This window comes from Equus asinus, chromosome 15 (assembly GCF_041296235.1).
Source record: "Equus asinus isolate D_3611 breed Donkey chromosome 15, EquAss-T2T_v2, whole genome shotgun sequence".
NCBI classification, from domain to species: domain Eukaryota; kingdom Metazoa; phylum Chordata; class Mammalia; order Perissodactyla; family Equidae; genus Equus; species Equus asinus.
The window spans coordinates 45,977,344-46,033,092 of record NC_091804.1 but is presented as its reverse complement, the minus strand read 5'-3'; the positions used below and the strand labels follow the sequence as shown (position 1 = coordinate 46,033,092).

Below are 55,749 nucleotides of genomic sequence, written 5' to 3'. Positions count from 1 at the left end.
TTCTCACTCATTTACGGGGGATGTGCTGTGCCTGTGTTTGTACAGAAACTACTTAAATGGACCTCGATAGAAGGCTAGTTAAGTAAATTATGGGACCATCACACAGAGGAAAACTACAGAGCCATGAAGATGTGTGCAGACAGGAAAGGATCTCCAAGACACCTCACAAAGTCAAAGAGCAACACGCACGACAGGGCAGGCAGTGCGTGCTGTGCCTGTGTGTAAGAAACACCAGGGCTGTGCAGGGACGCACGCACAGGCAGGAGCTCTGCACAGAGCCCAGCAGGCGACGGGAGGCGCCGGAGAGTCTGGGGAAGGGACGTGGTCCGGGCATGGAGGAAAACCTACTGGGCTGTCTGTCCCTTGGTCTTATATGAGGTCTTAGCATTTGCATGCGCTGCTTGCCCTAAAGCAGCTAAAATGTCTTCACTGATGTTTTAACACCGTAACACTGTAAGACGGAGAACTGTCCGCCACCGCTCGAAGACCGAAGCCACCCCAGCTTTCGGACTTGGACGCCACTTACGCCAGCGAGCAGTCTGTACACCACGCCCACCGTCCTCCCCCACCAGGAAGGCCCGGGAGGCAGGCCGGGCGCCGCGCTCAAGCTCCCCGGGCACAAGTTTCCTCCTCAGCAAAATGAGGAAGCTGATCTCAGTCATCCTTTCAGTCTGTTTTCTGGCACAGAATATCCACAATTTTCCCTTAAACCAATGTCATGTCCCTAAGCAGCAGCGCCAGGGTAGACTGAGGCGCTCCAGGACGCTCTCTAAAGCGGGTCTAAATGCTCTTAAGCCATCCACTCACAATAAACTTCACACTGGAGCATCCTTTAAATATATTCAGAGCACAGAATTTATTGAACAGAATACGGAGACAGCTAGTACAAAAGTCTGTGCCTGGGCAGGGCGGGCTTCCTCAGGCTGACACGGGACATGTGAGAACATGCTGGGAATGGCTCTTTCAACCTGGACGCAGCAGGAATACAGCTCCTCCCCACCAGGAGACGTACAGTCACCCACAAAACCATGAATTCATTACATGCCAGATCACCAAAGTGTATGGTGGTAAAGAGTCCTTTCCAGTGCCAACTTTTTAAAAGAACTCCACGTCAAAACAGGAAATACAACTTAAAATACATAGAAGAATTATGAAAACTAAAGCATTCTAAGACATCTCTTAAAATACTCAATTCCCAAAATGTTAACATACATTGAAGCCAGAAAAAAACATCACAAACGATCAGAGATCTTTTTTGGGGACAAGGAGAAAGATATAAAGAAAGGTAGAATGACATGCATTATTTAAACTAATACTCAAAAAGGAGAGAGGGGGTGAAGGAAGCATTTAAATAGATCATTTTGAGTTTCCCAGAGAAGTTCTAAGTGGCAGCAGTTTATAAATTGTCTTAAAAAAGGAAACACTAGCAACAGAAATGAGAACCAAATGTATTTTACATTTTTCTATGTATAAGCTTGAATCACCTTACTGAGGCTGCTTATGAATGAAAAATACCAAAACAAACCACTCCCCTTGATTAATTTCTCAGCATCTCATACAATATCTAACATATAGAAGGTAAATGGATAAACGTTTGCCAAATGAGTGAACGATGAAAAGCAAGAACCAGTTCTTGTACACATGGTCTCAGTATTACAGACAATAAATTCTGACCTTTGAATCCAAGTAAAAGAGTCAATGGAAAAAATATTTTCAAATGAATGCTGCACTAGAGGGTAAGAGTTGAATTTAGTTTACTTCTAAAATACAAAAGAAAGATGGGAATGCAGGCAGCCAGTTCATAAAAAGAACCAGACCTTTTTGTATTATATGAAAAACCATTAAGTCATAGGAGAAGCATGCACACTAATTTATCATCTTCTTAAATCACGAAAAGCTATGCATTCTTGTTAGCACTAAACCTTAATGAAATTGTGTTAAGATACCTGATTTGTCTCCCCTAGTTGGCATTGACTGAAGGGAAACAACCAGTAAAAGGTAACCTGTTTTGTTTCGGCCAGACCGGGCTCTGGGGATCAGAGATGCAAGTCCGAGGGCAGCAGCTGGCACCTGCAGCAGCCCGGGCCGTGCCCTGATGCTCATCAGAATGCACGTGTGGGCGCAGGACAGCGAGTGAGCATCAGTCCTGCACCCACATCCATTAGCCAAATGATTAAATATACATCAACCCTGTGGTATAATAAAGTAATTGTAATAGGGCATTGTCACAGGATCAATGTTTCCTGGTTTAAAAATAAACATTAGCATGTATCTAGCAGCAGAAAACTATTACCCCACGGTACTGTTTTATTCAACTGACATCTTTTAATCAAAGCAATCCATATTGTGGCAGCATTCCAAGGTATCATAATTGCAAATATTTATGGCAAGTTAGATAATAGCTATATTTTTGTTGCTGGCCTTTTCTTCCTTTTTCTACAGATTTGACGCAGACATTTTCTAATGAATTAATTCCATTAAGAAAAAATCTGAATTAATTATATTAATTGAGACGTCTCATCCACCTCCACTGGTTTCACTTTTAACTATTAACACAGAACTGTTCAAGTCTTCTGAATTTTTCAAAATACCTCTGTAATGAAAATAAATTAAAACAAAACCTTTTTTTTCAGTGGCATAGGTATAGCTAAAAACACTCCAAAGGGCGTCTGGGTTCCTCGGCACAGGGGTGGGTGGCCTCATGTGCCCCAACTAATGTTCCGGGAGGCTGAGCCTCGTGTCCCCAGTGTGCGGCTGAGGGGATGCAGACACCGGAGTAAACGGGTTTGTGAGTCTCGCCGCAGATCTCCTTTCTCAGCCTCCCAAGTTCACCTCTCAACTGATGCTCCTTATCAGAGTCTGCTACTGCTCGCTCCCTTCGATGATTTCCTGGAGAAGTGTAACGCTAATTCGGGTAGAGGCCTGAGACCAGCAGCTCAGCTGTTTCTAAACCTCAGCAGGCCACTCCTGTGATACCAATTTTAATGAACTGCCCTCACTTCACATTTAATTTACAAGTTATGTAAAGCCTCCACAGAAAGCATTCTCGTCACCTCGCTGAGAAAGACTGGTAATTTTCTTTCTAAAGCCCCCAAATTCATTCCCCAGGAGCATCAGGCAGAGATCTTCAGGCGATGAGAAAATGGAGAACGCACATTTTTTTACTGTCTGAGGTGTGTGTCGTTTCAAAAGGAAAAATAAAAAGCATCTGAGAGTCCTGATTCCACTTCATCTTTAAACTAACTGCATACGGCACGAAGGCCGCACAAGAGGTCAGAGGAGCTGAGGCCAGGTGATGCGCCGGACCCCTGCACACTGCTCCTTCCAGCCACTTTCGCAGCTGAAGCAGTGTCTTAGTTAGCCACTTGGGCCCTCGAAACATGCTTCTTGGAGACTGATTCTGCTCCAAACGAGAGGCTCTAAAAAGTTGCCCAAGTTAACCTCCCAGAGGCTTCATCTTCTCATGCCCCGGCCACTGTCGCTGCAAGGGTTAAGTGCAGCGAGCGAATGTACAGGGAAGGCTCTGCACAGGGTGAGGAGGACGTCATGACAGCAACTTTCCCTAAAGGATCACAGGATTGCCATCATAGCAGCTCTGTCTGAGGAAGGCTTAAAAAAATGCCTTCTCCACATCCGATCAGGCCGGGGAGACCCAGAGGCAGCCCCCTCCACGCGGGGCACGTACCAGTCCTCCGGGCCTTAACAGATCTGGGGGCAGGGACCCGGAGCCACCTTTCTACTCTGCAGGGGACTTTCTGGATACAACTCCATTTCTGCTGATCTTTGAAAGCATTCACATTCAGCAAGAGCACACAGGGCCCAAGCTTAATGGCAGTAGTACTCCTCAGAGCGGTAGCTTCTAACTGATTCCACAGTTTTACTTAGCTGTCCTCCTCCTCCAGCCAGACAGGCTCAACAGGAAGGGGCAGGGAGGCCGCTCCAGACCGCGTGCCCCTAGCAAGACGCCCGTCAGTGAACTGCCACCACCAGCAGGGGGAAGCAGCAGCCTCTGCACCTGAGACAGTCTCGGAGGTGAACCGTTATTCAAGTGTTAAAGGTGACTTTGAAGCCCAACTCCCACCTCTCTCCTTATTTTTTTCTTTTAAACGAAGAATTTCACAAACAAACCATAACCAGAAACTTGTAAATGGGCCAGTTCTTTAGAGAAGGAACTGAAAATGACAAATGGCATTGTATTTTGGCATGGATTCTGAGTTTGCAAATATAAAGATTTGTGTGTGCAAAAAATATAGGCACCATTTGAAAAATGTTAAGCTACTTACATATGGCACATATGCACACACATGCACACACACACACAGCTTGTTTTCAAATTAATTTAAAAGGCTATTTAGCTCTGAGCTCTCTCTGCCTTCAGTTATATCGGACTCAACACAGCCTGCGAGTCCGGCGATATCTTCTGATAGCAATTCTGTTCCTGGGATTTGTTTGAAAGCGGTTAGGTTTTCACGGATCACTGGAGGTTCTTCATTTTTCCCCTTTCTGTGTTATGCAGGTTGAAGCCTCTCTGTGGGCACAAACTGTCCACAGGTAAAAATCAATTTTGATTTTATCAGTATTTATTACTGCTGGTGCCAGCAGTGTAAAAGGCTAGAGAGGGAAGACATGCAAACTAGGAGAAGGAAAGAAGTTAAAGCCGGGTCCTCACCCCTACAAATGATGGAGCCTGCTGTCTTTGAGAGGTGTCTTGTATCGGGCTGAGCGAAGTTCAGTATCTAGTTAAAAATTCAATCAATGAAAACGTCCTGCTCTCCCTGATTGCTCACACCTCTCAGGTATTGCGCGCTCAATGGTGGGTATTTCCAAAACAAGGGCACCACTCTTGGAGGCGCGGCAGACCAGTTCCCAAGGCCACAGGCACGAGGGTGGTGAGACTGCGGCCGCCCACGCCCACGCCCGGCTGGCATACTCACCAGCTTCGCCCGACTCGCTCTGGCCAGTTTATGCCCATCACGTGACCCTCACCCTCTCAGGGCAGAGCAGACATGTGGTAGGACCACAGAGCCACCTCTTTGCCTTACTCTGGCATTCCAGAAAAACATCAAAAACGTGTATGCTTCTCCAGGTCGAGATCTTGAGAGTTTGTGGCTCTTAAAACGGTCCCTGAACCTTAGTGGCGCTGGCTCCACACGTTCTCTTCCCCTGACACAGTCTCTACTGACCAGGGTGACTTACACAACATCCAATCCTCCCACACTACGTCCTTCTCTCCCTGGGGAGTTCCCTGCTTTCAGTCAGTCAAAAAGCCCCACAGACTAACGTGTTCACCAAATCCTAACCTCTGAAAGGGGAAGAGATTTTACAGGATGATTAGTCAGAAGAGACAACTTTGGATTTTACATTTTGATTTTTAACTACAAACAAAATGCCCACAAAATGCTCAGACAAGCTGTATACCTTCTCCTAGATGTACACAAACCGCTAGATCACTCTCAAAGACCTAAAGCAGAGCAGGAGCCCCAGGCACTCTTTTTAAGAACTTAGTCACTCTAGTGTAGCTGCCAGAAAACGGCAGTCTCATAGGCCAAATGCCACCAGCTGTTTCTGTGAATAAAGTTTTATCAGAAAACACAGGCACATCCTTTAAGAAACAGCCTGCAGACCCCTGCTCTAGAGAAATGGAACTTGTAATGCACCCCCCGGGCCCTCCTAGTCACTCCTTCCAATGCCATGAGGCATGGGAAGCTACATAAACATTAATTTGCTGAAGTCCCACACTTAGAAAAATTTTAATCCATTTACAGAAAATTAATGGCAAAAGGCACATGCCTCACAGCTCAGACTTCTCACTCTCTTTCACAGCACCTGTATCCACATGGAAAAGACACTGGAGAGTAATTTATAATTGGGCAGGCTTCCAAATCTGCACACTCAATGCAATCTAAGCAACAGGTGTGTGGCTGAGAACCGGGTCTGTTCGACATTTACCGCAAGTACTTGGGATCTATAGTGAGCTTCTTCTCATGAAGATGGAAACTTACTGACTTAGACCGTCCAGAGATTTCCACCTCCCAGTCTCTGGGTAGCCCCCCAACAGATCACCAGAGCCAGAACCTAAGGCCACTTGACCCCAGCAGGCTCGGGAGGAATGTGACCTGGGTCTGTAACCTCCAAGAATTGTCTCCCTTCTGATGAGTCTCTCTCTCAAACCCGCCCACACATGGGAGCCACTCGGCATGGCTGTCACCAGTCTCTTCTGCACGGCTCCTCGGCCCAGAAGACAGACTTCTTTTAATTGAAGGGCAAAGCAATGGGAGGGCAAGGGAGACCAGCTGCTTAAGATTTTCAGCAGTTTTATTTTATATTCTCAGTTGAAGCCAACCAAATATATATGTGTGTGTGTGTGTAATTAAATCATTAAATATATAAATATTTCTCATTGATAGGGCTCATTTTTTCCAATGACAAAATAATGATGATGATAAAAATAACTCCCCCCATATAGCAAATGTGACAAAATGACAAAAGAACTCTTAATTTGGGGGCTTTATTTTAATATTCTTTTCTTTTTAAGATGCTACATAGTCAAACAGAATTGGATTGGTCTTTTATGGCATAAAATTAATTCACAAATTCTCAATTACTACTTGATGGATTATATGAAGATCTCTCTCACACCCCACCCCCATTCCCACCCCACCCAGCTGGTTCCCTCTCTCCTGACCACTCTGCTGCCTGACTCACTCGCCCTGACCCCAAGCTAGGGCCGCATGGGAAAGGTCAGGACCAGGCTTGGGGCACGTGTGCTGGAAATATGAGCGGCGGTTGAGGGGCAGTGAAAGAACAACACAGAAGATGAGCTATTCTTCTCTTCTCCATTAAAGAGGGTAACACAGAGTCGACTGCTGCTACTACCAGTTTCCCTCCCTAGGACAGTTGTTATTTATTTACACAGACAAACGGTCCCTGGCAGCTGACCTCCAACAGTCGGATCAGCGACTGCTCCGTCTGCACGCAGAGCCAGAGCCTCCAGAGGAGCTGCAGGCCTCCAGCAGCAATGCCAGCTTCACGGCGTTAGGTAGCACAGGTGATTTTTAGGCCACAGCATTAATTATAATCTTGTGACAATAAGAAAACATGAGATGAAATACATTAAATAAGTTAAATATGCATTAAACATCTCTGAATAACAACTCAACCTCACTACATGAGCCATCAGTAACTGAGCCTGGTCCCTTAAAGAGAACAAAGCACTGACTTTTACTGCCAAAGTGCTGGGTCAATCAGTCGACATCCACCTCCTGCTGCCGACAAGCACATCTGATGCTGCCACAGCACAGTGCTTTTCAGCTTCTGTCTCTGTTCACCAGTCCTAAGGAACTGATGCCCTGTGCAGACGTGGAGAAGCAGCCCGGGGAGTGCGTGAGCAGCGTGGGGACTGCTGTGTGGAGGTGACGGCACCCCCACCACACGGGGCTCCCGCTCCCCCAGGGCCAGCACCAACAGGCAAGGAAGAGTGTCTCATTTTAAGAGAGGTAATCCAGCAACATGTACCAAGGCTACAAATGTTTAAAATGACATTTACAACATGCCATTATCAGTTAATCACGGTTTCCCTTGTCATTAATAAGGATCATTCTTTTCCCCCAATCAGTTAGTATACATTTTTAACTTTCTACAAGATTGTTACATGTTATATTTGTGTGTGTATGCGTGTGTGCACGCGCACGCGCAGGGAGGGATAATTTAAAGGCAAGACCTGTGAGATGTCATCATACATTAATTTCTTTTTACACATGGTTATGATAAATTTAAATCCCATGATTACGGCGGATCCATCAATCCAATTCGCCGCCCTCTGCGTGCTGCCTACAAGGCGATCTTCCCTATGATGACACCAACAATAAAGAACAAAACCACCAGCGCAAGGAGCCGGGTGCTGAGGCCCTCCTCCTTCCCCGCCGTGGCGGACGCCGGAGCAGGGCTGTTGCTCTGCACACTCTTCCTCATCCGAAGTCCATCTTCTTCCTGCAGGAGGCAGACACACATGTCAAGGGAATCCAAGAAGCGGAAGTCAACTTAGCAGGGCGGGCTATTATGAAAGGGTCCAATCTCATTTTGCAAATAGAGAAACTGAAGACTATAGAGAAGGGACTGGCTGGAGGTCACTGAGAACAAACTGTCAGAAGCCCCTCTTTTCCTCCATCATCCTACATGATGCTGCTAGGTCCCCTTTTAGATCAGACATCTAAGCAGGACACTCCTTGGTTCCCCATGATTTATAGAAAAAGATCTATTCAGAGGGACACAGCCAGGCCATTTGCAACCCAGGCCCCATGCACCTTTCTAGCCAGGTCTTCCAGCTGCTCCTGTTGTCCTATGTCCCACCCAAATCCCTCTGTCCTTCCTTCCTCCACTGAACAAGCTTCCTTATTCAAGTCAGTGGTTTTTGAAATGACAGGCATTTCCCAAGACACAAATATAAAAATCATAAGAAACTAAAAAGAAGGGGGCCTGGAAGCTTTCAAATGTAGAGATCTGTATATAGTTGGTACCTGATGAATTACATGTAGATTGCTGAATTGAAAATGTGACAGTTAGAATATTAAAATGTGACTGAATTTGATAAACAGATCTTAAATATTTTCTACCTAATGCGTGGAATTCCCATCAAAGCAACATTCCTTTTCATATAAAGATATCTGTCCACATTCTTCCTGCAACTACACAGCAAGTGTAAGGAATAGAAACTTTTCTTCCTTTACTGCCCCCAAGGCCAAGTCTACATTCCTGAATACAGCGTGCATCAAGGTCTTTCTACTCCAGTCCAGATGCAGCTAGATCTTTGCCCCATTACCCCATCCACTCAGCCACAAACCCCACAGAGAAGCTAAATTTTCTTTTCCTCCAATTCCTTCACATTCACCAAGTACCTAGTAGGTCCTGAAACGACAGGCAGCCAGCCCAACAAGCTGACTCTCTGTGGCACTGGGGACCCCTCATCACGCCGGTTGTCAGTATTTGTGTCCCCCAACTACCCAGTCAACAGGGCAGGGCACCTCCTCGAGGGCAGGGACCACAGTATTAGTAGCCACAGCCCCAGGTACGTGGCAGGGCCTCAGGAAACTTGTCAGCCAAATGAAAGAATGAAACAACACAAACAAGAAGTCAAGAGTTTGGCAGGATAAAGAATCTTCTAATGTCAAGATTGATCTGATAATATTTTAAAGATATTCTGCTCATGGGGCATGGCCAATATCACCACATAGTGATAAATGACTGGTGTTATTCAATTAACTTCCAAAAAAAATGGGCACAGCAAAATACAGCATTTGTTTTATTGGGTTTATAGAGAAGCTATTTCTAACTATTTATCACCTTAAATGGCACAGAGCTGTTTCTGAAGAGAAATATACTCAAGGAGAAGCTTTAGGCCTATCTTAGATTTTTCAGCCAAAAAGTAGAGTGTCAGCTTCAAAATTTACTCCACACTAAAGGAAGTTACTGAATGAGGGAAATCAAGATCACTGAAAAGAAAGACGCCGCCGCAATTTCCCAAACACCGTCAGTTCTCCTGCAGCTCCTACACTGTCAGAATAAAAGAGAAGGGAAGTCGACTGAAATGAATTTATGATGGACATCTGGTGCTGTGGTCATCGGATGGTGAAAACCCACCACACATGGCTGGGTGGCATGATGAAGACGAAGAGAATAGACCGGCCTCAAAATTTAAGTTGTAACAAAAGCTCCTATGATCAAATGTTCAGAAACATTCTCTTTAATACTAGGTCTGAAACAGACATACTTCTAAAGCTGGAAAGGGCCTTGGAGGTGTTCTGCAAACAGAGGCCCAGGGGATGCTGTGACCAACACAGACTCAGAGCTAACTGAACTCTGACTAGTCATTTCTGCAAACCACAGGCCTCCAAGGCCCAGGGCAGTGCACCCTGCCTCCCTCCACCACCCAGTGCAACCTGACCCTCCAACGTCAATGCCTCATCAACGTTCACGAGCTGGGCGCTGAGGTTTCTCCTTCTATAATCACCACCTATCCACAGTGACAACTTCCCATCTCTAATCTCATCACCATGCTAACAGTTTGATGAGACCCTACTGCCAAAACCTATTTAGAGTCTGCAAAAATCAGAATTACGCCTGTGTTAAAACAGAGTACAGGTCAGGATTTACCCTCTTAAAAAACAGATTCTCATCCAGTGGGGATGTAGTGGGGTTTGAAAACGTGAATTCAAGATAACCGTTGCTTTTTCACTTTTAGTCTCAGAGTTTACTTTCAATTTACAGTAATGGAGGGTGGGAGGTTTTTGTTTGTTTACAAGGAGGCAAGTTCAAATAGTTGAGAAACTTCGGTTCAAAGGACACTGGTTCTTAATTTGGGGTGTGGGGAGGTGGGTGTTCAAGGACCCTTTTGAGATACCTGATGAAAGCTATGGAAATTTCTCCCTGGAGGAAAAATATGCAAATAGAAAACAACTCCACAAACTCAGGGGTTCATCAACCTCCCCACCTAGGATGATGGCGGAAAAGTTCCTGTTCTCTGTAGATTATCAGAAAATAAAATGCTGTTACCTTGAACTGCCTGTTCTCCTCTCGTAGCCTCTGAACTTCACCTTGCAGCCGCTTACATTCTTCCATCACCTTCTTGACTTCAGTGTCATCCAAAGAAGAACTCAGAGCTTTAGACACCATTGGAGTTTCTGTCTTTGATGCAGTTGTGGATATAATTTTATTTATTTCTACATCATGCTGTTCAGAAATAAATGAGAGCCCAAGTGTCACCAACTGTGTAATAAAGGACTTTTTTATGCAAAGTAGTTCTCAGCAAACACCACACGTGGTAGCGTTTCATCCACACTGTAAAATGTCACATTTATTTTAAAAATGGATCACTTTATCTAGTATCTTAATAATCTAAAGCAACTGAGCCCCAGAAATTATGGATAAGGGCAAATAATGAAGTTCGGCTGAAACTAATACTTCAAAGAGAGAGAAAAAGGGCTATGCATATTGCACTATCAAATTCCTGCCATGCAAAAATTAGCATACTGTAATTGTGCAAGCTCAGGAGTTATTAGCCACAAATTACTGTCACCATGAAGATCTGAACATCCCCAGGACTCGCTGGGCAGGGGTGGAAGGCCAGGGAGAATGCTACACAGAGGGCGATTTATTTCATGAACTTAGACTTCAAAGCTGGGATGCAGGTGAAACAAGCTCAGGGTCTGTCTGCAATATTTCAATCTGGGGGAGATATGTAGCCCCCACCATTTCCCCCGCCGAGACTGTGCTGTGCTGCCCTTTCGAGAACGACTGGGGATGACTCAGTAAGCGGGGGGAAGGTAGAAAAGCACTCAGGTGTGTTGGGGAAAATAAAATACCTGGGGATCATTGCCCTGGGGGTTCCACGCAGCAAAGTGAAAGCTCTGCCCTTCATTTTCCAGAATAGTGAGGCCCTGAAAGGCAAGGCCCCAATCTACAGAGCTAATGTATCACAGAGCAAGGACCAGAATACAGATCTCACACTCAGTTTCCAAACTGACCTTCCCAGGACATTATGTGCAATGGGAAGAGAGGAAAAAAAGACCACTCAAAGAAGTAAGATGATGCTAGCGGTCAATTACTGTGCAGAAATAAAACACTAAGCCGTTTTGACACAAACCAACAGCATTCCTGGAGATTAGGGATAATGTCAACAAGAATGTGAGCATTTCTACTTCCCAACTCCAGCTATTAACAGCCAGGGTAGTTTAAGATTCTGCATGTGTTTTAAATTGTGCTTTTAATACAACTTAAGTTTTTCCAGCTAGGTTGAAGGGAGGTCCAAATTAGCATTTCAGATACAGACTTCTCTCTTCAACTGGCCACCAGTGAGGGCCATGGCAGGCTGAGTCCCTGGTTTCACACAAAGAGAAAGTGAGCTGACAGCCCAGAGGAAGCTGCCCCTTCTCCTCACCCCTTCAGGCAGTACAGGGAGTGATTCTCAATGGGGGACGACTTGTGGTTGTCACAACTAGGGGGTGCTACTAGTATTGAGTAGGGAGAGGTCAGGGATGCTAAACACCCTACAAGGCACAGGAGATCCCCCACAGCAGAGAATCATCCAGCCCAAATGTGAACAGTGCTGAGGTTGGGAAATCCTAACCTAAAAGCAGGTTTGGACAGAAGAGGCAGGTGGGGTTAGGGGGCTAGAGAGGTGGTGCTGAGGGGAAAGGGGGACAAGGAAACCTACAGGCAGCAGTCCGTAAAACAGAAGAGCCCACGAGGTTCCCACCTGGCCGCCAAGCCCCAGGATCAACGGCAAATTATTCCCAGTTTTCGTCTGACCCGCTGTGGAACAGCAACTGTAACTTTGCCAAGCCAAAGACGCTCTTTTGGATATATTTACTTTTCAACAACCAACAGGCTGCACTTTTCAAGGGGAAAAACTGTTTCAATTAGTTGTCTTTCTGCAAGTCTTTTCAAGGCTGACTTCATGAGGGCTCACTTATTTGGTGACTTCAGCTTATTTTTTTCTTCATACATCAGAAGAAGGAAAATAATTTGCCAACTTAAATCTTGGTTTTGCAGGAGATGGTATGCAAATAAGTATCAGCTTGCAACATTCAATTATCGTTAACTATAAACATACTTACTGGTTTATCATTTTCTGCTGGCAATTCAAACACACATCTAAGTTTTGAATCCATAAGGTCTTCCGGTTTTGCCTCCTTCCACTAAAACAATTTAAATTTAATAATCAGGATATTATAAAGCTGCTGGAAGAATAATTTTCTTCCTATAACTGACAATTTCAGAAAAATACTCTTAATGAGAAGGCCCTGATGTATATCAAAATAAAGAACTTAAGTCTGCTGAGATTTCAATATTTTTAACACGACAAAATTAAACACACTAGCTTTCCTGAATATTTCTTACCCTTCACAACTCCCGAGCTTGCTGCCTGACTCCTCAAAATCAACCAGTGCTCCTCCTGTTGCTAGTCTGTGGGAAGCACATGGAACAGAGAAGACCATTGCTGAACAAAGAGGCATTTTCTAAATTACGTCTGAATGGCCAGAGGGAAGTGGCTCTCCTCAAGACAATAACCCTGACCTCACAGGGCGCACCTTTCTCAAAGCAAGCCTGTGCTATCTGGGAGTGGTTTAGACCCACACTGCCAGCTGACAACGGGGCACATTGACGAGCAAGCCGCCGGCTGTGGCTGGCTGGGCTGACTCCCATTCCCTCCAGTCTGCTGGTGGGGACACCTTCCTGGCTAAATCCATATTCTGGGATGAGGCAGTCCTGGTTTACTCCTCCTCCTTTGGGCAGGGGAGGAAAGAATTCCAGAGAGTTCTGAGAATTGCACACCAGCATAGCAGGAAGGTTACAATACAGAAAAAGGAACAAAATCCCCCACCCTCACCCCAGGACCATGCAAGAGGCAGCTAGAGCAACAACGGTCCCAAGAGCCAAAAATGGGAAACAATCTGAATGTCGAACAACAGGGGACTGCCGAACAAATCAGGGCAGACCCATTCAATGGAATGGCGTGCCATTCAAATGATACTGCCGACTATTTAATTACATGGCGGAGACTCACAGAGGATTACGTGAAGAAGCTACAAACACTGCTGTAAATCCGTTTCCCCGCACACATGCATGAGTGTACGTGTGCAAGCAAAAGAGTATCAGGCAAGGGTCACAGATAGACGCTAAAGCACCGGGTGAAGACTGCTGCTCTCCAAGGACCCGATTCCCGCGAGCACCACAGACGGCCGATTAACCACAGGGCAGTGTGCTCTGACACCGAGAGAGCTGGCAGTCACTCTTTCAACCAAGTAACCAAACTTGGCATCACCAAGACAGGGACAACCCGGCATTAAATGCCTTCATATCATGCACACATGGCAGCAGCTATGGAATATTCTTGCCAAAAAACATTTAACTTGAATTTAATCATGAGGAGATAACTGGACGAATCCAGAATGTGGGACATTCTGTAAGTCAACTGGCCTGGACTCTAAAAAATTCAATGTCATGAAAAACAAAAAAGTTGAATGCGCTCTACTAGAATGAGAAGTAAAGGCCATTTTCGTAACAACTGGAAAACGGTGAATATGGGTTTCTCTATTAGATATTATTATTGAATTAATGTTATCGTTCTCAGCTGTGATAAAGGACTGTGGCTGTGTGAGAGACTGTCCTTGTCCTGAAGCATTTAGGGGTGAAGTGTCACGAAGTCTGCCTCTTACCGTCAAGTGGTTCACAAAAAAGAAAGTTCATGTTAGAAATCAAGCAAATGTGGCAAAATGTTAAATGATGAATCTAGGTAACAGTTATATGAGCAGTTACTGTACTATTTTTTTCTACTTTCTGTCTATCAACATGAAAATAAAAATATCTTAAAACAAAGAAAAAGCACAAGGCTCTCATTAACAGTGGTTAGATCTGGTATAAAGAAACTACAGGTCACTTTTAGTCTTATTTTTGCTCATTTGTGTTTCCAAAATTTCTTACAAAACATTTCACCTAAAAAATTTTTTTAACTCTTATAAAAATTATAATACAAAGAAGTGAGATCCCCCTTCGCTGCCCACAGACTGCCTGGCCTGGAACAGCACTTGGACAAAGGAAGCGCCAGACACGAGCAGCAGGCGTTCTACACACAGCACATTTAATCCCACCTCAACCTGTGAACTTGGCTTGTAGCCCCATTTCACAGGTGACCAAACCCTGAAGAGTTAATGAAAACGGCCCAAGGCCACAAGGTTAGTAAAAGGCAGAACTCAGCTTTGCGCCCAAGACACCCAAGCCCGCACTCTTCCCACCAAGCCATGCAGCAAAAGTCAAACAGACCACATTCTTGGATATCCCATATTTTGTATTTGCCATACATTTCCTTGATCACACAAATTAACATGAAGTGACAGACCATGTTCCAGGAAATAAGAGAGAAAGTAGTGCATTGTCTCGATAATCGTTCTTATGAAGATAGCCTATTATCACTGATCTTCCTCTAATCCCACAATATCTGGCTTACTCTTCATCTCCTGCCCAAAAGTTAAACATCCATGAAGATGGTCAGTTATGCTTTCCTAAGAATAAAAGAAAAGGCTGTGTGGTGACGCTGGGACATGAAGGTAGGCTGTGCATGAAATCGCCCTTGGGGTAAACCTTTGAGAGAGAAAACACAGCAAGGTGCAGCACAGCTAACTCAAGTCTGCAGGCACCCCTTGGATGAGCTCAGCCTCCCAGTTTGCTTTGGCATGCTGGAAGTGAAAATTCGAGGCAAGCCTGCCCTTCTGTTCCAAACTGAGAGGACCAGGTGAGCTGTCCTCACTGGGGCTATGGATTGGAAGGTTCATCTGTGTATTGTGATTCAGACTCGCGGCACCAGAAGGCCTGCAGAGTCATTCAAATGTGTAGAAAGCTTACTTTGGGGAGAATTTCCATTATAATCTTTTTCCAGAAAAATCAGTAATATAATATCACTTATTTATTTTATGAAAATGAAGTCATCTTATTTTTATCAAAATCAGAGACAGAGACAAACACGTATTTAAGCAGGAAAAAAATGAAGGAATCTACGGGGGGAAAAAAAAAGAATCATGCTTACCAGCATGATACCAAGCGAAAAAAAAAACAAGCCACAAAACCCTTTAGGGTTGAAGGACACGCGGTAGTCAACTCTCTCACATCTTTCTGGGTTCCGGGGGGATGGGGAAGACACAGTAAGAAACATTCCCTATAATGAAAAGTTCCTTTTTCTGTGGAGGACAGGAGGCGGCATAAAGGGAGAGAAGCCTCAAACCACTCAAGATACAATCACAACAAGGAACTGCTGAAGCAAATCGAGATATAAATGTCAGAAAAGAATAGTGTTCTAGAAAGGTACATAAAATGTTAAATCAAAATTTTAGAAAAACCATAAAGGCAGTCAAAGTACAAAGCTCCCTGAAAACACCCTTCCCCTTTAGAAACAGTTCTGACACACACTGCAATGCGCCCACGATTCTGTACCTAATCATTTTTTAATTACTGGAAAAAGTAAGAAGCATTCAGTACTTACTACCGCTTCCATATCAGAAGTGTCAGGTGGAGCAAACAGAGACTGCACCATAAACTTGTGTTTGCTTTTCTCATTGGGGTCATAATCGAAAGGCTGTAACATCACTGGGAAAGAAAAGATGCCATTAGGAGGGTCAGAGCATGGTTGCCAGCAGCCATTTGTCATGTTAACACTTGTCGTTTGGTGGTAAGGCAGTGTACCAGGATTCTCTGTCTGAGCCTCATGACGCCCCACCTGAAGCGAACAGGGCAAGGTGACCAGCATCTTCTCCACTTCGCAGGTCACAAACCTGAGGGCCAGAAAAGTTAGGGGACTTGCCCAAGGTCAAACAGCAGGTAGTGGCAGAGTTGGGACTAGGGTTTAGGACCCAGGTCTTCTGACTGCTAGTCCACTCATCTTTCACTCTCGCTCTCGCACACCTGACACAAACATCTGCTACAGGCCCCAGGAAGGAGCCTCAAATAACGGCTCCCTTGGACGAGTCATCCCACCACAGTGAGGCAGGGGCCTTCCCACTCTGACTTAGGTTCCTTGGGACCCACCCCTGTTAAATGACAGCGGCTTTAAAATAGGAGATTTGCTACAAGGCTCTGACTAAACCACACATCTAGTTAGCTCCCTGAAACCTAACTTTCTCACGTGCAGAAAGTGCACCGTAGCCCTACAGTGGTGAGCCCTGGTGTGGACGGAGCATCTCCCAAGCACCAGAAACGGGGCTCTGCTCTCTGGGTCTACTGTGATCCCATTTAACCTTTCAAACGTAGGCACTGTTGGGGAGTTTATTTTGATGTCTATTTCCAGATGGAAAGAACTGAAGCACAGAAAGCTTAACTAACTTGCCCGACCATGGAGGAGAGAACTCAAAAGCAGACGAGCATCTGACTGGAAGCCAGTGCTCATGGCCACCAAGAGGAACTGACTCCTGGTCCTCTGACCGCAAGTTCTGTCCTTCTGCACCAGCACCTTTTCTGCTGGGCACTTACCAGTGTTCTCCTGCCTTTGAACCCCAGCTCAGGGCTTCCCACGTGCTCCCTCCAAAGCCTCACAGTCACTCACGCCCTGCAGCAGATAAAGGGCCTCCGTCCTAAGCCCTAGTTCACAAAAGAAGAATCTGGGGCTCCGTCAAGTGCAGCGATTGCTCGAGGTCACAATGTTAGGAAGCAGCAAAACTTCTACAAAGAGCCAAGTGCAGTCCAGCACCCACTTCTGCCACACTGGCCACCCCAGTACTCCAGGCTCACATCCTGCACCCCAGGCCCATCATCACGTACCTTACAGAACCACACATGATGGGGACTAGAAATACAAATATCCCCCACCCGTCTTAGGGATTTGGGGTCCTTTCTATCTCGGGGACAGAGAAAGTCTATTAATACCTAACAACACCTCAGACTTCAATGCTTTGGTGTCCGCAGGCACCCTGGCAACTCTGCTGCCTACGTCACCCATCAGAGTGCTCTGAGTGACCTCACTGGGAGACTTCTTCAGGAAAAAAATCAATAAATGTGCAAACATTTTTTAAATTTAGGGCTTATATATTCACAACATCAAGTTCAGCTACCAATAAAGATTACTAAAATAAGGATGTTCAGTCTGAGTACTCAAAAACTCAAGTGTGACCATCAGCAGAAAGAACAAAGCTCATTTAAAACACAGGGTCACTCTACTTGGCATTTTACTCTTGCAGGTCTAAGGCATGGTTCACTCCTGGAAAAGCGGTCCTTGCTGGCAGTTTTGGACCTGGAATGCAGATAACTCTTCCTCTGGCATCACTGAGCTGGCAAGAGCTCCCCCGTAGACAGACCTGGAACATCATCACACACCTGGCCTTGATACTCAGCCTCAGGACAAATGAACAGACTAGCAGGTCAAAACTATGGACTCTTCTGAAAGCTAAATTCCCATCATGGTTTTTTCCCACCCCCAAGACTGCAATAAGGAAGGCACACGTGATAAACTAAGGAGCTGATGTCTTCACAGGCACTCTGATCTTTCTTGCACAGGGAGTGTCAACCTTTTTTGGAGTTGGGAATTTCAGGTCTCAGCTGGCTGTAACAAAACCCTGCTCTAGTACTTTTTAGTATGGGAAAGAAGAAAACTTTGTCCCAGACTACACTTAGATTTTCAGCAGGGCACAGCTCTAATAGCAAAACCTGCCTCATCCTTGAGACTCTGTTTTGCCAGCTGTGCAAGGCCCCTAGTCCTCTACCATAGAGCTCTGAGGCTGAACCAGGATTATCTGTTAAGAGTACCGAGGCCCAGAAGATGAGAGCAGTCAGAAGACACGGCTAGTTTTCAGTAAAGTTGGCCCTTGAGCTCAAACCACACCAGATCATACATAGAGAACTGAGGGGTCCAGAGAACCTAAGACATCCCATGCAGACAGCCCCCCCAGGAAGATCTGCTGTCCCCTTCCCCTTCCTCTCCTCATCCCTGAGGCACTGCAAGTGACAAGGAAGAGCCAAGAGACCTCTGCTCGGGTTCTAGGCATGCCCTAAGGCAAAACTGACCCTTCCTTTTCATCTCCCCATCTCACCCCACCCTCCCCATCCCCAATACCTTCAGAATGTCCCAAGAAGGAAAGGAAAATAGCCTTTACTAGTGCCTACTATGTACTAGGAACCAGAGAAGGCACATTTTCATTACTTCTCCTATTTAGCCCTCACAACAGTCCATGAAAGAAGCCCCTGTCTTCATTTTCTAGATGAGAAGACTAGGGCTTAGAAGGGCTAGGTGGCCTCACTCAGGTCCCATGGCCAGCATATTAAATGACTTCCAGAGTCAGACTTTGACACCACAGGCTCTCAAAGTGTTATCCACAGACCCTGAGGGTCCCCACATCAGGCGATCTATAAAGTCAAAACTGTGGTCATGATAATAACAAGACATTACGCGCCTGTTCCACTCTGTTGATATTCACAGTGATAGCTGATGCAAAACCAGAGGTGGGTAAAACCGCCAGCACCTTAGCACGGATCAGGCAGCAGCACCAACAGTGCTTATGTCTCTGTATTGGGCACTGCCACACACTCACAGTTTTTTTAAAAAGCTGGTTTCACTTAAGAATATCCTTGATGAAGCAAAAAATTATTAATTTTACTGAATTTCAATCCTTGACAACACATCTTAACAGTCTATAGGATGAAATGGCAAGTCCACATAACGCACTTGTGCTGTCCTGGGAGAAGCACCTGTGTAAACTGGGTTGAAAGTTGAACGAGATGTCCCTCATGGAACACCATTTACTTGAAAGAACAACCAACAGAAAAACTACAGTTATTCAGAACTAGGTATATGGCAGATATTTTTTCAAAAATGAATGAAGTGGGCCTGTCACTTCAAGGCAAACAACTTATAGTGGTTGTTGCCAATGATAAAATCCAGGCCTTCAAGCAAAAATTAGACTACTGGAAAAAAAACTTGTATCTGCCACCAAGAGCTTCACAGTTTCCCAAATACTTAAAGACTTTTCTGATGAGATTGGTAGGAATACTAACAAATGTGATTTTTTGATATTGCATAATGAAATATGTCAACATTTGGAAGATCTGTATAACTCAGCTAACGTAATATTACAAAACCCAATTAAAGTGCAAGACCAATGTATTTCAGCGAAACAAAGTTCAAATAGCTCACTGACATCGCTTCAGTTCCACATTGTACTGAGAAAGTACCGCGTGTCAAGTTTTGGTGTAGTATCAAAAACTAATGTCCATAATAATCTGAAATGGCCAATAAAACAAACTCTCCCTTTTTCCAACTACACCTCTATGGCAAAAGTGGTTTTCTCTCATGTACATTCACCGAAACAACACATTATAACAGACCACATGCACAGCAGATAAGAGAATCCAGCCTGTCTTCTACCAAACCAGACACCAAAGAGAGTTGAAAAACATGTCAAAACGCCAGTCTTCTAAGTTTTTTTGAAAAGTTATTTTTCATAAAAAATGTTACTTTTAGCATGTAATTGATATTACTATTATTGAATGAATTAATACTTTAAAAACTTCTCAGTTTAATTTGTACTATGATAAATATTGATACAATCCACAAACAAAAAAGCTTCTTAGGGCTTCAGTTTTTAAGAGTGTAAAGGGGTCCTGAGACCACAAGGCTTGAGCACCGTTCTTCTATACTAAGCTGCCCTGCAGGCCCCTCCAGAAGGAAAATGACCCGGCTAAGGAATTCAAGTGAAGGCACTGGCAGCTGTGTGTAGTGCCCCTCTTGGGAGAATGAGCAGTTTAAGAGGGAAAGCAGCTTCACACACACCAAGCCTTGAGCCCCAGCTCAGGTAGAGAAAGAGGCCCACATGCACATGCACAGGTCTCTTCCAGGGAGGGCCTAGGGTTTCCTGTGCTCCTCTCATCAAACCACCTTGCAGCTGCTTCTCCCTTTCTGCAGAGGGGCGCTGAGATCCACTGCCTCAGCACAGCTTCAGGCCTAGAGCATCCAAACTGGCAAGTCGCCACAGCGTAGATCTGGAAGAACCAAGAGAAGGTATCACTTACATTCAGACCTTCAAGCTAAGCACACAAAGAAGCAGGTACTGGTGGTAAGCAACCACCTTAAGGGAGCACTGGAGACAGCCAGAAGTGGCAGGTCAAACATCCCTTCTGCAACGGCGAGGACTCATGACATAAAAACGTAGATGCCCGATGCACTAGTGAAGCTGCAGAATTCAAAAACTTTAAACCATGAGTGAAAATCGTGGCTGCTTGGTGAATGTCCAGGAGGCTCAGAGTGTAGGGCTGGGTGCTCGACCCCTCCCACACTTGAACAGCTCTGCTTCCACCTTGAGCAGCAAGTGGAAAAGAAAGTGTCTGCCACCTATCAGCTATCCTTTCCTTGTGGGCTCCCGAATCAGCAAGCAAGAGTGAGGAGGTCAAGTGGCCACCCAGATTTTACCAAACTTCATAAACCCTCGTTGTCCCTCAGGATCCACACCCTGCTTAACACAGCCCCTAACTCACGTCAGAAAGTTTGCATTCCTGAGCTCCCATCATCTCAGGATAGTCCAATTCAGTTTGCTGTATCCTGTCAGCTGGAGCTTTATGAGAACAGGACAGAGTAAACGTTGCTAATCGTTTGTTCTTTCAGCTCCATACATGCAAACTGTAACAGAAATTATGTACTTTTTTCCATGACAGGCTATAAAAGAGCTTCCCATTAAGTTAATTTATTTCACTTGAACACCAGAGACACTGATGATAAAACCCTCTTAAATGAACCATCTATCCTACTTTTAAAATATATCTGCTGATACTACATTAAAAAGAAGCCTGTTACCAGGAGACGGCCTGGAGACGGGGTCACCACTCACCAACATTAACGCTTTGTGATACCATGTCTGCTGTAGTACAGAAGGCAAAAGTGGCATCCTGTTAAGAAGGGCCTTCAGGGTCATAAAACATCGGATCAATAAGATCAGATTTTCTTCAAAAGAGAAGAAATGCAGAATATATGCTACTTAACACACACACCTCGGAGAAATGACGACTTGATGAAAAGCAGCCTAGAAGCAGCCTGGGAGAACCCAAGCAAGTCCCGGATCACGTTCATCCGCACCATGATGGAACAGGCAAGTGAATACAAGTCTAGCCAGCACCATGGCACACGCTTTATCATTTTTTTTCAATCTCAGAATCTTATCTTCAGAAAGTCTTTCTCCTCCTTTTACATGCACAACCTCGGCTCAGGCCTCCACTAACATCTAGATTTCTCCAACTAGGAGATCTTACTTCTCCCAGTTTCTCTTCCAGTCAAGCCGCATATCCCCCATAACCCCTACGAATTTAATCTCCCACCATTGTGATATTCCCCAGATCAAAAACCTCCTACCAAAAAACCCTATTTCCCTAGTAAAAGACAATCAGTTCAACTCTTCACAGTCTAGCTCTCCTCAGATTTCCTTGCATAACCCAACAACAGGTCTCCTTGCTGGTCCAACAGGGGTGCACGTTGTGCTGGCCACACCCCCACACCCACGGTGTTCTCCTGTCATTACCAAAGTCTCCTCCTATCATGTTGGCCCTACTTGTCACATCCCTTTTGGTCCACCTGCCCTACTCACATCTCAATATACCACACCCTCCAGGGTTTAACTCACTCAACCGACTCCGTAACTAGGGGATGTCAAGCTTCACCATGCATTAGAATCACCTGCATGCTCGTTAAAACAAGGCAGCGGGACAGCACCTCCAGAGTTTCTGATTCAACAGGTCTAGGATGGGGCTGAGAACATATTTCTAACAAGCTCTCAGATGAGGCCGACACTGCTGTTCCAGGGACCACACCTGGAGAACGTGTGCTACACTACCCCTCCTAACACTGCAGCTCCTACTAGAACGCCGTTTCACACCCTCATTCTTATTCTATCAGTGACCTTATTCTATCAGTGAATATTGTCGATACTAAGACTCCTAAGCTCCTTCCTTACATTTTTGCCCTTTCTACCCAATTAGACTGAAACCAGGAGCTCACGTTTTCATATCTCACCTTCTGGGTATTAATCTACAGTTTTTCACGGTGGAAGGGGGTGCACCTTCTTCCGTTCCAACACTCAAAGCACTCTTGAATCACATTCCCTCTAGAAATCTCCTTGGGGCAGCACAAAGAGAGGAAACCCTCTTTAACCCTCAACCATCCAGCTTCCCTTCTGTTCCACTTCCCAGAGCCACTCACTCTCCAACCCAGGGTCTAAGACAGTGGTTTCCAATCTTCATCACCACTGTTCTCTTACTCTCTAACCTTTCTTTTTTTTTTTTTTTAACATTTTAATTTATTTATTTTTTATTGAGGTAACACTGGTTTGTAACATTATATGGATTTCAGGTGGACATCATTATATTTTGACTTCTGTGTGGACTGCACCACGTTCACCAGCAGAAGTCTAGTTGCCATTCTCTCTCTCCTTTCATACAGCCTGTACAGCAAAAGACCATTCCCTACCCACCCGCACTCCCAGCACACTAAGGAAGTCACTCCCCACTCTCCTCAACTAAGCAAAGACAAACCAGAGCGGTGATCAGCTTAGGCTAACTCCTTCTACCACAACGAGGTGACAGAATTCTAGCCTAAAGCAAAGTAATTTCTCATTTTAGTTAGACTGTGCACCCTTATCATGAGTAAATTTATCATTTCCTTTAGGATTCTCAAAACGCTGAAAACATGACTACCTTCCTGGACCTCTGCCTATTCATGGGTGGAACTCGGAGTCTAGCAAGTAAATAACTAATTTTGTCTATTTAAAAATAAGTTAACATTGAACTGTCTTTGTGCTCTCCATAGGATTTTCCAGTTCAGTACAGCCCATCTGAGATAACAAACTCCTCATGTTCTAATTAATTAATTTGTGCAGAGACTAGTACAAACATATCTGTGTCACTGGAAGACAGGCACTGGCCAAAGAACAAGGCCCACTCACTCTTTTTTTATAAATATCTTTTAAAGATTTTATTTTTCCTTTTTCTCCTCAAAGCCCCCCGGTACACAGTTCTATATTTTAGTTGTGGGTCCTTCTAGTTGTAGCATGTGGGATGCCACCTCAACATGGCCTGATGAGTGGTGCCATGTCTGCGCCCAGGATCCAAACCTGCAAAACCCTGGGCCACCAAGGCAGAGTGCACCAACTTAACCACTTGCCCATGGGGCCGGCTCCATAAAAATACCTTTTAAAATATACGTCTTCTTCAAAACTCCAACATACTTTCCTGTCTCCTATAACACTTGACAATGGAAAACAACACAGCCTTTTGCTGAGTACTCTTGTGCTGTGACCATGAACACCCATTATATACTATCTTAGGAAGACTTACACGCCAGGTCTCTTGGGACTGATCAACTGGAACATGGAGAACGGTCTGCCCTGAGACTTAACTGATTCCAGATCCCTGCTGTGATTTTTGAACTCTCCCCCGTGCTTGCTCTCTATGGTGGCCTGTCCAGTCCTTCACTGTGGCCACCTCTCAAAGCCCTTTCCTTCACTCTGGCCTGCGAGGGGCTGGAGACCAGGACCAGGGTAACAGTGACTCTAACGTAAGAGTTAACAGGAGAGTCAAGACTTGGGAGCTCAGGTGTATAAGTCATGAGTGAAACGAACATGACTTTTGGCTGCTCCAAAGGTGTGCTTAGTTTCTCCTCTTCAGTCACACTGCAGAGAACTGAAGTTAACTTCAGGTAACTGAACACTGAATGTACTGGCTAAGTCCTCTTCATCATGATCTTTGAAAATGTAAAGAGTAAGTAAATTATATCATACTCCTAAAAAGTGAAACACAAGGGGCTGGCCTGGTGGCGCAGTGGTTCAGTGTGCATGTTCCGCTTCTGCGGTACAGGGTTCGCCAGTTTGGATCCCGGGTGTGGACCTACGCACCGCTTGTCAAGCCACGCTGTGGCGGGCATCCCACATGTAAAGTGGAGGAAGGTGGGCACGGATGTTAGCATAGGGCTAGTCTTCCTCAGCAAAACAGAGGAGGATTGGCGGCAGATGTTAGTTCAGAGCTAATCTTCCTCAAAAAATAAAAAAAATTAAATAAAATTTTAAAAAGTGAAACACAGGATTCTTCTCAAGAAACCTAAATATTACAGTAAACTTTTAAACAATCTTTGAAAGCACAATTAAGCTGAATTTCTGTTGGTAATTTCCTTTTTTTAAAAACTAGAATCTCATCTGGTGAGAAAGATTACAGACATCTTTTAAGAAAGAACGTGCGTTGTTCTTATCCGAGTAATAAACTGGTTCATGAAAACCATTTATAAAAAGATTTCACTTATCAGAGACCTCCAAAGCAAATGATCAAACGAAGAAGAATGTTGCTGTTAAGATGCCCCAAACCCCCAAATTTAGCTCCCACTATCAGCACTTGACAGATGGATGCCTGACTTCTTTCTCGAAGGGCAGGGCACTTACACTCTGGTGCTCATCACCTAAAAGCTGCAGCCCCAGGCGGACTGGTCCAGGGCAAGCAAGCAGCTCCACCAAACTGAGTCAGCAAAATCTTAAAAGGATTAATTATCAATTGCAATGCTACCCAATTACGCTAATTGACCAACGTTTCTATCCAAGAAGAGTTGCTGATATTCATTCTCTGTCCTCAGCTTTTTACTGGAAGAACTTTATGCTTTAAACGTGATGGAAATAAGTGCTGAAAAGGGCTATATGTCAGAATGAATACTGCTCCTTAATTCTTTGAATTTTCGTTTAAAATACAGATTCAGACACGAGAAGATCTGTGTTTGTTTGTCTTTAATCCATTTTCAATTCCCAGGGTACACTTAGTAAAGTGTATCTGTACGTAAATACTGGTATCTTCAATGACTCTTTCCAATGCCCCCCACACACAGATATTTTTGCATTTCTAATTTGCTTGGTACACAGGCAACCAATGTGCATAACTGAACTGCAAATGGAAGCGTGCTTGCTACTTTAGTGAAATTAGAATTCACTGAAGGTTATAAAAATATTAAACTTAATATCATATTACAGGAAGCGTAAGTATTTTTGATGGGCCCATAATTTTACCACTTCACCTGCTGTACCTGCTGGCAAACATGGTTTGGAATATTAATGGAAAACTTCCTCATTATTAAACTGCAGTATTAAAAAAAAAAATCTACAACTACTAACGGCTTACCACAAAGACATTTTCAGAAATTATCTACCTTAAAAATAATTTCCCACCAGACAGTTCAGAAAATAGATTTAATTTTGTAAAGCTAGAACAAATGGGGAGACCCCCTACTGCTTCAAACAATTCATTAATTCAGAAAGTTCTATTTTCCTTGCATTTAAAATCTCAGGGGGCAAAAAATCCAATCTCCTCTTCTCCAATCTCCATTTAAGTGTGCCTATTTTGCTGAGGTCCAGATCTGAACAACTCAAAACCATCTCTAGTAGATGGTGTGTATCAAGGAGCAAGGGGCTAAAACCAGAGCATTCTGGGCCAATTAACGCAAAGAGAAAGTATCCTGCACCCCCGTCACCTACTGCACTGCCTCACCCAACGGGCAGGGATCCCAGGAGGGGCTCCTGTAAGAAGGAGATGAGATGAGCACCTATCTAAAGGACAAAGAAAAGGATGCAGATCACAGGCCCGAGTGACCAGATCCCAAACACCCCTTTGGCAAGTCCACACATTTTCAACTAACGTCACAAAAAGTTTAGGTTATGCCTGTTTCTAACCATTACTTTACCACCTGAGTTTATAAACTGGAGTTGCTTTTTTTTTTAAGGACCCAGTAAGTGATGGGCCATCTTCTGAAGAAAATAATATGATAGGTCAGAGTCCAGACTTATGACGCATAATGTAATGTCCCTTGGACAGCATCAGGTTAATCTGAAAGCTGAGAAGAGCTTCACAGAGTGTGTCTGAGAGCTAGAAAGCGTCCCTCCCCGTCACAGCCCTGATTTGTGTGCCTGCAGATCTCAGTCCCTCTGGTCAGCTCCATGGGTGGATCTCCTCCTCCTCCTCTCCCTCCCCAACCCCCTCTCTCTAAGGATGATTTATAACCTTCCCTAATAGCTAGCACATCCCAAGGGTTTTCAGAAATGGAAGAGAAATAATGTACCAGTCATGTCCTTTTCAGGTCTGCTGCAACATTCTGTATGGTACGCAGGACAATGCCAGTAGTATTTTAAGTAGATTTGATGGCTGCCTTTTTGCAGATTATATTTGAAAATTTACTAGTGGCTTTTCACTATAAAACAAATACATATTATAGAAAGAAGCAAAAACATGAATTTCTTCTTAAAATTAGAAAAAGTCCATAAATTAGTAAAATGTATGGAATTTACTTATTTCTAAAAAGGCAATTCAAATATGTACAATCCACCTTCAAGAAAAACTAGCCACTGTTTGCTCAAAACTAGTGGAAGAACAATGCAATCCCACTCTTGCACCGCGCTGTCAGTTAACACAGCACTGGTAAAATACCACGAGGCAGACACTGCTCTCTCCACACTACAAACGAGAAAATGGGAACCTAGAGAGGTTAATGGATTGGCCAAAGATCAGCCGACAGGTTAAACAGCAGAGCTGGGCTCCCTATTCAGGTTTCTGGACCCCAAATCCAGTGATCTCTGAGCAGAGTGGGTGAGACCAAGCGTGGCCACGTGTGCACCTGTGAGAAGGGGGCTGGCTTTCAGACAATCTGCACTGCCTGTCTGCTGGCATCCTCCTCCTCCCCCTCCTCAGGATACTCTCTCCCAAAGGAATCTGGGCAGTCTACATACTCACCAAGAATGTCATCACGTAGCTGCAATTTAAGAGGACCCTTGGAGAAGCTCAGTTCTTTCTACCCCAAGATGTTAATTTCTAAGAAATGATACAGTGGCCCTTCAGCACATAAAAGCAGCAAATGGGGGCCAGCCTCCTTTGCTGACTGGTGCGGCTGTCCCAGAAATGCCATGACATCTGGCTTCACGTAAGTGCATCTCAGGCACCGAGATAAATACAAATCAACTAAAAACCAAGGAGCCCTTCCTCAGGTACAAACACATCTCGTCTCACGTAGGAAGGCCTGGAGACACATGGACATTTTATCATTCAATTGCTTTTTTCCCCTGAGTACATTACATTTTGAGAGCCATGGTACTGTATGTTTTATATTCATTTGTGAGTGAGGCCATCCCCTAATACTGTTGAGGCAGTTTAATGACACAGAAGAGCCACTGGATCAGGAGCAAATACACCTGGCTTCAAATACCAGCTCTAGCACTAATCACCCACGTGACTCTAGATGAACACGTCCTCTCTCTGTACCCGACCTTCTTATCTGCAAAAGGACGGCCGCAACTACAGAATCTTGTTCTTCCTTAAGTAGGTAATCATAAATCAAATGCCCAGGGTTAGTTAATAACTTTAAAAAACATTCCTATGATGGGGAAAAGATGAATGTTTCTGAAGGAGAGACACACACACTTGACCTTTAATATTGGAAAGCACACCTCCACCATACAACTGCCTGTTGAGACTATTTTATTCAGAAAACCAAGCTGCTGCCCCCATATTTATTGTGAAAATTGGTAATTCTCATCTACTGACGATCTTGCTCAAATTTGATATAGGCAAGGAAATCAAGAGGAAAAAAGAAGTCATTAAAAGAAGGGAAGAAAAGATTTCAGCTACCCTTGATTTCAGGAGAAACACTGAAACCATATGGATCCAAGGGGCACAGAAAACACCAACATCCTAGGCCCCTCCCTTTCTCCAGCTGCAGCCCACAGTCTGGGCTTCAGCGCCAGACAGAATGATACACAACTTGGCTCCATCACTTGCTAGCTTCATGAGCCTGTGGTCACTGGTCTCCTTAACACAAGTGAAGTAAGGATGCATTCTTCACAGGGCAGATAACAGAAATTATGAGCTAATGTGTGCGCAAGCCTAGTACACAGGAGACCCTCAATAAATGCTAGACCCCACCCTCCTGACTTCTCCTGGATAATAACCCGATTCAAGAGTCTAGATCAGGTCTTGCAGCCCCAGAGAGAAGCACACGGGAGGACAGCTGGCGTGGGCGCACCATAATGAGAGAGACCAATGGATGCAGGGAATAAGAGTCTGCAGAAATGATCAGATAATGAAACACCTTATATCTTTCCAAAGGGGTGAATCATTTTCTTTTAGGTGTCAAAGAAATAGCCAAATGTATCAGAATCAAAATCTGTCATGAAAAAAGCCAGCCAGATTCCCATTTCGAATGAGTAGTAGCGTCTAATGATGCAGAACCCTCTATGACACAGAGTCCCCTGATGCTTCAAGGATAGACACACACTCCCCCATCACAAACACAAAAGGCATCCTTGGATCCAGCAGTTGTAATGAGCTGAAAGTTTATTCCATTTCTAAAATACATTTAAACTCAAACCCATCACTTATATCTCCTTAATTCTGAAATCCAATTCTCAATTTGGGCACTTTACCAGTATCTTTTCAAAAGTTGGACTTTGGAAAATATATGCACCCTCAGACAGAAGGGGAAAAAAAACCCTATCAGACATGCACAAAACTTACACCCTTGAATATATTCCAATTTCCTCAGCCCTCATCTCTCTTAGCTTTTCACAATCAGTAAAGTGCAGTTACCAATCATTGGAAATGACATGAGCTTAATGTCAGAAATCATTTAGCTTAAATAAGAAAATAACTCCATTTAGCTTTCTCCCACAAAGTAAAATTAAGTTTGTTTAGCCCTTTTTTTTATTTATCGCCAAAGGGCAGATTTAATTTCAAGGGAGTGAAAACCAAACTCATTCCAAGTAAAGTCTGAAGTTACCACTTTAATTTTGCTCTAACTACTGAGGTGCAAAGGCTGTAAGCATTAAACCAAAGAAGCATTAATTATGGAAAAACAATAGGTGAGTGGGACCCACTAAGCATTTTAATCAGAGGGTAGAGGGTTGGGGGGAGAAGTCTGCCATTTTATTTTGCTATATTGCAAATACAAGCTTTAAGAAATCCCACCGGTTCTAAGAGGCCTTTTTAGCCCACCCCATTGGCTCCAGTCTCAGGACTTACCAGATACATTAATCGAGGCCCCTGCCTCAATGATCCCACTGTTGGGCCTCACGCAGTACCTACGTGGTGCGGTGGTCTTCACTTTAAAACATACATTTCGGTCTGTCGGGTTGCCAAGCTTTAAGTTGGTGGTGACAACATCAGTGAAGGGACCTGTGGAATGAGACAGAGATTGATTGGGGATCTCGTAAGGAAAGTTTAGAACATTGACTGACTTATGTTCTGGGGTCAGGAGGGGTATGGAATATTGTTAAGAGAAGATTCAAGAGCCAAAACTGTCTCGCTATCATTGATAGGAGGGATGATGAGCTGAGGTTAACGTACCAACAGTAAGAGCTAAAATTCACCATGATCTCACCACGCCACCAAGCACCTAGTACAATTTCTAAAATACAGATATCGCATTGAAACCTCACAACTTTATGATTAATGCTGTTTTACAGATGAGAACACAGGCTCTGAAGACACATTACCTGTCTAACTTTCCATGCTAGTTAGTGGTAGTTAGGATCTGTAACCAGGCAGCCTGAATTTAAGGCCAGTCCTTAATCTACGCTAAATACTGATTTCCACAATAACAAGAGGAAACCTAATGGGGAGACGTAAGGGACTAGAATTGAGTCCATAATGATTATCAAGGGCAGAATGTGCCCAGAGTAGCAGATGTAAGAAGGACTCTGAGGTGTTAATGGTCTACAAACACAGAAAGCCCCAACAATACAGTGCTGCTGACAGAAAAATTAGTATCATCTTAGGCTACAGCAAGTTCTGGGTCCTGTAGGGCAGCCCACACCTGAAACATCACATTCAGTTGTAACTACCCAGGCTACTGGGAAGACTGAAACAAAGCTCAGTGCCCTGAGGGTATTTTTTATTATTTATTCATTTTCTACTTTATTAGATTTTTTAATTAAAAAAGTAAAACATGCTTCCTAAAACAAGCCAAACAATAAAAGATGTATAAAGAGGAAGTTAATCAGCTTTCCCTTGTCCCCTGAGGTAACAATTATTAACAATACAGGAGGATCTTTCCACATCATCTGTGCTTATACAAACAGTACAAGCATGCGCCGGGAGGGGGAATTAACAGAAACGGGATTACACTACTCACCTTACTCTGAAACTTGCTTTTCTTTCCATTTACCCATCAACGGACACCTGACCACTAGGTTTATTAAGGAGTCAGGTGGGAGGGTTGAACTACAAGACCTCTTAGGTCCTTTTCGACCCCTTTTCAAATTTACATTTTTCACCAGGTAAATCAATGATATCTTCCTGTTTCCTCCGGGCAAGCTCTTTACTCCTATCTTTACATTTACAAGGAGGCAGGAGATGGAGTGGGGAGATGTGTGTGCTCATGTGTCCATAATGTTGGTTATCTGTTCCCTAAGCAGACCCAACAAAGACGTTTAAATCTGTGCCTTGAAAATTTTTCAATCAGACTCCAAGCTCCTGAGGACAAGGATGATACTTTACCAGTTTCTGCATCTCAGGCACTGTTACCTAGCATCTAGTAAAGGTCTCAGAGCGACAGTGAGTGAGAGAGTGAGAGAGAGAAAGAGAGAAAGAGAGAAAGAGAGAGGGAGAGAGGGAGAGAGGGAGAGAGGGAGAGAGGGAGAGAGAGGGAGAGAGAGGGAGAGAGTGTGTGTATCTATCAATCTATAGACAGACAGATACTCATTCAGCAAGGAGGAAACTACCTTGTGGATTACACTAGCAAAATTAAAATCTCAGGCTGCTTTCTCTCCTCTAGAGATGCTCAGGGTATGAAAAATCAATTTGATATGGGCTTAACTTAAATATAAATTAAGAAATCAATATTGGTGGAAAGGAAGAAAGGAAAAGGGACTCAATTCTAAAATCAAATAAACTACAGCCAGTTCTGCTATAAAGCTTATTTTCAAAACGTGAATTTGTTCCAATGTGATTGATGTGCATATTAGGGGGACAATCGGAGCATAAAACGAATTTCACATTTGCTTATGCGTGATTTTGTCTGCAAGAAACGCTAGATGAACACAGAAAACTGCATCCCCAGCTGAACCGAGCTGCACAGAAATACACAAAATACACCCCTATACTAACACGTCAACCACCTGACAACGCCCTCAGTTCACTGGTGGGTGAGGAGCCACACCCAGCCATATCTGGTGTTACAACTTTCTGCTCGACTTCAGGAAACCCTCCTTCCTCGACTTCACAGTAAATCACACAGTGCAGCTCCGCCGACGCCCACTTCCACAGGTCCTCAGGTGAAGTGCCAGATGGACTGCAGTATTTATACATTTCCTACCCGTTTAACGGTGTAAAGCTGTGCTACTGCTTTTATTAGGTTCCTATCTTTCTGTGTGTGTGTGACTGACAAAGTTTTTGACTGCTGGGCACCTAACCCCAGGTCCCCCTCCTAAGTCCTGTGGTTTTTACTGTGCTTTTTTGTATGGTATGGTGACTTGAGGAATGTACGTGTCGCACTATGGCAGAACTGACTATACTACTATCCTGCCTCGTCACTGCTTCAGGGTCACGTGGACTGAAAGCTATTCTCGTTCCATGGGCAGTGACACCTTCAAGGACAAAATGCCTGAAGAGATTTCTCCATTTGCTTACCTTTCCAACAAACCCTGCCTCTGGCCCTCTGGCAGTCCGGCTGGAAGCCATGAGAGGGAGGCACTATTTGGTACAGTTGCTGCCAGACGTCAGGAAAGGTGGAGTCTTTGGTATTGCATCCCACCTACTGGCTCCGTCACAAAGAACCCTTTCTCTACACTCAACATCATCTCCTTATGGAGAACTAAAAGCTTACACAGGAAGGAAGGTCCCCTGTGGCCCAAGAGGACTTTCAGCTACAGTGAGGGAGAGCCAGATGCTGACAAGGCTCCACCCTGTGTCAAGTGTTTGGCATCGAGGGAGAAAGCGGACACTTGGTGCTGAGGTAGTGCTTGGGGGATTGTGGAGGCAGCAGCTCTTCGTGACTCTACCCTTTCCCACTTTCCAACGCACGCAGTCTGACCCAGGCGAAGAGGGAGCAAGTCTGATCCCCCATTAAGTCTCTTTGCTTGCTTAGGGTGGAGATTACTTCAGCAATGGTAAAGAAAAAAAGAACAGCTAAACACAACCAGAAAGCAATTAAACACATGCACACACACACAGGCATCAACGGCATGGGGACCACAACCACCACGTACACACACTCCCTGGCCCTCACGTGAAAACTGCCAGTCACAAGAACTCCGCATAAGCACAGCTCCAGCTCAAACAGCCTCACAGTGCTGGGGGAAAGGAGAAGAAATCAGACACACGTGTGTCTACACAGAGACCCCCCCCCCCGAAAAGGGGGAGCCTCCAATACAAAGCCCAGGGAAAAGGTGCTTGCTGCCAAGCTGAAGGGGCTTTGTAAACTACCAGGCCTCAGAGTTTTCCAGATATAAGCTTAAAGCTATTAGTTTCAACAATATTCTGCCTCAAGAACACGGAAGCATCTATCAGATCAGAATGCCAAGAACGCATAATGGTCCACAAACACACCCAAAAAAGTATAGATTTTTCTAAGGTGGGCTAATGCACACCGAATGCAGAAAACGGGAGGCCAGCATGGTCTCACTGTGAGAAAATTAATACTCAATTATTTACAACTCAGTTTCCAGCGTTTCTTCCTCCCTTTCTTGCCTCACGAAGTTGAGCGGAGGGGACTAAAGTTAAGTATTAGTTTATCCCTTACATTGACCTTTCACAAAAATAAACCAAATTTAACAGTAAACACTAAGGTGTTTTGGAAATTCCCCCAGTTAACCTATTACATAGCGATCTAAACAGTGTTTCAACCTATATGAATCACATAAAAGGTAGTCTAAATTATTGAAAGAAAAACAGTATTTGTAGTAATAAGCAGGATAAAATAAACATCCCAGATTTCTCCCTCAACACTCAATTCTGGGCCTTTAAGTGTAAGAGATTTCTTGGGCTTACATAGATTTTTATTTGTAAATATATGCAAGTGAACAGCAACACTGGTAAAATAGCCAAGTCTCATGACTAAAACTCAAGATGTTTTATAAAAATAGCCAACCCCCTTCTCCCCACCCCAGGCAATTTACTCTAAGAATTTTATTGAAAATAAACTCTACTTGATTTGAGTAATTATAGGGAATAAACCATGTTAGTATTCTCCTTTTCCCCTGTATTAATGAATTAGAATACACAAAAACCTCAATAAAAATGATCTAAGGGCTTATGAGCATCATTCAGATTTTTACTAGTCACAGTCATTTCATAAAACTGCCATTTCCATTAAAGCATTATGTTAAAAATGGGATTTTACTATACCAACATGCATATTTATCCCAATGAATTTCAACACTGCTTACAAAGTACAGAGTCAATTTTACAAGTAAAATTTCCCCCAAAAGTTAGACTTTTCCTTTAAGAGGTGAAAAGAATGATCTGGTGTCTCTAGAACCGCAGTACATACTTTCAATCACTTTTCTTTCTATTCTTCAATTCCTTATTTTAGATAACGTTTATACAAAACTAGGAACTAAGCATCTAAAACGTGAAACAGGAGGTTGAAAAAAATGAAGCAACGTGAATTTGAGAGAAATTAGGAATATTCTTAACTTGAACAATGTTCTTTATGCCCTATACTATGCATATTCATCTGTGAAACTTCTTGTGAGTTTGACAGATGCTCATGAATAGCATTAACTAACTGGAATATGAACCCTTTGACATGCTCTAAAAGGTATGCATGGTATAAACCATTTCCCCCAGCTACCCAGCTTGGCTTACTGTCATTGTAAAGGATGTATTTTAAGACAGTAATGAAGAGCTAGAACTGACCTGTCTTAGAAAGCAAATAATACAATGCCAGCAGAAATACGCATAGCATTAAAAGTGAAAATAGGAATGGTTAATTTTTTAGTCTTAATTACAAAAATGTAGCCTTAGAATTATAAAGTGCTGGTTTAAAGGTCAAGGAAAGAAGGTCACAATCTAGCAAACTTCTCAACAGTAAGGGGTCAGGTTCCAGGTATTGAAAACTTTGTCAAACATGGCCGGAAAGATTTATCAATCAGGAAACACAAGAGCATTTTGTGGAAAAAGCATTTCATTAAATCCTTAAACATTTTACTGATCTATGTATGGTTTAAGTACTTCTTTTCCGTAATCGTTCATTCAGAGCTCCATAGAGAAAAAGACTTTAACAAAACTCTTCCTTTCAGGAAACGCAAATTCCATTTTTACAAAGAAATAACTTAAGAGTTCAGGTCCCACCACAAGTGGCCAAGTGGTTAAGTTCGCGCACTCCACTTCAGTGGCCTGGGGTTCGCTGGCTCAGATCCTGGGCGTGGACCTATGCGCACTCACCAAGCCATGCTGTGGAGGCATCCCACACAGAGGAGCCAGAATGACTTGCAACTAGGATACACACTATGTACTGGGACTTCGGGGAGGGAAAAAAAAGAGTTCAGGTCCCAATGATTCTAAAAGGTAACAGTGAAAGCTCCAAGTGAACTAACTTAAAACTCAATCGTGGCCTTACTTATGTGTGCAACCTCAAGCATATCAGGTCACCCCATCTGTAAATAGTAGGATACACTTCTTTAAGGGGTTAATATATCATTTTATTTTTACTCAGCAATTCAACTAGAAAATAAAGACACAAAATAAAAAACACATGAAACTATAAACTCCTAGAAGATAACATAGAAGAAAATCTAGATCATCTTGGGTTTGGTGATGACTTTTCAGATACAACACTGAAGGCACAATTCATGAAGGAAATAATCGATAGGCTGAACTTCATTAAAATTAAAAACACCTAACAACATCAAATGCTGGCAAGGAAGTGGAGCAACAGGAGCTCTCACTCATTGTTCTTGGGATGCAAAATGGTCTGGACACTCTGGAAGACAGTTTTGCTGTTTATTAAAAAAAAAAAACCTGAACATCCTCTTACCATACAATCCAGCAATCGCACTCCTTGGTATTTACTCAAAGGAGCTGAAAACTCATGTCCACACAAAAACCTGCACACAGATGTTTATAGCAGTTTTACCCATACTGTCACAACTTGGAAGCAACCAAGATGCCCTTCAGTAGGTGCATGGATAAACTGTGATACACGCAGACAACAGACTATATAATCCAGCACTGAAATGAGCCATCATGCCATGAAAATTCAGACAAGGAGGAATCTTAAATGCATATTACTAACTTAAATAAGCCAATCTGAAAAGGCTACATTCCGTATGATTCCAATACTGGAAAAGGCAAAACTATGGAGAAAGTAAAAAGATCAGTGGTTGCCAGGGGTTAGGAGGGGAGGGATGAACAGATGGAGCACAGAGGATAGTTAGGGCAGTGAAGCTATCCTGTGTGACTCTATAATGGTGGACACGTGTCATTACACATTTGTGAAAACCCACAGAATGCACACCATCAGGACTGAAACCCTAATGTGGACTACAGACTTTAGGTGATAACGATGGTCGACATAGATTTATCAATTGTCAATCTATCACTCTAACGCTATACGTTGACAGTGGAGGAGGCTGTGCCTGTGTGTGGCCAGAGCTATACAAGAACTTTGTACTTTCTGCTCAGTTTTGCTGTGAACCAAAAACTGCTCTAAGAAATAAAGCTTTTCTTTTTCCTTCAAAAAAAGAGGAAGGGGCAGGCCTGGTGGCGTAATGGTTAAGTTCGCGCGCTCTGCTTCGGCGGCCCTGGGTTCGCTGGTTCAGATCCTGGGTGCAGACCTAGCTCCACTCATCAGGCCACGCTGTGGCAGCATCCCACATAAAGCAGAGGAAGACTGGTACAGATGTTAGCTCAGGGCCAATCTTCCTCACAAAAAAAAGAGAGAGGAGGAAAAAGAGTATTTGGCCTTTATATTAATTAAACTTTGGTAGCAACCCCAAACATTTCTATATTAAATATTGTGATTTTGAAATATATATTATATATAAATGGGTAAATAAAATATATATAAATGAATAAAGATGCTTTGTTTTGCAGAGATTGCTCTCCTTCCTTTTCCTGGAGTTCATGAAATTCTGGTGTTACGAATATATATTCTCCCTTTGTAATACATGTCTTGATGTAGCTACAATACTTTGAAACGCAAACTTGTATCTGTTACCAAGTAAGTTATATACCAATTTGATATATAATCTATCAGGTCTCAGCTTTCCAGACATAAACTTAAAGTTATTAGCTCCCCATCAGTTTTTTTCACTCCACATAAAAAGAGCTGTATTATTTTATATTCTTGCAAACACAATTTAGGTACAATATCTCTCCTTTCTTCAACCTTCCAAACAACAAGTTACGATATTTCACTTCAACTCTGAAAAGATTACCTTCTGGGAAGGTAATAATCTATCTCCAGAAGCCTAGGTGTGATGATGGATTTTGTTAAGACGATAAAATTATGCTTGAGGTTTTGATACAATAGACCCTGTATGGAAAAGCATATTAAAATGGGGGGAAATGGACACTATAAAGTAAAATCTGCTGGCTACCTTATAGACGTATCTAAAATTTATTCTGTGACAGTCTATTTTCATTAAAGGTATCCTATTGCTTCCTGCTTTCCCAACCCATCTGCAATGCACCAATAGTCACATTATTTCCTTTCTTGTTTATGTACGTCTTCCCCTTCCAGAATAGAAACGCCATGAACACAGAGACTTCTCTGTCCCTCAGTTCACTACCGATTGTTAGCATCAGAACACTTCCAGACGTAGAGCAGAGGCTAAATTTGCTGAATGAATGAATAAACGGCCATGCCATGCTTCTATCTACTTTAAACAGTGCTTTTATTCTTCCTGCATCCTCTTGTAGGCACAACCAGGCTCTGGCTGAGTGAACACTGAAACCACTGCTGCTCCCTCTCCAATATGACCACGCTTTTCATCTTCAGCACAGGACTTACCGTCAACTGGTACTTCACTTGTTCCTTTCCTATTTCCCATCTAGAGTAAACCTCCACATGAGAGGAGGCTGCACCTGTGCTATTCATCACTGGATGCCCTGAGCCTAGAACAGTGCAACACACGTAGTAAAAGGACCCAATAAATGTGTGTAGCATGAGTGCATGCCACACTTCCTCAGACGCAACTCAACTCAGATTCTGGCACATTTCCTATAAACAGATGCCTACTCCGTAACTTGGATCTGAAGTCATGATAAATTTGTGCTGTTCATATACAGGTTGAAGGTATTAAAAATGTTTACCTGTGTCAATAATGCTTTCATCACGATTATTCTATAATTTTGTTTAAAGTTGCCCCCTCTAAAAAATGAAAAAAAGATATCATAGTCAAGATATTGAAAGGTAAGCTCTAAAATACCCATGAATTCAAGAGTAAGGACATTAGGAGAAGTTTTTTCAAAAAATCTATTTTCTTGACTGAATTGTTGGCTTACATATTAAATGAATGCTTTAGAAACAAAAATAAAGTTTCGCAACCAATGTGTTTTTAACGGCAGACACTGGATTCCAATATTTCAGCAGAAAGCCTAATTGTGTAGCTCTTATTTTGAAATAGCCACACATAAAAAACTCTGCACATAGACCCATAACTTTCCTGAAGAAATCTTGGACTGCAAAGTGTTCTAAATTAATAAAGCAGCCTCCCTGATACCCTTGAGAGACAGCTAGCGACGGAGAAACATCACCCCCATTATTAGAGCAAGACAGATCAACACCAAGGACGCCATCGAAGGCACACTAGAAGCCAGCATGACTGAAACAGCCCACACCCATCTTTCAGGCTGCTTATTTCACTCACTGGTTTTCTAGCTCCTTTGGAGCAGAAAGAAATAAAACTCAGTAGGCCACCAACTCCACGGGTGGGAAAACCGGACCACAAAGCACTCTATTGTAGTCTAAGAATTCAATACATCAAAGTACTATGGAAGCCTAAGATCAAACTCAGGAAAGCTACCCAAAAAGACATAAAGCTAGCCTAGGAAACTGAAAGATACTTGTAGCTTATGTTAACAGATAAGCAATTATTATTCAGAGTATATAAAGAACTCATTAATAATAAATGCGCTAAATTCTTATGAAGGAATACTATAGAACAATTGAAAATAATGAACTAGATCTGTATTTCATCAATAGATGGGTCTCAAAAACACGTTAAGTGATACATAAACTATGATACCACATTAAGCAATATAGGAAAAAAATGGAAATAGTTTACATACATTCCTCTGGAGGGCAAAGAAAGAGAGGAGCAGGAAAGGGCAGATATGGAGGGCAGAAATGTCTTCAAATTCCTAGTCAGGTTTAATGAGAAATATTTAAAACAAGTCTAACAAATTAATAACATTTAGTTATTCTGTATTTGGGTGTATATTCTATTACCACCCACATAAAGAAAGCTACGTATAGTTTACGTAAGATCCAGACAATGTTCTTTTGAGAGAATTTCTTCTTGCCCAGAATGCCTTGTCTATATAAAAATACTGGAATCCTGAATTGTGGATTCCATTATACCCACCATTATACCTACCTCAATAGCCACTCTTATGCAATTTGTAAAAATCAAGGTTATCATTTAAAACGTGTTTAGAGTAGCAGTGGGCTCATTAATTCAAGACAAAGACCCAAAACTAAACTTGTGACAAAATCTATTAACAAGAACTTTGAAGACTAGAAGCCCTTACCCATCTAAAGATAAATACTATGACTACTTCTCTCTAATGCAACACTTTTTTTTTCTAAACAGAAAAATGGCTAAAGGTATTATATAAGAGCTGAAGCTTCACACATCCTATCTATATTCAGCACTAAGATTATAGTACACAGTTGACGATTATTTTAAGGTAACAGCACACCTGACTGGTATGGGTTTTATATATCAATTCTAAAAGAATCTCAGACTATTTAATAAACTGAATTTTTTCAATACACAATCTTTATTTCAGCGACTAACAAACATTTAGTAATTTTTCTCTATTTAGAAGACCAAAATTTGTAATTAGTCTTCACAAAAATAAACAAAAAGATAAGCAATATTCTACTCCAAATAAAATTCTACCTAAATGGAAGAGTGGCAAAACTTGACATTTTTTCCACACAGAGCAGGAGGGCTCAAAACAGATATTATGTCAAGTGAGGGAGATGAGTGATAGGAGAGCAAGGGGTCCCAATTTCTCATGGTCACAGGTGTGGTGTTAACTTTACTGAGTTACAAATGAACAGTTCAAGTCAAGTGCATAAAATAACTATCAGGAGAAGTAAAAACTTCCCCAAAATGTTCAGTCTTTAGGGGAGATGACAGACAGCACGTGAAAAGCGTCCACGTCAAAAGCAAGACATCCCAATGCACAGCAGACACACAGGAAGACAGCAAAGCACGCTTAGCATTCTGCACCTTTATGGTCCAACCTGAATTATCACTTTGTGAACAATGAGAAATAGCAGAGTGCGGTTTATCAGTTAGCATGTAATCTGCTCTGGTTTCCTTTTCAATAGAGAACCTAAGTGGCTATACCAGTGAAAAGAGATTATCAACCAGGTCAGCGGCTTCTTAAACAAATTCAACAAGAAGCCAGGGAAAAAGGCTGTGAGACTTGGATGAAAAATATCTTCTATTTTCCTCTTTCTCTGCCTTTGGAAATCATACTCATTCTTCAAAGTTTTGCTCAAATGCCTTCTCTTTTGGAAAGGCTTACCTAATCTTTCAGTCCGAAAAAATTATTCCTTCCTATACTGTGTTCTAACAATAAGCTGATGATGGCCAAATTTACATCCGCAGCCTGACCCTCTCCCCTGACCTTACTTGTAGGTGGACTAAGCCTCAAATTTATCACATCCAAACAGCACTATTGAGTCCCATTCCCCTCCCCTAAACCCACAGCTCCCACCTCAGGAAAAGAAGCCACCGTTCAGCAAACTGCTTGAACCAAAAGCAGTCACCTTAGTTTCTTCTCTTCCCCTCCCACTGCACATTTAACCCATCAGCAAGTTCTGCCAGCTGTACCTTCGAAACAGATTTGGAATCTGAGCACCTCTCGCCACATTCTCTCTGCGGTCGCTACTCTGGTCCAAGCTGCGGACTCTTTCATACTCGTGGCCTGGATTATTGCAGGAACCTAACGGCTTCTACACACACCACCACTCACACACCTCCCATAACCTACTTCCCCACACCAGCCTCGGTCATTTGAAAATGGACTCTTGCTCAGAAGACTCTTCATCGCTTCCCATATCACAACAAAATCCAAAGTCTCTCCCGTGGCCTGCCCACCAGGAAGGCTCCTCCTCCTTCTCTGAGCCCATCTCCTACTGTGCCACTCCATCACTTCACTGCAGACACAACGACCTTGCTGCTCCTTGAACATACCAAGCTCATCACCACTCTAGGGCCTTGCACTTGTCCTTCCCTCTGTCTGGAATGCTCTTCCTTCCAATGCATGCATGGCTCACACACTCACGTTATACAGGTCTCAGTTCAAGTATCACCTTCTCAGGGACATGGCCTTCTCCAATCACCCTCTTTAAAAGAGAACCCAGGCGCCAGTTCCGTGGCACAGTGGTTAAGTTCGGCACGCTCCGCTTTGGTAGCCCAGGTTCGCAGGTTCAGATGCCAGGCGCGGGTCTACACCACTTGTCAGCCGTGCTGTGGCAGCAACCCATATATAAAGTGGAGGAAAACTAGCACAGATGTTCACTCAGGGCTGGTCTTCCTCAAGCAAAAAAAGAGGAAGACTGGCAACAAATGTTAGCTCAGGGTGAAGCTTCCTCAACAATCAATCAATAAAACAAAATGCGGTCCATTAAAAAAAAACAGAACCCACTCCCAAACCCCTTTATCCTGCATTCCCCTCTCCCCATTTAGCACTTACCATTATCTGGCACCATATTATATGAATTTCCTGTCTTTTTATTTAATTCCCATCTTCCCCACCAGAAGATAAGCTCCATAATGCAAAGATTTGTCAGTTTTTTCATCTCAGTCTCTCAAGTATCCAGAACCATACTTAGCACATTGTAGGCATTCAATAAGTAACTGATGAATGGTCCCCATACTGTGCTAAGCCCTCAAGCTAGAGAGATGATACTTCTCCTGCCCAGAACCCTGAGAAGATAGAGTAAATATACTTGCAGAACCATTCCAGAACCCAACCAGAACTAAGAGGTAAGAATCTCTGGGATTGAGACTCTGGAATGACATATCTTGAAAAAAAAATCATCAAATTATAACAACATTAGTTAACATTTAACAGTGCCATGCCTATTTTCGGCACTTTACGTGTATCTGCTCCTTTAATCCTCCTAACATTCCCCACAGTGAAGAATCTGAGGCACCGGGAAGTTAAACCCTTTATCCAAGGTCACGTGACTTTTAGCAGCAGATCCAGGATTCACATCCAGACCATTTGGCCCTAGAATTCAACTCGTCAGTGCTGGGTAATGTACTACCTCTCACTGCATCGAATACCATATTAAAGCCCATGTATAAAGTCCTATGTAAACACAGGAGGGTGGGGAGGCGAGGAGCCGAACATGGAGGGAAGTCCTGGAGTTTGAAAAGATGAAGGGAGGTATAGACTGAGCTGCAAAGGCCCTGGGGAACGCACAGTGTGGTATGATCGCGTGCACAGCCCTGACAGGGGACATCACATGGTTAGAGCAGAAAGGGTCTGAGAGGAGTGAGTGAGAAATGGGACAAAAATCATGGCTGCTCATGCTTTTGAGAAACTTACAGTTTAAGTAAAAATAAAGTGTACAAACTGATTACCTTAATGCTATACAAGTCTCCAACAAGGTCTACATGAGGAAATGGAGGCAGAATATTAAAAAGGATTCTAGGAAGGGAGGCGTGAGGAAGGAAAATGAGTTTCCCTTTTCTGATCACGGACTCTTAAAAGTATTTACTGCCTCAACCAGCGTTCGCTATAAACCAAAGATAAGAATATATGTACTCAACGTGTGTCTGTGAGAGTGTGTGCGTGTCTGGGTGTTTGTTACTCTAAACAGCTTGTAAATATTGCAGGTGTTTAAAATGGAAAATAGAGGCCAGCCCAGAGGTGTAGTGGTTAAGTTCACACACTCTGCTGCGGTGGCCCAGGGTTTGCGAGTTCGGATCCCAGGTGCAGACCTACACACTGCTCATCAAGACATGCTCTGGCAGCATCCCACACACAAAATAGAGGAAGATGGGCACAGATATCAGCTCAGGGACAATCTTCCTTAAGCAAAAAGAGGAAAACTGGCAACAGATGTTAGCTCAGGGCTGCTCTTCCTCGTACAAAAAATAGGGAAAATAAAAGCTGAGACTGTTTTTAAAAAAAAGGGTGGGGGCCTGTTTTTGAAAGGCTTTGATTCTGGCCTAAGAATGCTGAACATTAACCTGTAAGATCTAGGGATCAGTGAATGTTTTAAAATAAAGAAATGACACAATCAAATTTCAATTTTAGAAAAATAACTCTGAAAACTGTATACAGGATAGCTTGAAGGGTGAGGGAAGTAGGGAGAAAAATTAAAGACAGAGCTGGGACATGGGGCAATAATCCCAAAGGGAGAGGGCCCATCCTCAGGATCCGGGACTGGAATGGAAAGAAACAAAGGGGCCCAGGAGACGCTGCTGATTAAACGGACTGACGGGATGTGAGAGGAGAGGAGGAAGAGGGAGGGAAAGATGAGCGCAGGATTTCTGGCTTACCCAATTGGGTGCAAGGTCCATTCCCAAGAAATGGAAGACACAATCAATGGGAACAAGAGGACAAACCCCGAATGCAGTGTAGAATGTGCTGAGTCTGATGTGCTTTCATGACAACCAGGTAGGCAGGGATGTCCAATAGGCAGAGAGCCTAGAAATCAAAAGATCTGCTTGGAGATACTGATTTGGAAGTTTTCTGTGTAGAAGTGAGAGCTGAAGGTACTATTAATGAGATAACATAAACAGAATGGTTAAATGAAGAAGACTGAGGACAGAAGCCTGGGAAATGTCAATATCCAGTAACAGAGATGATAAAGATGTGGGCAGAGGCCAGCCCCATGGCTGAGTGGTTAGGTTCACACGCTCCACTTTAGCGGCCCAGGGTTTCGCCCGTTTGGATTGTGGGCGCAGACCTGGCAACACTCATCAAGCCATGCTGAGGCAGCATCACACACAGCAGAACTAGAAGGACCTGCAGCTACAACATACAACTATGTACTGGGGGGCTTTGGGGAGAAGAAGAAGAAGAAAAAAACATGATTAACAAAGAGGTGGGCAGTTCACCAGATGTCAAGGACAAATGTCATAAAGAGAAACCCGATGCACTGAGAGGGTTTCAGTGGAGGGGGAAGATCTGAGAATTGAAAAGAAAGAGAAGACGTAAACCAGTAACTGAGACTCATTGCTTCCAAAAATTCAGTTGTGATGGAAGACTAGATGTTTGCTCAAGTCAGGGAAGATCTGAAGGAATGTGATTTCTTTTTAGGAACGGGTAACTTAAGCATGTTTGTAGGCACGGGGAAGAAATCAAGCAGAAGAGAAATCTGAGACATCAGAAGCAGAGAGGCTGACTAACGGAGCAACGCACCATAAGCGATGAGAAAGGAATGGAGTAAAGAGCACTAGGTGAGGAGGCAGTCCCGACTGCGAAATAGGAGGGAGGGATAGGTGAAAACAGAGGTTTGCAGAAGACAGGAACGGTAGCAGCACTTGGGAGGAAACTTTTAAATATTTTCTGAGCAAAATACACTGTCCACGTAGATCAGCTCACACAGCGGGCCTCACTGACGGGTTTCACCACTCCTTGTCACAGAAAGCCGTCTTCTCTCTTTTTCCCCTCTCTTCTTTTTCAGCATTCTTTGACCCAGACACCATTAACTCCCTGAGAACCTGCCATGTGCCATGCACTGTGCTAGGCACCGGGATCTGGGGATAAAAGACACAGTCCAAAAATGGCAAAGGTATCGCTGACTAAAGGGAAAAGAAGTCAAGTAGCCAAACGTAACCCACTGTAGCAAGGTCGGGGCCCAGGGCACAGGCACCCTGAGCGTCAGGAAAGTGACCTCAGAGCAGCGAGCTGTGTTGAGCCTTGAAGGTAAGTGGGAGGCAACAGTGAAGCAGGAGGAGGACTGAACTCATTCTGAGTGGTAGAAACAATATATGCAAAAGCCCTGCCACCAGGGAGAAGGGAAGGCTGGAGTGTCAGCTGAAGCGTGAGGAAAGATGATGCTGGAGAGATAAGGGCAACAGGCAGAACGATTTCCCAGGTCTTGTTAAAGAATTTAAACTTTACTCTTTAGGCAAAGGGGAGACATTTAATGATTTTAAGCAAGCAAGAGATAAGCTCAGATTTGCATATTTGTAAGTGGCATCAGTATGGAGAGGAGAGAGAGGACTCAGACAGGAAAACAAGTTAAGAAGGCATTATAGTCATCCAGGGGAAAATGAGACAGCCATAGTGAGGACAAGGAAGAAGGGGCAGATCTGAGTCATGGAGTCTCTGCGTTGGTCGACTGTGGACGTGGGTACTATTCAAGTGAGATATATGCAGGAAGAGGAGGTTTGGAGGAAAAAGGAGTGGTGAGGAGTGTAGTTTGGGGCACGCTGCATTTGAAGTATCTGTGGCCCTATATATGGGCTTGGGTCAGGCCTGGGATCATCTGTAAGTGATGTTAGAAGCCAAAGGTACTGGCAGAAGAGCTCCCCAATGGGGAAGAAGGAAGACAGAGGGGGAAACAGAAAGAGAGAGACGGAGAGAAGAGGAGCAAGAAGAGGGGGAGAAGGAAAATCTGTAACCCTCAGCATTATCAACGGAACTCCACGAGAAGTGGGCAAAAGTGGCCAAATGGGTGGAAGAAAGCCAAAAGAGAGTGATGAGGGAGGTAAAGGGAAGACTGTCAAGAAGCAGGATAGCAACAGGTGTCAAATGGCACAGAGAGTACACACAAGGTGAAGGAGGAGGCAACAAGAGCGTCAGCCCCCGTGACCTAGCGGTTAAGTTCAGCTTGCTCTGCTTCGGCAGCCTGGGTTCAGCTCCCGGGTGCAGACCTATACCACTCTGTTAGCAGCCATGCTGTGCTGGCAGTCCACATACTAAAAGAAACAGAGGAAGACTGGCACGGATGTTAGCTCAGGGTGAATCTTCCTCAGTTAAAAAAAAAAAAAAAACCAAGGATATGTGTAGTAATGAAGCTCCTGGGCAATGAGGTTAGGAGCAAACGAGAAAACCGAGATCTAGACTACTGTTTCCAGAAGCTTGCTGGGATAAGAAGGAAAGTGAAGAAAGAAGCTAGAAAGGGCAAACACAACTAAAAAAACAGTTATTCTTTTTTAAAGGTGTAAGAGACAACACTCAGATGTTTACTGAAGACGACTAATCACCAAAGCTGTGTTCAGTGCTAAGGTATGTAAAGAAAAAAGAAACAATCTTGCTCTGAAGGAGAAAAGCAACAAAGGCATTCATTTAAAAATAATAATAAAATAAAATACAAAGACCCAAATGAACTGATCAACTTTTCTCTGAACTTCCCTGGATGACCTCTCATGTTTCTTCCACCTCTGCCATTCTCTGTGAGATTAGAGGTCAAGTGGGCACCCACAGTAAACCGTGGTCCTCCTGTCCCCAAACCACACGAGAAGTTTTGAATGAGTTTGTTTGCAGATTCTCTAAGGAGTGATTCATGGCTTTCCTTCATCCAATTAGCAAAGAAGTATCTGACTTGAAAAAGGTCAAAAAGCACAGATTTAGACTTTCAGAGCAGTCCATCAGGATACATTTATGTGCCAACAAATCAATCCGACCAACAGAATCAGAATTCAAATAAGCCTCCACAAGGACAACCTTTGGTTTTTCGGCAAATCCCTCTTTTTATTCTTGCGTATGCTTCTATCTCAAATGGTCATACCAAACATTAAAAAGATGACCAAGTCCAGGGTTGTATCCCTTCTTTGGGGTTACCAGGAGAAGAAAACGACGGTAAGAAAAGAATATATTCTATTAGTCACTCCTGGGAAAAACTAAAGACATGATACCTATAGGAGCCTGCATTCTAGCAGGGAAGACAAAGCAATGAGTCACAGCAGCACACGGAGAGTAAGACATCAACAAGATATGCAGGGCCGGCCCGGTGGCACAACGGTTAAGTGTGCACATTCTGCTTTGGCGGCCCAGGGTTCACCGGTTTGGATCCCGGGTGTGGACATGGCACCGCTTGGCAAGCCATGCTGTGGCAGGCGTCCCACACAGAAAGCAGAGGAAGATGGGCACGGATGTTAGCTCAGGGCCGGCCTCCTAGGCAGAAAGAGGAGGACTGGCGGCAGATGTTACCTCAGGGCTAATCTTCCTCAAAATAAATAAATAAATAAGAAAATCAAGGGCCTTCCTAGTCAGCACACTCTAACTAGTCTTTTAAGGGAAGAAAAACAGCCAACATAATGATAAAAACCATGGTTTGCAGTCAGACAGATCTTGGTTCCAATCCCAGCTCCATCTTTCCTTCAGGTTCATAACTTAGGTACCTTAGGTTGGATCTGAGGGTCCTAACTGAGGCTCCACTTCCTAGGCTTGCTGTAAGAATCAAATAAATGAGCTCTTATAGAAAAATGCCTCGCACACACCATAAACTCACCAAGTCACAAATCTCAAATGACACCTCCCCTGTGAAATCCAAACCCGGAAGCAGAATTAACACAGCTTTTTCTAGCTCCCAATGGGGGGCAGCCCGTAAGTGTCCTATATCCATATTCTCTTCTCTCCCCTCACCACCCAGAGGCTGGAAACTTTAAGGGTCAGAACTCCTCCCTAGTCCCCAACCCAGTGCCTGGCCCATAGGCAGCTTTCAGTATGTGGTAAGTGAACCAGTCCTCAAGAGGGCTTCTGTCCGTGAAGAAACCTCAAAGGATAAGGTGTGGAAAAGGAGGAAACCCGAAATCGTCCCAGTTTGGGGGAATGATGACTTCCCAAAGTATACCTCATACAGAAAAGAACAGTACTTTTTGTTATTCACCTTCAGTTTCTCTCTTTCAGTATTTGAGAACTCTCTAGCTATACATTAACACCCTTCTTTGTTTCTCTGCCTAAGGCAGTGGCCTGTCAGGAGCACTCAGAACTAAGGGCTTTGCAGCCCCACGTGTAGTTAAGGCGGCGCCTACACAGCTCATTTATTTTAGACATTCCTATCTTAATATGCACCCTTTCAAACTTCTCTAATTCCCACTTTACAAATCTGCAAACCTGTGAAATCTCCACCACACACAAGTTTCACCCTACCTTCCAAAGATTCAATAGAAGAACTGCAAATTACTCGAAAGTTAATGTTTTTTTAAATACAGAGAATCATGAAACACCATCAAAATCTGATATAAAAAGTGAATATTTACAAGGTAAATCAAAGAGTGCTTTGGAGTCATCAACACAAATTTTCAAAGAGTATGGTAAGAAATCTCTCCTAAAAAACTTCCACAAAAAATAACTCAATTAATTAATGTTCTTAACACATTATCCTGACAGCCACTAATATTTCCTTAATGGTTATAAATTCTCTGCCTCTCCGCCCCAAGAATGAACTCCATTATGAGTTCACTCTAAAGAGCTGCTAGTGATACACTAGAAGAAATGGGCTTGGGCACTAGACAAACCTGGGTTAATCTCTGCACCATCGTTTATCGTGTGGCCTCATCCAGGGGCAGGCTACCTAACTACTGAGTAACTCACCTCACAGGACTGCGAAGGGGATTAAACAATAAGATAAAGAACATAAAGCATCCAGCACAGTCCCTAGACTTTGCCGACTATCTTCCAGAAATTAAGCATTTACCTTACGCACTGTTCATTCTGGCCTTTTCTTTCCCCTCATGCAGCAAAATGAACATCGGCACCCACTACAGCCACTGCTTTTAACTCCAGACCCAACCCACTGGAGGGGGTCAAGGAGAGTCCATCAGTTCGCCCCTTACAAACATGCCCTCTGCTCCTAGTTCCCTAGGGCCAGTTTTCTGTTCCTCTCCATTCTCTTAGCACCCTCCAGCCTTTAAAGACAACCCAAGGAACTTACAGTCGTAAAGGTTCCAAGCCACATAACAAGCAATTCAAATCTAGGTAAATGGTCCGGGGGCCCATTCCACTGTCTTAAAGTACAACCCAAAAGATACAAACAACAGCCCCAATCTCTCTCTCCCCCAAAATATGTACTTCCCGAACCCCCTTCCCAGACAGGCTAAGGTTATAAGAGCCTACTGAAATGCCAACTGTATACTAATTCAAACACGTTACAGGCATCGGTAAGAACACGTGCCCACCAGCAGCACTTCACGTGCCCACACGGGTGTGCGCGCACACACAAACCAAAGCCTCAGTGAAGACATTACCTGACACAGACAAAGAGAAATACTAACCCAGTCGAAAACCCTTCTGAAAGAATGAAGGAAAATTCTAGGAAGGTATTTCTAGCTTTACAGTTTTGTACAATTAATGCCAAAATATTATTAAAAGCAAGCCCATCAAGAATTTTCCATGGGACTATATGCCATTTTCTTATCGATTTCTTTTTTCCCATGCAAGGGGGGAAACCCTATAGCACATTAAGACATTTGTTTCTGTTAAAACAACACATTTAACATTTTGAAAAATATACTCTGGAGATAGTTTTGCCACATTGACATTTTCTAAAATAATCTTAAAATGACTGTCAAGTTCAGTAACTTTGTTTCTGTAACAAAGCTCTTTAAATAACTCTTGTTTTTGTAAATCCAGCAGCCCCGGTGTGTGAGGTAAAAACTTCAAGGAATGCACATATTCACTGAGCTAGGGCTAAAGCAATCCTGGATATGCTATGTTGACAACAGCCTGAACGCAACTTGTTTTTAACACAATCCTTGTTGCAAAATAACCATACAGAAGGCTTTTATTTTATTTTATTAAGGACACTCTATGGCAACTTTGTCTTGACTAATGGAACTCAGCCCTCTTTGTGTTCTTCTTGTCATCTTGCTGAAGGCCGTGCTCATTTGTTCCAAATCATGGTCCCTCAGGTGGGAAATTTTTCAAATACAAATGGGGGATTATGAGGCAATCTTGGAGATCATTCTTTATGTAAAAATTCAAGTTTCAGGTTCTAAAAATCAAGCCTAAGGGTAGTGTTAGAGTGATAATCAATGTCTTCTATTCCCTTGACTCCTTTCCTCATTTTCCACTACTTAGTGATAACACTGCCCAAAGTTCTCAGTATTTTGCCTTCAGCATTGGAAGGAAAGATGCTATATAATTTTAATAAGTAAAAGATAGTGTAAATGTTTAAGAGTTCATCTCTGTAATAAGCATCAATTCAGACTGACTATTTTAATAAATCCACACTTGGATGCAAAGCTACCAGGTAATTATGAAGATAACTGTAATGCATGTTACAATCACACACATCAAGAAACTAGCACTACTTTCCAAATATAAGCACATGGCCAAGAACTATCCATTTTTTTCCCCTAAGGAGTTAACTATCAAGAAAAGTGGATAAAAGAAAGTTAACTTCTGGTTCACATTTTTCTCCCAGGAACAAAAACTCAAAAATAAATAGCGTAATCTATGAAGATTTAAGTTTGACTAAAGCTTAGTAAGTTTAATGCCACTTGCTTTTGATGAGCAAGCTGGTTAATAATTAAATAAATGAAGATAATCTATTCAGGATGGATTTAAACTACTACTATAAAGAATCTTAAGCAGACTGCTGACATTCTGTTGTGCTGTAAAACAGTCTGCTCCACGTGATCATGAAATGTTAAGGAAATCAGTGCTATTCCAAAGCTAAAGAATTAATCCTGTAGCTAGCACCTGAAAGATAATTACTGCATTGAACTGACTATATCTGCAGGGTTTTATATTTTTTAGCTTCCTAAACAATATTAAATTACACACTAAGGGGGTGATTCTAAGCATGCTTTCCTTATCCAAATGATAGTGTTCCTAACTTACCTACCATCTATAGCCCCCAAGTTCCTACTATTATCTCCCCAAAGCGGTAACCAACCACACCAACCCACTGGTTCTATCCCACCGGAAATCCCTACTGACCAACAGCAGGACTCTGAGACTTCCTGAAGGCCACTGGTTTAGTCTCAGAAGAAAGCAAGGGTGAATGAGTCCACAGAGGGTTTAAACCTTAAGCATCCTCATGAGCTAGTTAGTTAACAGACCACTCTCACCCGACATATCACTGGGGGGCGGGGTGGAGGTGGTGCTAGGATGTGAAGAAGGATTAAGAGTCCCGGACAATGACAAAAAAAATAGAAGGCATTCTATATACCACAGACGGAATACGATGGAAGGGGAGGCAGAGGAGAGAGAAAGAAGACAAGAGAGAGAAAATGCCCTGAAAGTGACTCATTCTGAAAGCCCTTTGAGCTGGGTGGCAAGTGGGACCTCAGAACAAGGAGATGGAAAGAAAAGGACTAGGCCTTGGAAGTGAGAGAAACAGAAAGAGTGACAACGCAAAGCACACATTCCACAGGTTTCCAAAAACCCTTCACTCTTTCAGAAAGGTCCCCCAATCCAAAAGAGCTCCCACTGTTTCACCAAAGCAAATGTCACAGTGTTGTGCTTCTTTCAAGAGGCCAGTAGTCTTTCGCCTCTGATACCTGCCACAATGTAGACGGCACTTTCTAAAAGACTGACCAAGGCCATGCGAGTCTGTGTTCTCTTTTCTTCTTAACATCCTTGAATTCAACATAATTACACAAAATGCCCACACTGAAAAAGAATCCAACATATACAATCCCATATCATCTTAGGCTGCACTTACAAGATGATTAATTATTTTCCTTTGGATGAGAGGCATTTGAATTATCACCTTCTTATTAAGCAAAGTTAGCTTACAAATTTGATTCATCTAAGTGAACCACCCCAAGTCAGAGTCACCACTCTGAGTGACTTGGAAGAGACGTTAAATATGCCAGTTCTGATCCTGAAATGAATGATATCTATAGAGCAAGCCAGGGCACTGAGCCTCTATCCTATTTCATGGTCTTAGTGCTCAGTTTAAAACAAACAAATCTCATAAAGTGGTTTACACATGCCTGAATACGCCTCTTCTGAAGTCATGAGCCAATAGCCTTCAGCAGTGGGACACCGCGACTTCTCTCGGACCACTTCCCTAGCAAAAATATCCAGTGACTTTGCCCATCATTACTTCGGCCAACCCAGGGCCAGAAAAATCACTCTTCTCTTCCATATCTTTCAGGTAAAGAAGTTGAAATGATGAAGTCAGTTGTCTAAATACAACCACCAATCTCTGTGTAATATTGTGCATTTACAAAGCACGGCTTCTAAACAGTAACAAAACTTTCTACAGGAGGCAAGGCAGACATGAGCGGCAGCCCCATGGACTGACGAGTGATCCCAGGCTTTGGGGAGTGAAGTGGTCAAACATCTCTAAGTGAAAGAAGTGGGACAAAAACTCCAATTTCTCAAATTAGTGCCTCTTTCCATAACATCACATTAGAGAAGAGCGTATATACTGCAGGTGGGGGTTGAGGTTGCAAGGGATCGATCAAGGAAGGACTAGCTGAGAAGCAACACAATTTGCACTTGGACAGTGGCTGCATCTGCACACAGGTGGCCTTAGAAGATCTGACTCCTGTCTACTAGCAGCCTCATCTTCCTACTTTGCCTTGCAACCAACAAATGCTCATTGCTGCTGTCATGCAGACCTACTAGTGGCATCCCAAAGGAGCCCAGTCACCTCAGCCTTTGTGCCTCAGTACATGCAATTTCCTCTGCCTGACAAGCTCCCCATCCAGATATTTCTTCTTTTAGCCTGCTTCCATTCGACCTTTAAACTCAGCTCAAATGACACCTCTCTCAGGAGCTGCCCTCCTTCGTGCTGCCGGAGCACTCAGGATCACCTTCTATCACTGCACTGTCCTGGCTCATTCTGTCATCTGCGCCCTTCCCTAAATTTCAGTGCTGGGGTAGGGTGTTGAGGGAGAACGGGGGCACACATATGATGTGACTCATCCTTTCCTGGTACCTGACACATGGAGCACTCAGTAAACGTTTGTGGACTAAATGAATGAATATGCCAATTCCCAGGAGTGGCCAAGCCACAGGCTTCCAATGTCAAGAACTTCAGACAACTCAGGTGGAAACCATCATCTTCCACAATCACTTTAGCAACCTGGACTCCTTTTCCAGCCTGGCTCCTCTAGGAGGCCATGAAAACGTCACGCAAGCTCAAAGACTGTCATGGAATTTAATCCATGTTAGGCTTTTGTGATTTTTTTTTAAAATTTTTGTTTTATTTTCATTTTAACTACAAGACTCTTGCTTCTTTATGCATCTGGGGTCATTTCAGATTGTTCAGCTGAGAGGCAAAGTTCTAGACAGCCACAGTTCTGGACTATCTCCCAGGGCCAGAAAACATAATTGTTAAGAGGGTGAGCTCATGGGGCTGCCCCGTAGCTAAGTGGTTACGTTCCCACACTCCACTTCGGTGGCCCAGGGTTTCACAGGTTCGGATCCTGGGCACAGACCTAGCACAGCTCATCAAGCCATGCTGAGGTGGCGTCCCACATAGCAGAACCAGAAGGACCTACAACTAGAATATACAACTATGTACTGGGGGGCTTTGGGGAGAGGAAAAAAACAGGGTGAGCTCTAAAGCCTGGGCTCAAATGTGCCATTTGCCAACTGGGCAACTTTGGGTAAGTTATCCTACACTACTTCCTGCCATACATATACACCGGGTGCCTCTGGCCAACATCCATTCCCCAAATATCTACTGAGCACCTGCTGTGGGCCAAGCGCTGGCCATCCGACCTCACGCATACTCGCACCATGTCGGCCGGTTTTATTTCCTTCACAGCACTTACCACCATCTGAAACGCTGCCATTTGCTGGTTTGTCTGCCCTGATTAGCAGGCAAGCTCCATGAGGGCAGGGGACTCGTCTGTCTGGTTCGTTCCCTGTCTCTCCAGTGCCAAGCACATGACTACCAGTTACTCAACACATTTGAAAAGAAGGAATCAAGTCACACAGCTCCCTACTGTCTCACGGGCTCATATTGTGGAGGAGAAGGGGGGAAAAATCATGAAAATCGTTACAAAGGGCCCCGGCTTGCCCCCAGCACAGCCGCGCACCAGGCTTCCTCTGGCTCCCGTTCCAGGCTGCTCTGGGGGGAAGGTCTCTCAGCCCCCCGCAGCCCCCCAGCGCACGGACGCGAGCAGGGGCACGGGAAGACAGCAGAAGGCAGGTCAGCCCGTCCCCTCCCCGCGCCCGCGGAGGCGCCTGCGGAACCTCGGCCCCCGACACGTGCTGGGCACGGAGCAGAGCGACGACCGGTCCTGCCCGCATGGAGTTTCCCTTCGAGCGCCGCAAGCCGGCACACAGGCGGGAAAGGGTGCTCGTGGGAAGCGAGCGCCGCGCGGCCCGCGGCCGGGCGCCGTGACAGGGGATGCCCGCGGGCGTCCAGGCGGGCGGGGGGCCAGGGCAGGCCTCCCCGAGGAGCTGACATCTGACCTAAGCCCCCAAGAGGGCAACCTCGTGGAGCGCAGGGAAGAGCCTTCCCGGCAAAGGGGGCGCCCACGGTTGTGCTCGGGAGCGGACGGCCCCGGGCCGGACGGGCGCCGCCAACATGTCCCCGGGCCCGGCGGCTCGAGGGCGCGGCGCGCGGCTTGGGAGGAGGGCGGCGCGGGGCCTCCCGGCCCGGGGCGCGGGCGGGCGGGCGCGCCGTCGGGGCGGGGCGGGGCCGACGTCACTGCGCGGCCGGGCCCCCGGAGCGCGGGGGGGGCGGGGGTGCCGGGCGGCGGCCGGGCCCGCGGCCGAACATGGCGGGCCCCCGGGCTTACCTCGGAATTTGAGCTCGTGCTGCGGCTCGAGGCTCAGGACCTGCTCCACCTTCGCCATGTTCCTCGGCGGCGGGGCACCTCAGGCGGGAGACCCCTGAGCGGTCACCTGGAGCGGGAGGCGGGAAGGCTGCGCCCCCTTTAAATTTAGAAGGGGGGGGCCGGCCGGGGCGCGGGCGGGGGTCGCCGACAGGGTGCGCGCGGGGGGGCGGCCTACGCGGTGCAGGCGCAGGGGCGGAGGGCGAGGGCGAGGCCGCGGTGCCCGGCGAGCGCACGGCACGCACGCACGCACGCAGCGACGCACGCACGCACGCAGCAGGCTGGCCGGCTCGGCCCTGCGCGCGCGTCCCCCCTCCGGGGACAGTGCGCAGGCGCGGCGCTGGCCGGGGGGGCGGGGCTGCCGGGCGGCAGGGGGCGGGGCGTCTAGAGGTCCGGAGGAGGGGCGGGTCCGGGACGCCTAGAAACGAGGACTGTCACCGCGAAGATTACTTATTCAGGGGCCAAGGGAAAGAGCCGTTGTGTGAAGTGCTTTACTCAATAGTAATGAGAAGAATAAACTTGACTTTTCTTTTGCTTGTGTAGTGCCAGGCACTGTTAGAGACTTTGAATAATAATGAAAGTACTATTTATTCTCCCTATAAACGTAATGTTGATAGGTGAATGATGTGTGCTAAGCGCTGTGACATGTGGTAAACAATAAATATAAATATAGTAAGCTACCAATTATTGCTTGCTTATTTTGTGCCATTCTGCTGAATGCTTTCAATAACAACAGCGGCAGCTATAATAAATAATAGCTACTCTACATTAAATGTTTACTGTATAACAAGCACTGTGCTGAATCCTTCACTAATAGAGGCAACAAATATTTAGAAATACAATAAGCAGAAAAGTTGACCTTGTTCCTACCCTCTCGCTAGAGCCTATTGGAGAGAAAGCCTTTGAATAAATAACCACACAAATTATGTGATTAAAAATTCCTGGGAACCCAGATCTCCTTGGCCTCAAAAGTGAACACTCTACATCAGTACTGCCATTTAAGTTTTATTTCAGTATATAATGTTTACCACATAAAATATGTGTTCTTAATAGTCTCCTATACATATGTATATAGATGAAACAGACACAGCAAATAGTTAAAATGTTAACTCTGCATGGCAGACATATGGGTATTCTTTGTACTATTCCCACTTTTCTGTACACTTAAATTTTTCATGATAAAAAAGTTTTTAAAAAAATAATCTTTGTCTTTTAACTAGAGCATTTGGTCCATTTATACTTATTATATTTACTGATAAACACTGTATCTGGATTTATTTCTATCATATTATTTTGTGCTTTCTATTTGTCATGCTTGTTTTTTCTTTTTCCTCTCATTTATTGCTTCTTTAGGGCTGATTTTTTTCTCATTCCATTT

At 44.0% G+C, this 55,749-nt stretch overlaps 1 protein-coding gene across 2 annotated transcripts; it reads right to left on the bottom strand.

Moving 5' to 3' along the window:
* Positions 1-831: 831 nt before the first annotated feature.
* Positions 832-54,701, bottom strand: VAPB (VAMP associated protein B and C). 2 transcript variants are annotated; one of them, XM_044747926.2, is made up of 6 exons: positions 54,336-54,701; positions 29,548-29,700; positions 16,031-16,134; positions 12,612-12,692; positions 10,549-10,725; positions 832-7,989 (listed from the first exon to the last, which is right to left on the bottom strand). In XM_044747926.2, exons 1-6 carry the CDS (start codon positions 54,391-54,393, stop codon positions 7,831-7,833), a joined length of 732 nt encoding a protein of 243 aa, XP_044603861.1. In that variant the 5' UTR covers positions 54,394-54,701; the 3' UTR covers positions 832-7,830. The 2 variants fall into 2 exon arrangements, with proteins under 2 accessions (XP_044603861.1, XP_044603862.1); XM_044747927.2 differs by lacking the exon at positions 12,612-12,692 and having other exon boundaries at positions 6,298-7,989; positions 54,336-54,694.
* Positions 54,702-55,749: the final 1,048 nt, after the last annotated feature.

Coding starts and splice junctions, on each gene's coding strand:
- VAPB (XM_044747926.2), bottom strand. CDS start 54,393: ATGGCGAAGGTGGAGCAGGTCCTGAGCCTCGAGCCGCAGCACGAGCTC. Junction 12,693..16,030: donor CTTCTGATATGGAAGCGGTA/GTAAGTACTGAA, acceptor AAATTGTTTTAG/TGGAAGGAGGCAAAACCGGA. Junction 10,726..12,611: donor CAGCAGAAAATGATAAACCA/GTAAGTATGTTT, acceptor ATTTCTGAACAG/CATGATGTAGAAATAAATAA.